Source organism: Anabrus simplex, chromosome 2, assembly GCF_040414725.1.
Source record: "Anabrus simplex isolate iqAnaSimp1 chromosome 2, ASM4041472v1, whole genome shotgun sequence".
NCBI lineage: Eukaryota > Metazoa > Arthropoda > Insecta > Orthoptera > Tettigoniidae > Anabrus > Anabrus simplex.
In genome coordinates this window covers 763,184,085-763,256,173 of record NC_090266.1, presented here as the reverse complement: position 1 = coordinate 763,256,173, position 72,089 = coordinate 763,184,085, and positions in this window count along the sequence as shown.

Here is a 72,089-nt window from a genome sequence, read left to right as displayed (position 1 = left end):
TTCTCTGATATGCGGATAGAATTTCTCAGCAATTGGATATACCTTATTCTTGTAGGAGGACCAGTCATTTACAATGAATTTTAAGTAAAATTTTCAATTTTTCCAGGTTTCGTGCCGAACTTATCCTAATGTTTCGCTAAAATCTCGCTTAAATATTTCTTCTCCCCTGTATCAATAATAGTTTCGCCAACCTTAGCTGCGATGGACTTTTCACAACTGCTATCTTCTTCTTTCAAAGGTGCGAAAAATACCTTGTGATCATCAGGCATCAAATCATCCATCTCCTTTAAGGGACTCCAGGCTTTCTCTACAGGGTTTTCCTTAATAGCCTCGATATTAGAGATTTCCTTATCCTCTTCCATTTTAACCTGGGATTCATAATTGTATACTCAGTGCCTTCCTGGTGCATTAAGTTTACGGAGTTATTTCCCATATGTATTACAGCGTGGTATTCAGTCATGAAGTCAGCCCCTACGATCAGGTTATAACTGATTTTTTCATGATAATGAATGAGTGTGCAAAATTTGTTTGGCCGATCTCAATCTCCAGCAAGGCCTGATATTCACAAACCACGGTTTTATCCGGAATAATACCGCGAATTTTGAAGTTTGAAACAGGAATGATGCTAGTGTTTAATTTATTTTGCAATTCGTTTATCAAAATCTTGGAGACTACTGACAAACTTGGTCCTGTGTATATAAGTGAGCGTATTCTCAAGTGGCTGATTCTAGTGTAAATATCCAGTAGCCGTTTCACTCCGTTAAAAATCCGGGTGTCCGGGTCGTAGATTAATTCGTCAGAAGTCACGATCCAGATATCGACTTCCGCGATGGTCCATTTCTCACTTAAATTTTGTAGTTCTTAGCTCCTATCATTCGTTCTGAATAGAACCCAGGTGCATTCGGGATTGAAACATCCATCATTACTTTAATTCGGAAGCGAACGATTGAACTGATGGGAAGAACTGTTCTAATGTCATGATTTACAGACTCTACCACCTGTGCCTTAATTTCTTCCTTGAGAGTTTCAAGATTCTCTACAAATTGGGTTTTGATTTCATCGAGTATGGCTTCTACTCTACTACCGGAGTCGGAAAATCTCTTCTCCATTCGAGCACCTGTTTCCTTGAATCATTGCTCTACGTTGGCATTTGATTCACTGAGCCTATTGTTAATGGTCTTGTCTACTTCATCAAACTTCTTCTCTAAAGCGAATTGAACTTCGGCAAACCTATACTCGAAGGTGTTCTGTACTTGGATAATTAATTCTTCCATCTTAGCATTAAATTGATCAATTTTGTTATCTAACTGTGCGTTGGACTCCGTCATCTGAGTGTTAACCCTATATATCTTGGAATTTTGGTAATTACTACTCAGTCAAAGAGCTTCAATGGCTGCGATTAATTTATCCATGTTGATAGCGAAGTTATTATTCACTTTAAAATATTTAAAGTTCTATGAAGCCGTAATAATATGAGGTACTAAAAGTGTAGTCCATTTTACGCTTGAGTTTTGGAACGAAATCTTTCTAAGCTGAAGTTACTTCGTGTTCATACTTATTAATGTAAATCCACTTGCTACCTAAGCACGTTTGCATTACTTTACTTGTCGTGGCTACAAATCGAGGCCTAATCGCGCTCGTGCGCCATCTATACATTAACTTGGTGTGGCTCTAATCAAGGCCATCCATGTCTGGGGGACAATTTTACTTCACCTTCTCCGTATCGGAAAGGACAGGGAATAAGGAATAGGACATGAGATTCGACAAAGGGATGAAAGGTCCTTATGGAGCAGTACAGAGAGATGTGTACGCTGAACGTAAAAAGAGTTGATTTTTAAGAAAAATTTATTTGTTTCATTGATTACGACTTGCATTATTCCTGTTAATTGCTTGATCAGAATATTTTAATACACGGATTCACTTTCGTTTTGAAATTAATATCAAATTAATTGTAATAATTGTCTGTCATTCCCAATTAAATTTCATTTCAAAGTATAATTTCTTCCTTAAAAAGTTCTTAAAGTTATTTCTTGAACTCATCTGAATTTTGTGACGAAAAAAAGAAAGAAAATTACATACATGCATACATTATCATTATAGACTGTTATGCCTATCAGCGTTCAGTCTGCACGGCTCTGTTAATTTACTAAACGTCGCCACAATTCTCTATTTGCAACTAGTGTTGTGGCCTCATTTAGCTCTATAGCTCTTATACTTAAATCGTTAGAGACTGAGTCTAACCATCGTCGTCCTGGCATTTCCTCTACTTCTCCTACCCTCCATAACAGAGCCCATTATTTTTCTAGGTAAACTATCATCCTCCATTCGCCCCACATGACCCCACCACCGAAGCTGGTTTATGTGTGCAGCTTCATCCATCGAGTTCATTCCTAAATTATAACTTATCTCATTATTCCGATTACCCTCCTGTCATTGTTCCCACCTGTTTGTACCGGCAATCATTATCGTTATGTTCATGTCTGTCACTTCCAACTTATGAATAAGATATCCTGAGTCCACCAAGCTTTCGCATCCGTAAAGCAAAGTTGGTCTGAAAACAGACCGATGTAAATATAGTGTCGTCTGGGAACTGACTTCCTTCCTACAGAATACTGTTGATCGCAACTGGGAGCTCACTGCATTAGCTTTACTACACCTTGATACTATATCACTTATTATATTGCCATCCTGGGAGAACACACAACTTATATACTTGAAATTGACCTGTCCTAGCTTTGTATCACCAGTCTGACATTCAATTCTGTTCAGTTTCTTACCTACTGATATTAATTTAGACTTCGATAGGCTAATTTTCATACCATACTCATTGCACCTATTTTCACTTTCCACGACTGCAGGCTTTCGGCACACTCTGCCATTAACACCAAGTCGTCAGCATAGGCCGGACTGCTTATTATATTTCCACCAAACTGAATCATTCCCTGCAATTTTATACCTTTCAGCAGATGATCCATGTAAACTGCGAACAGCAAAGGTGAAAGATTAAAGCCTTGTCTAAACCCTGTAAGTAACCCTGAACCAAGAACTCATTCTACCATCAATTCTCACTGAAGCCCAAATGTCAAAATAAACGCCTTTGATTGATTTTAATAATCTACCTTTAATTCCATAGTCCCCCCGTATGGCGAACATCCTTTCCCACTGTACACTGCCATATGCTTTCTCTAGATCTACGAATCGTAAACACAACTGCCTATTCCTCTCGTAGCATTTTTCAATTACCTGGCGCATACTGAATATCTGATCCTGACAGCGTCTCTGTTGTCTGAAACCACACTGGTTTTCATCCAACTTCCTCTGAACTACTGATCTGACCCTCCCTTCCAAGATGCCAGTGAATACTTTGCCTGGTATACTAATCAATGAGATACCACGACAGTTGTTGCAATCCTTCCTGTTCATCTGCTTATAGATAGGTGCAATTACTGCTTTGGTCCAATCTGAGGGTACCTTACCAACAGTCCATGCTAATCTTACTACTATGTGAAGCCATTTCTTCCCATTCTTCCCACTATACTTCACCATTACAGGTCTAATTTCATTTATTCATGCTGCTTTGTGACAATGGAGTTTACTTATCATCCTTTCCATTTCCTCAAGCATAATTTCACCAACATCATTTTCCTCCTCCCCATGAGCTGTTCGCAACACCACCAGGAAGATTTCCTTTTACGTTGAGAAGATGTTCAAAATATTCCCTCCACCTCTCCAACGATTCCCTGGAATATATTATGAGTTCACCTGAATTACTCAAAACACTGTTCATTTCCTTTTTCCCTCCCTTCCTAAGATTCTTTATTACTGTCCAGAAAGGTTTCCCTGCTGCTTTACCTGGGCTTTCCAGGTTATTACAAAAATTTCCACACGACTTCTTCTTGGATTCAGCAAATATTTCTTTCGCTCTGCTTGTTTCATCTACGTACAAATCCCTGCCTGCCTCGGACCTTGTTTGGAGCCATTTTTATAAGCCTTCTTTTTACGTTTGCAAGCTGCTCTCACTTCATCATTCCACCAAGATGTTCGCCTTTTCCCATCTTTGCACACAGTTGTTCCTAGGCATCCCCTTGCTGTTTCTACTACAGCATCCATGTATTCCACCCATTCTCCTTCTATATCCTGAACTTGCTTACTGTCTACTGTTCGAGACTTCTCACTAATCATATCCATGTACTTTTGTCTAATTTCCTCGTCCTGGAGATTTTCTACCCTCGTTCGTTTGCAGACAGAGTTCACTTTCTCTACCCTAGGCCTAGAGATACTTAGTTCAATAAAAATCCGGTAGTGGTCTGTATCATCGAAAAATCCCCGCAAAACTCGTACATTCCTAACAGATTTCCTGAATTAGAAGTCGGTTAAGATGTAGTCTATAATGGATCCGGTACCCTTAGCCTCCCATTTGTAGCGGTGAATAGACTTATGATTGAAGAATGTATTCGTGACTGCTAAACCCATACTAGCACAGAAGTCCAGCAAACGCTTCCCATTCCCATTAGCTTCCATATCAACACCACTTTTACCAATCACCCTTTCGTATCCTTCAGTTCTATTTCCAACTCTCGCATTGAAATCGCCGATTTGCACTATTCTATCCTTGCTGTTGTCCCTGACCACGATGTCACTTAATGCTTCATAAAACTTGTCAACCTCATCCTCATCTATATCCCCACATGGTGAAGACACTGATACTATTCTCGTCCTAATTCCTCCAACTGCCAAATCTACCCAGATCATTCGCTCATTTACGTTTCTAACAGAAACTATGTTGCGTGCAATCAATTCCTGAAAACAGCCCTACCCCATACTCTGCCCTTCCCTTTCTAACGCCCGTCAAGTACACTTTATAATCTCCTACCTCTTCCTCGTTATCTCCCCTTACCCGAATATCAGTTATTCCTAGCACATCCAGATGCATCCTCCATGCTGACTCAGCCAGTTCTACCTTCTTTCAAATTAAGTTTCTCTCACTTGGAAATATGGAATTTTTCCTAGCGTCTTTTTTAAATATTTAACACTTGAAACTGTGAAAGTCTCTTCTAGAGTCTCTTCAAATGTTTAAAACTTAAACTTCAAGAAATATCGCAAAATAATTCGTCTCACAAAGTTCGGTCTTATTGTTTCTTTACGAGTTGAACTTTAAACACTGTGATAATACTGACAGAATATTACGATTCCCAGTTAGAGTCAATACATTTTTTTGTTGAACTGCTATCAAGAGTCACTGATTCTAATATACCACCAATGAAACGTTAGCGCTGTAGAGTCTTAAAAACACTCCTATCCCCTGTAATCTAGGACTCAGGACTGGTTTGTGAAGATATGTGGTTCAACGAACAGCATGTTCACGTCCTTGGTAGCCGGTGTCGTGATATCATCACCCATGGTAGCACGTTCAACTCCCTCGTTGAGACCACGTCCCATGTCCCTCGCTGAAACTACGTCTCCAATCCGGCGTTGAAACCACGTCTTCAATCCCACGTTGACATGTAGACATGATTATAATAGGCAATCGTCAGGTTTTAACGCGTTTTTGTCGGATTAAAAAAAATTAAAATGTTCAACTGACTAGTAATGATTTTTGAGTATTCTATCTAACCTAGTTAACATTTATGAATCAGCCGACGAACACAGTATCGTATTAGGTGCACACGTACAAAGTCTGGTAGTAAATTGTTAATGATTATTGTTCTGTAAATCGTCGTTTATAAAAGCACAGTCTGAGAATATTTACAAGTTTCTTCACATGTAGATCACAGTCTATTTAAATGACGAAATGTTATATCTCGCGCATATTTACAAGTATTGTAACACAGAGATCACAGTGTATTAAAAATGACGAAATGTTATATCTCGCGATTGCATACAAGTCCTGATTGCGGTAGAGTAGAATGCGGTACATCACACACTCGCGACGTAGGATTAAATACGTTGATAGTTCAAAATTGTCATTAGACGTGTATTTTAAAGAACTAGTATAAGATAGTCTATTTCAGTAAACTAAAAATTATTTCACAAGAAAGTGTCCTTAACTTGAACACGTTTATCAGTTGTGAATGTTTTAAGTTATTCTGCCTCGGAGAAACTTACAAGTTTCAAGCAGTCAGGATCACTCGACTTAACGTCAAAAGTGTAAAGTAAATTACTATCACAGCTCTGTTAAACACTTTAAAAATGGTGAGATTACTAAGTCTTCGTAGTAATAATTGAAAAATTTCTAAGTCCGACACTGTTCACTGGACTACCAGTCAGAATATAATTGAAGCAGAGTACCGCTAAGCGATAACTAAGTTCGACTTCCGACGTGTCTATTCACGTTCAAAAGCATGCTTACGCGATTGCTGTGGGTTGAGAACTCTCTGACCATGACTAATGCCTGCTCTTTTCTACCGTGCAGCTGGGTTATCTTTCCTCCCATTCTTATACAATTGCATTTCTTTACTGTGGAATAACTTAACTCCGTGGGCCGATTTTAATAAAAGTTTCACATGTTGACTTTTAAATCAACGGCTACAAGATGTTGTAGGTCATTACTTGATATCTCCACGCGATAAGAAGTTAGTAAAAATAATTCTCGTATGTTCTAGAGCAATCATGTGCTGTTCACGTGATCATTACGTCAGTCTCCAACGTGGAAGCTCTGACGCAGTTAGCTCGCTGCTTGCCTGCCTGAGCCGTGCCGTTGAAGTTCCTCGCACGTCGAGCCGTGTCGTTGCAGCTAATTGACATTACGAAATAATGCTTCAGGTCATTAATGGTTCCTGGTACAATATATAAGGTACCCCACATCGGGTGCAACCTATGGCGCGAAGGTCCAATGTCCGAAACTCGTAAATGGAGACCTCAAGCCATAGGAACACCGCAACAAGCTCCAACCTAGTGAGGGCTTAGCATCCATATAACGAAAGCGTAGGAGATACATGGAACAATGGCAATGACAATTTGCTATACCGCATATTTATTTGCGCAAGTGTATTATCTATATATTAAAAGAGTTTACTAAAACCAGTTTTGGCAAATCCATCCGTCCGTTCTACTCGACCGACTTGCTTTATTTTTATTTTTCTCTCTCCAAAATTACCTACCGGTGAATCATGGGACATTGGCAGGTTTCTATGTTCAGTCGGGTAATCATAAACTGAAATCATTAAGTGATCACTCCAATAATTGCAGGCGAAGGCTTACACTAACCCGCAATACCTTCTGTACTTAGCAGGTTGCTATGGTATGTTGCACTATCTCGTACAAGATCATTTGAAAATTTTAAGATCCAGATATGCCCGAATGGTCGAAGAACAGTGAATACTGTGTGGAAAGAAGTGATATAAACTACATTACGAATGAATAAATATTTTTAAAACGATTATAAGGGGCAGACAAAGCAATATGACTAGGACAGGCATATCAGGACGAGTTACCTGGTCTATTTATAACGAATGCTGAGGAGCAACACGGGCCCACTAGTATTATATTATTATATTTTTGAACAATACTGAAATGAATGAGAGGTTATTGTGACTTACTTCTGTAAATGTAGCAGATGTAGACTACGTCATTTTTGTGAATCAAATGAATGGCAGATATCTGTGCAGTAGTTCAAAATAAGTATCTCTACCGTATACTGCAACACTGTAAATGACGTATTTCTAGACTATATTTTGCAATGGATGGAGTAATATATCGAAACAGAATATTGATGCTGTTATATTTTATATACAAATAAAATATCAAGTATCGGCCATATTTACATAATACACGCCATACTTCAGCACACATCGGGAAATTATTACAATAAATTAATGAAGCTCGTAAACTTCATGAACAACAACCAGAAACATAAAGATGTAGAGATGTCTCACTGACCAAGAAAGTTTCAAACCATTCTGGTCAACACAAACACTTAAAGTCATGATTCATGTTTTACTGACTCCACAACTGTACCACGAACCTACTACGCTAGCGTAGCAGGAGGAGAGGTGATACTCCCACGTGGCGCGTCCCAGGTGGCGGATAGACGGGTCCTAACCGGCTTGCCGGCGGACTTGAGGGAAATAAAATACCTCTCGCGGACCAAACACACAAGTTCCTCTGGGTGGGGGACGCAGACGAAGAATACACCCACGGTATCCCCTGCCTGCCGTACGAGGCGACTAAAAGGGGTGACCAAGGGATGAGTGTATTAGAACCATGAAACTCCTTGTGATTAGTACCACCACGCGGGGAACACCATGGGTCGTTTTTCCTTGCGCGTAGTACCAATATGTTACGTACCAAATAGGTTCTTGATTGGTAGCAAACGAGAGCGCGACGGCTTTTACAGTACCTGTGATTAGTAGCACTGTATGAGCGACACCATGGGATGACGGAACCACGGGATAGAACGAGTCCCTGTGGTTAGTGCACTTAGGTGATGAACACCGTAGGTTTGCGTTGCCTGCCAATGGCCTGCAATGTGCGAAACACCCTAGGTCGGTAATACATGTGCGAATTTCATTACCTATGAGTAGTACCATAATGTGTAGAATACCGCGAGTGTAACCTACTCTTGCTTAGTACCGCAACATGACAAATACCATGGTTCTACTTTTCTAACCATAAGTACCATTATGAGGGGCCGATGACTTGGATTTTGGACTCCTTTCAACTAAATGCATCATCAATTCAGTATCGTGCTATGGAAGCAGTACCTTGGTCAGTAATACTATTGTTTTACGCCAGTATCTGTGCATGTGAGGCACTGTGGGTCGGTTCCACTGATCGTTTTAAATTCATATCTATCCATTCATTCTTCATCCTCACGTTTTGAATTGTAGTTAGTGGAGGATTTTGGGTTTTTAATTTGCAATTTCATTTCGTCTCATTTCGTGACATTACGGGCCGATGAACTAGTTGTTAGGCCCCTTTAAACAACAAGCATCAATCATCATCAATCAACAAGAACTCACCCTCCACAAACAGTCACAGTAATGAACTGCACCCTATAAAATCTCTGGATGTTTTAAATGGTGTTCCGGATTTATATGGAAGAATAATCCTGAAAATATGAGTAAAAATAGGGACAAAATCTTAGAAAATATGTTCTAAAATAATATGTACTTAAGGTAGATATGTGTTTCATATTCACTTGTTTACCGTGTTCATAATGAAATTTCAAAATACACCACTATGAGTTTTCACGGTTTTCGGGGTCAAACTTCGTCTATTGTCTGTTAACGCATTGACGACCGGCCCCGTAGATCTCCGTAGAACTACGGCGAGCTGTTACGACGGGCCCCCGAGATCTGCGTTTTTACGCACGGGTATCGTTTGTAGCTTTTTGTGCTATCTGTTGGCTATAATTTTAACAACTTTCAATCATGTCATGGAGTGGAGGGATCGTAGATTTTAGTGTAGATGTATTTTTTTACTGTACGATCGTTGTAGCCATAGAAACTTCGTATGTACACGGATATTTTTACGCGCTGAGGATCATTGTACATGATGGAGCGCCCGTGGCAACGTGCCCTATGTGATGACAAACCATTTCAACATTTATATGGAAATTCATTAACTGATGTGCCACATCGGTGATGTGCACTGAGAATTCTCCTAGTTTCCATTTCACAGTAGGTGACGAGCTACGAGAATTCTGCACCGTGTATTTTCTTGACTATTGATGAAATTGTTGGCGAGATTGTGAGTTCCAAATGGTGTAGCCTTGGAATACAAATTATTTCTGCATCTTTCTTTCTTTATTTCTTTCTTTCTTTCTTTCTTTCTTTAAGCCTTCATGCATTTAACAAAGTAATGTCGTATATGTAGAGCTATTCCCAGGAACATCCGTGCACATGTCAACATGGCGTGGCGTAGTTACTGTAGTTGCCGACGGCTTCCGATAGTTATGATGAATTATGTACAGACCGGGATAGTAGGTACCTAGTGACAGTTAATTAGATATTTCTAATGATTAACGGCTAACACTAAATGGGGAGTAGCTGTAAAGGTAAATACTTTCATACTTGAAAACAATGAGTATACGAATGGCACAAATACGGCATTCATACTACACTGTGCTTAGAAAGACTATTGAATGGAGCCACAAACGGTATTGCTTTGAAATGTATCACAACGTACAGCGTATGAAGCAACTTGGTAAGTACATGTTCCAAGTCTGAGGTCGATATCTTGAATATATTTTGAGTTACAGTGGTTTGAGTGCAGCAATGTAGTTTCTTCCTTGGAGGCTTAAACTATCCGGTCTACATGGGGTAGCAACCTTCATTCAGCGCCCGTCGTCAATGTGTTAAAACAAGGTTGTTTTCCGAAAATGCTATTTCAGCATCAGTTCACGTGATATGTAATATTCATACATTTGAGTAAAAAAGTCTGGCAAAGATTCACATTGCACCCTTGCACGGCGTCCTCTGCGGTGATCTCTTCTTTCTGGATTCTGCCTCGGCCGCTCTGTAGTAAAACATACTCACCGCAGACGTCTCTTCTCTCCAGAGGTCGTCACGTTCACTAGACTGTCGAGGTACGTTATGATAGGAGGATATGAGGCTGCTATGTGCTAATCTGAACTACTGAAATTAAGGAAATACTGGCCCAGACTGAGGTTTAAATTGGTTTATTCTTTCTGTGTTTCTTAATCTGCTTACCCTCCAGGGTAGGTTATTCCCTTGGACTCAGCGAGTGATCCCACCTCTACCGCCTCAAGGGCAGTGTCCTGGAGCTTCAGAATTTGGGTCGGGGTATACAACTGGGGAGGATGACCAGTACCTCGCCCAGGCGGCCTCACCTGCTATGCTGAACAGGGGAGCTGTGGGGGGATGGGAAGATTGGAAGGGATGGACAAGGAAGAGGGAAGGAAGCAGCCGTGGCCTTAAGTTAGGTACCATCCCGGCATTTGCCAGGAGGAGAAATGGGAAAACCATTTCCAGGATGGCTGAGGTGGGAATCGAACCCACCTCTACTCAGTTCACCTCCCGAGGCTGAGTGGACCCCGTTCCAGCCCTCGTACCAGTTTTTCAATTTCTTGGCAGAGCCGGGAATCGAACCCGGGCCTCTGGGGGTGGCAGCTAATCACACTAACCACTACACCACAGAGGCCGGACAAAATTTGTTTATTTATGAATGAGAAATGACTTCTGAAATGAATGAACTTACAAGGATTGAATTATAATATAATGTAAGTTTGATATCCGCTAATGGAAAAGGAGAGAAGTAAATTATATGAATGAAGAGAACTAAAACAATACTTACGGTACAATAACTTTTACAATTTGTTTTACATCGGACCGACACAGATAGGCCTTGTTGCCACGAAGGGATAGGAAGGGACTAGGAGTGGGAAGGAAGCGCCCGTGGTCTTAATTAAGGTACATCCGCACCGTTTGCCTGGTGTGAAAACAGGAAAATAAGGAAAACCATCTTCGCGGCTGCCGACAGTGGGGTTTGAACCCACTATTTCCCGGAAGCAAGCTTGCAGCTGCGTGGCCCTAACCGCACGGCCAGCTCGATCGGTTAATAATTTATTATGCTTGCATATAGACCTATGTGACATTTAATGGAATAATATTGACGAAAGTAAAGGACTCAGATGTTCACACGGCGTTCCACATCTAGTCTCTGAATTTTAAAATCTGGGAAGGTAAGAATGGGGACTGCTACACGTATTGTACGAAGGGAAAGCAAAACTGATGCATATAGAAAGTATATTCAGTAGCTTTTAATACAATAAATACACAAAGAAAGTGAAAACACGGAGCACAATTCTAGGCTATCATGCACACATTTTCTTATTTTCTTTCTTGTACCGATTTGCTTTACGTCGCATCGACACACATTGTTCTTACGGCGACTATGGGACAGGAAAGGCCTAGTAGTGGGAAGGAAACGACTGTGGCCTTAAGTAAGGTAGAGCCCCGGCATTTGCCTGGTGTAAACTTGGAAACCGCCTTCAGGGCTGCCGACAGTAAGGTTCAAATCTACTATCTCCTGAATGCAAGCTGACAGCTACATGACCTAAAGACTGCAGCCATTCGCTCGGTAATATGCCCATAATTTTTCTGGATATTCACTTTCAAAGGCATGGTCATTCAGTGAATAAAAAATGTCATCCCCTATATTTCCTAAAACATTAATTTCAGTCTTCAAGGAAAGATCCAAAAAATCTCATTCATGCCGAAATGGGAATCAGTCGCGAAGTCAGCCCAAGTAGGCCAATTCACATGCCAATAAGTGTCACGTAATGTAATATTTTATACGCACGGAAATGAATTTCAAGGAAACATACCTGTGAAATGGTACGCCACTGCCCCATTATGAACATCTGCACAGCAGACTAGGATTTTCCTTCAGAGAAGTATATACTTCAAGATATCGGGAAGCTCCAGTAGTGACAGTTGCAAACAATCCAGCCTTTGCCAAACAGCGTGCTCGTTCAACTTCGCACGCGACTGCAGCGCCAATGCTACCTCTAGTGTAATATTTACTAACTCTATGAGAAGGAAGCCCAGGACGAAACTACCTTTACATCGGTCAGTTTTCAGTAAAAAATTTTCTTTACGAGAGTGAAATCTGGGCGGACTCAGGATATGTTATTCATAAGGTAGAAGTATTAAGCATGAAAGTAAAGAGAATGATTGCGAGTACAAGCAAGTTGGAACAATGGCTGGAGAATACTCGTAATGAGGAGATAAAGGCTAAGTTGGGAATGAACTAGATGGATGAGGCTATACGCATAAGCCGACTTCTGTGGTGGGGTTATGTGAGGCGAATGGTGAAGGATAGGTTACCTAGAAGAATAATGTACTCTGTTATGGAGGCTAAGAGAAATAGGGGGAGATCAAGACGACGATAGGTCTATAGTGTCATTGGATTTGTAATACACAATATGGCGTGTGGTAGACTGTACTGTATCTCAGCGCACCTAATCTACTAATTGAGTTCACTTGGGCGTGTGGGGCTAGAGAACAAAAGAAGTGGACATGTGTTATTCGAACTCAGGCCACGAAAAATGTATGTGACAGACATGAGCGTAGTCATATCCCAGGATTTCTCACACGTATTTCGAGAAATCTCCATTTCATTGTCTTGAGGAACATATTTCAATTACAAATCTAACAGCAATTTAACTTACAACTACAGACGAAGCAATAACACTATTTTGTAGTCAATCACCGAAAGAAGGAGTTGATAACAACGGAGTCCCAAGTGCTTTATAAAACAACGACTCGTTTTTATCAGAGCGTAAACAGATGTTGTTTCTAAAGTGTGCCAAGTCGTATTTCAGGATCGACATGTTTTTGTTATTATAATTCAGAAACAAATTTCAGAGAGCGTAAACTAGAAATTAATGTATTGGGATGATTTGGATAAGTTAGCCAATGTAAAAATAAAATTATTGGAGATAAACGTGCATAACAGGAAATGGAATCATGATAAACAAAACAGTTCTGGAAGATGAAATCAAATGAGAATCCTAAGTCATAAAAGAAGTTAGTTGACTTAGCTACTTATAAAGTAAAGTAAATAGTGCATTAGCAGTTGAGAGAGCGTAATATACAGATTATCCCCACTAAGAAAACTTCTCTTAAGTAAAGAATTTTGTTCACTTCAAACGTCCATAAGTCCATAAGTATTTTGACAAAATATTTCATTACCCCGGTCACTTTCTTTTACAAAATACTGTTCATAGTTGTACAACGTAAATAATTTATTCATCACCACTGGACCCAACCAAACCAATACCATTTAAAATGAAGTACGTGTACATCAACAACAATTACGTTACATAGTATCTTGACAAATGTAATTCAAGGCAAAAACCATTCTACAATTTCAGTCAGTGCATTTCAGCTAGTATTCAGATACTTAACTCTTTGCTACTACATCGATTTGGCGTTTAATCCACCAACTTTTCAAGACATGAAACAGGGATTTTGGACCATAACGTGAACCCTTGAACTTACCATTCCATCGTTGGTCGGCCACAGCTGCTACGGCAGAGCAATATTGAACTCTTAAATCATGGGTCGTTGCGGGAAGAAATTCGGTCACGATCTTAACCAAACGATGGGGTTCAGAAGAGAGCCTAACTACTTGAAATGAGAAGCAAAAATGTGCTTGCTAACTTTTATTAAATTCGAAATGGCACGACAACATTGTTATTTTAATATACATCCTTGAAATAAAAATATATATAAATTATTTTTATTGCATGTTTCAAACGCAGTCACATTACATAGCGTTGCTCTATTTCTCACAATATCGAAGAGTTGCTTCGGAGAAAGTAATAAATTAGTGGACAGCGAAACTGAAAAACTGAAAAAGGAAAGACCTGAAAACCGGACACCTATTAGTCCAAACGAGAACTGAGAATTAATCCACACGATCCGTGGAAAATCTGACTTTCAACAAGTAGAACGCCTGATTTCCTCTCAATTAAAGTTATCCACCAGTCGAATACCCTTGCGGATACGGAACACCCGCCGAATGGACCCTTAATCGAACCAAATTGACTACCAGTTGCTTTGGATAGGTTGCGAAATATTATGGGAAAGCATGGTGTTCACTAAGAGTTAACAGCATCATTCACAATTGAAATAAAATTCCACCATGTATTTGTCATTATCATGACACCCTTAAGTGATAAAATAATCCCGACGGTAAATATGCATCACCCAAACAGCTGTTTGGACGGAACCAACTACAACATGATCCGCGAGGATCTTACGTTACGTCGTTCTGAAGGAGAAAAACTGCGAAATGCAGGAAACACTTATTCATCACGCATTTAGAAGAAATGCCAAACACTGAAGTTAATTAAAAAGTTGTAAATCACTTGAAAAGTATTATTATCAAACCGATTTTCAGGTTAGAAATGGATATGTTACACTTAATAAAATTACCAGTCCACATTGAAAAATACAACAAACTTAAGGAATTCTTTCCTTTTTAAACAATGACTACCATTACAGATCCATCTACTTATTGTTTGTCCCAACGCACTACCTACAAAGTTAGCACTTAATCGAACTCAACTACGTATAAAAATGAAAGAACGACAAAGATTGAAAATAAAAAATAATATTACTGGCTGACGAATCGAAACCACATTCGCAGCTCAAGTCTCACACTAATACATTGAGTGTCAATATGCACACTATCAAAACGTAACGGACGTCAGAGCGACAAAACAATTAAGTCCGTAAAATAAAATAACATATCGAAGTCATTAAAACTCAACACGCGTGGAGAATTACTGTAAAATATTTAATCTCCATCAGGTCGATATCCAATGTTGGGCAACCCTCATTCGCCGATAACGGTCCCATATCTTAGGGAGCACCTTTCAGCTGTTGGGAGCTGCGCACGAGTTGGCTTCATTATTACCGATCTAACCCTCTTCATATTTCGTAGATTACTGTAGATGCTACCTTCTCCCAGGTCACTTCGCAAAAACAAAAAAAGCAAATAAAACATCTAATCTGAGACTTGCGTATGTACAGCTGACATCCCAGACCTATCGTCGGGCTCACTTAAAATCTGTACACCCTAACACTAATCTCTATGTAAACGATACCTTCCTAATTATATCGTCGAGCGTGAACTAGGACGTCTCATCATCATTATACTCCTAGGATAACATGTGACGTCCTGAATCTATTGTCGGGCGGAAAATGGGTCGTATTACGCCTCCCCTGGCATATCGGGCGAACTAGCAATTTCAAACAAACTCTGACATTTCAGTAATAACCTGATCAGATTAATAACACACACGGAACAACGTCTCTTAATATTAAACGAATGCAAGTCGGAAAATGCAGTAAGTCTCTATCTCGTTACAAAACGTGAACTCGAAAAATAAATATACGTGATGAACAATCCTCCAACTCAAACACGATCTCAGCATGCGCAATGAAGTTTTAGGGAAGAAATAATAATTCCCAACATACGTCTACCATTTAGTGGATGTTGTCCAAAAATAATAATCATCACTACCGCATTGGAAACCCTCAAATCGCCTACCGTCAATTTCAAATATTTATATCTACGACTATCCAGTGAAACGAAATTCAATAAATTTACACGGTCACACAACACCAATCGTGTATTCTAAATGCTCTTTTATCCTTGAGGTCACATTATCTTACTATTCATACTGACTTTACGTAACTAGTCACTTGACTTTTACTACCAAGATTTTTAATTTTTACTAGAATCGTTTTTCACCTGGGATTTTACTAGAAATCTACGGTGCCTCACACAGTAGTCGTCTCTATTTTCGGATTGTTAGCGGAATAAACTACAGCCTGCCACAATACAGCCTGCCTCACAAATCCTTCCTCGGCAAACACAGTTTGTCTCAAAACTCATTCTCCTCGCCATATCCCAGCGGTATTACTAAAAATCCAGGCTCCCTTTCACCTTCAGTATTCCTATCACTCTCATCTCCACATATATAAATTCTTCGCTCTCAATCCATTTTTGTTATATTTCCAAGACCCTTTTCACATTTCAATCCTCTGGTGAAAAACAATAACCATTACAAAATAAACCTCTTTATTTTCCTGTTACTACAACTTTCGGACCTCGAGAATACAAGAACACACCGCGATTTTCCGTATCATCGACATACACGATGTCACAAAATTTTACTTCCCATGAATAAAACATAACTCTATCGAATTTCACTGGAATTTTCTAAGTGCCTGCGATCCTTGTAAAACATACTTCCTAAATGCACTTTTAACATAGAAAAGTTTTATCCCGCGGTAGACATTATTATTATTATTATTATTATTATTATTATTATTATTATTATTATTATTATTATTATTATTAGTAGTAGTAGTAGTAGTAGTAGTAGTAGTAGTAGTAGTAGTAGTAGTAGTATTATCAATTTCGACAAAATTTCTGAATTCAAACGATATTTGAACTTAAGACATTCGCCACGACTACTTTACCATTTCGCTTTCCTAATTTTCCTCACTTTGGACAATATCTCATAGAACATTAACACCTGATTTAAACGTCGCATTTTACAGTTTCATGACGTGAAATTTTACGAAGCTAAAATTTTCACACGCTGACCAAAATTATAACACTTCTCGCCTGATAATCACAAATATCAATCCGACACACGTCTTGAAAAAAAATTGGTTGGGACAAACAAAAAAGTCTAACTATAACATAATACAAAATATGGACAGACCTGCATTGACATCATCTCCAGTATTCTGGCTACATTTTTGCCAGCTGACCTCGTGCTTAGCCGCACATTGGTACAAGGAACATCATCTTCTCAAACATATCTATCTTACAAATACTGCCTTTTCACACGTTATTAAATGACAACACAAATCACGCACTTTCTTTCGTTATAATCTGTACAGCAAACCTCCTTCGTTCTGCAGTCGACTGCGACTGTCTCCCTTCTCCTCAGGGTCGGCTTCCAGTCACCCTAATACAACAGGTGTTCAACAGATAACAAAATCAGAACTACTCTGACTAGCTTCCCAACTCCCTTAACACTTTCCAACACACACGAGGTGATACAATAAAATCTGCTATGTACTTTAACGGACGCCTATGCTTTCACAGTTTGTTGTCGGCGAAAGTTCAGAAAATTTATATCACCTTCCCTGTCTAACAGAAGATGTGGACCACAGCCACGAACATGTACTAAGTTATTTGTAGGTCAATCTTATACAATTTTCTGCTGACGACGGGCGTAAGCTTCCGCTGCTTCAGAACGCAGACCGACACTGAGAAAAATGCAGAGGGGGGTTTCTTTTATAGTCTTACGAGTGACGCTACTCACACCACTAAGCTTGATTACGTACCGATTTTCATCAAACTTGTTCCAGAATTCCGGACAGTCTTGGGATTTATTTAGATGTTAATCTCATAATTTTTCCACACTCTCAACAGGTGAAATAAATTATTTCTGCCCGGGCGTTTCGCGGGTTTTCTTCATCCATTGACCTTGGCACGTGGAGCTAGTCCATTGATCTGACGCTGATTTGTACTTAGGCTTAACTGCATTTATGTTTACCCTGGGGGTTCTGTCTTCACGTAGGGTTTAAGAATAATTTAGATTATTTATTTATGTATTTACTGTGTTGACAAAATCTCTCGTTACGCAGAATTCCGTGAATTTGAAGAATTATTGGGTACTCGAAATAAACCGAGGTGTCGCGGTATTTCACGAGCTTACCGCGGGTGAGTTCGTTCCCACGCGACAGCGAGGCTCTGGAAGTGCAACATGGCTGCTCTCAAAAATAAAAGTAGCTTGTTATTTGAAATAAATATTGAGAAAAATAAAAAATATTTTTCTCATCGTAGAATTATATGTTCAACCGTTCTTAAATTTTCTAAATATACCTAATATTCGTGTACGTTGAACGCTTAGAATATAGCTTACATTGGGCTCATCCTACAAGTGTTCAGTTGGTTATAATTCAGGGATTAGACTAGGCCAGTCATAAACCCGGACTCTTCTTGGTGAGGCATTTTATTTGAATGCTTCGAGGTATGCTTAGGATAATTAACATGCTAATACAATCACCCCAGTGAAATCCCTTTCACAGTACCATAAGTTGTTCGGTGATTCCACAATACAGAAATTGAACCAAGTTGCCTTAAATTCGTACCAATAGACCTACGCCGTCTCTAGAAGAGCATCCCCAAGGCATTTCATGACCAATTTTACTGTGGCATTTCCGTATCTTATATTATTGAGTATGGTAAGTGAACCCCTTGCAGAGGAAGTTCCATAAGAGCTGGACATGGTTGAATTCACTTTCATAACTCCAAAGAACTTTCCATCACTCGTTGTTCGTTCAGGTACCATATTTCTTAGCAAAGGATTTTCAACTCCTTAAGGCTTGGGATTTTGGTACCGTTTGATAGTAGTTAGACCTACAGTGATTTTGAAATTTTCTTCCAAATTGTTTATTTTCTATATTGGTGGAGTACGATAATCTGCAGCACATTTTTCTTCAATTGAGTCACGCAATCTTCGCGGCGACCAGATCGATACTTATTTTATAGTGTTCCTTGATTATTGCAGACTCTATTCAAAACATGTACAAATTGTCTAGAAAGACAAAAGTCTCTTGCAATTTGTGCTAGTTTGTACTAGTTTCCAAGTCAGCAGTCATTCCACCTTGCTGTTGTGTTCACAGCATGAAGAATGCTGAACTGTCTGCTTAGACACGGGCACGTAGAGTACTGACATATTTTCATCTTTGCCTTGAATCAAGAGTATGTAACATGCTGTCTAAGGTCGAAAATATGAATTTCAATATATTTATAGATAGTACCGGTACTGTACATGTGTATTTTGGAGACTCATGTTCGTGTGAAGTGTAGCGATTTATGAAGTAACATACCGTATAAAACCCATCCTGCATAAAACATGATACTGAAAGCTTTTGAAATATGAATACTGAATGAAGTTACTAAGCCGAAACATATTTTGCGAAATTCGTCTGAATGAAGTTAAAGTTCTACTGGAAAGATTTCGAGACATTCTGAACCGGCACAGTTTATTCTCGGTGGATATTTGAGGTAATAAATGGAGAATAAGAGAAACCAAACCAAACCCAAATCCCATGACGTAACAGCCCCGAAGGACTTTGGCCTAACAAACGACCGCTGCTCACCCCGAAGGCCTGCAGATAACGTGGATTCGTTTGATCAGCGTGACGAATAATAAGGGCCTATATTCTTCGCTCTCTGGACCGGGGCCGCCATCTCACCGTTAGATAGATCTTCAATTGCAATCACGTAGGCTGAGTGTACCTCGAACCAGCCCTCAGGTCCAGATAAAAGTCCCTGACCTGGTCGGTAATCGAACCCGGGGCCTCAGGGTAAGAGGCAGGCACGCTACCCCTACACCGCGGGGCCAGCTGGAGAAGAGAAGAGATGAAAATAATAATGTTAAAGGCAGATTATGGCATATTCAAGTTACAAATGTCACTTACTTGGAAAATTTAGTACAGGAGAGGGTAGCTTACACAGGTACATCATACCGGTGTATTCGCGAATACACCATGTGCAGCTACATGACGTAGAGTATCTGATATAAGTATGGGAAGACAAGCGACTTCATACTGACTACCAAGTTCAGTTAGGTCTAACGTCGTCATCTGTACCAAGATGAACTTTCTGAGGAACAAAGGTTACAAACAATATCTGTAAAGGAACAGGAGAAATACTGCGACGTTTAACATAAACAATGAGTGGCACAAGAAAAAAGAAAAAGAAAAAAGTGACACTTGTCCGGGATCGCAATTTCTGTCACTTAGCCAACACGCAAGAGACGAAAGAGGAGTAGCTTAAAATGAATGGGGAAAGAAATATGAACCAAAAGTGAAGAATACCCGGAGAGAAAACTGGTTCTGATGATACATGGGTTTTACTTTACTCCGTTACTGATGTGAAAACTAACATCTAATGCAACTGATACACAACAGATCTTTTTTATAAATGTCATTTCACGAGTATCTTTTTCACATCAAGGTACATTTATCATCGGCTATAGAATGTCCAGAAAGGGAGACTTCTTCCTTAGAAATTGATATCTATGACTGATGACAAACTCCTTAAACGTATCAACCTTATCCTCTTCTACGTGGCTAGGGCAGTGAGAAGTTAGTTCTTCTGTTTAGGTAAACAAAGGAACAAGAATTACGTCTGTATTAAACGAAAGAAATGACGTTATCCAATCCTATGCAATTATACCACACTATCAGTGAATAGATATTCAGTAACTCGTTATTTCTATTTCCAGAAGAAGGTGTACCTCACACGCGTCTCTGAACGATAAAACAATGGAAGTATATCGGCATATTTTACTTGGAAGGATTCATACATCGACGTGTAGTTAGTGCAGGCTGAGTAGCTCAGTTCTCATCGTATTTAAATGCCCATATGCTTAGAACCTTATGTTTATCTCACAACTACTGTAGGTAAATTGAGGACAGCCCTTTACTTCGATTCCGGTACAACTTTTCCAGTTCTACTTCCATATTACAGTGTCAGGCACCATAAGAATAAAGATTAGCCTACTAATCGGACAAACGAGGTAAGGAAATACGGATGAAGAGCACGAAGTCTATACATCGCCAGAGAGAGGGCGTCTCCCTCTAGGAGTCCCACTCCACACCTTCAGGGTGAGCAGTTGAAACTTTCAGGATATACATGTCTATAATCTAAAGCTAATTCAAAGGCATTTCAATTATATGACTATAATTTTTTTAGAGTTTACTGTATCATTCAGTAATAACCATAGTAAAGTTCTGGAGATTCTGAGTTGTCATTGAACGATTGAAGGAATCAATTTCGCACGCCAGTGTGTGGACTCAAAGGTGCGAGGACCCATAACACCAGTCTGCACAAGAATTAGACCAGGCCTTCTTTGCAGGTTTCGATTTTTTATCACAAGCTTTGTTTAAGGCCCTGAAGGAAATGAAATAAAAACATATCATAATCTTCCGAGATTTCATTTAGTTATTATAACTTTATGAATACTTGCAAACAGCCCCTTGCCAAACTGGAGAAAATGCTAAATAATCAAGACCGTGAAATCTGAACTATCAATTTTATTTAATTGATATTCTCAGTCGGTAAAATCAAATTATGGATTTCTACTAGGAACTTATCTTTTATGATGGAAGTATTCCACCAGAGATCACAAGACCTAATTACTGAATTGTAGTGTAGATACAGTATATTTAGATAGTACCGTATCTTGCCTGCTATATTCGTGTGTATCTTTCGCGTGAATCTATTAGAGCATGGTGCTAATAATAAATGCCTTTCCTGGCAGTATGTAGTATTTACAGTGCTCTTTGTCCTCTGGTATGGGCTAGAATAAATTTGTTACTTTCATTGACCTGTCTCAGTCTCATCCTTGGCTTTGACAATATGAAAATGACCTGGGTATGAGCGATGTTATTAATGCCATTCCTTATGCAGCCAGTCCCTGTTATAAATGCTGTGAAAATATCGCTGATAGGGTCGGTTTTTGCATGCATTTCAGTGGGCTTGGCAGACTGATATGTAATATCAACTTCTGGCTCAGTGAGGAAAGCAACGGGAAACTACTTCACTCCTCATTTACCTAGTATGCCTCTTCAGTGACACCTAGGCCTCTATGGCAACTGTCGGTGGAGCTGTAGAGGATCAAACCAGCCTTCGGGCTGAATACCCAACATACACTAATATTAACCTGTCTAAGCATGTAGCTTTGTTCGTAATCTTTGAGTACAGTAGTTCTTGTAAATTTTGCAACTTTCATTTCTGTTTGTGCTTACTAGTGGCATACGGTACCGGTATTGTAATAAGGATACGTCTGAAGGTAGTTTATACTTATTGTAGTGTACTGTACAGTAGTATGCGAGTAATATCGTATTAGAATGTATCGTGCTTATTTTATTATTGTAAAATATTTCTGTAGTACCGGTATAGCAGAGGTATCTGTAGAAACTCTTACTAAAATTCTGTTGTTGTAATTAGGATAGGCTTAATTGCAGTTTAGATTTGTGTAATTCTTCTGTATTCCTTACGGTATTCAGTAATTAACAGGTGTTGTTGGATAAAAATAGAGTTCGACAAAGTAGTATTGTGGTGTACTCGTATATTAATTACCTCATTGTCGTGTGATCTTTGAGTACTATCCCAGACAATATATCCCTCCGTTCATTTTTTTGCACACACTGTAAGTTATTTTATTTTTCCTTTTATTTTGATTTTTTCCGTAAAGAAGGAGTGGACGTGTAGGGACTGTGGGTGTGGAGAGGCATTGAGGGGTATAAGGGAGGAGTTGGAGAGTTTGAGGGAGATAATTAGGAATCTCACAGAAGACAGTAAGGAAGATAGGCCTCCCTCAAACAATGTACAGGTTACAGTAGGTGTACAAGTTGGAGAGGAAGGAAAGGGGGGAGAGGTAGAAGACAGATGGTCTAATATTCTAAGAGGAAGGAGATTGAAGGCTAAGGGCTCTATTCAGGATCAGAATTCAGGGCAGGTGTCTGTGCAAAATCGGTTCGAGCCACTCCAGGTAGAGCAACAGAGGGAAGACGAGGAACAGGAAACTGTTGCTAAGATGTGTGGAAGTAGGAGGAAAGGGAAAGGTAGAAAAGGGAAATGTAGAGTAGAGGATAGGAAAAGATTGGTGGATTAGGTTCATGGGAAGGAGAAAAGGGAGGAGAAAGTAGCTTCGGCATCTATCAGGAAAGACAGGGCTGGCCAGGAGGGGAGGGAATCAAATGAGGTGGGTAGGGTTGAGGCTCTGGTCATGGGTAACTCCATCGTTAGACATGTGGTGAAAGTGTGTGGAGGAAAGGGAACCAGGGTAGAGTGTTATCCAGGAATCAGGTTGAGGCAGATGTTGAGGAAAGTAGAACAGAGGGAGGAGGGTAAGGAGAAGGTGGTAGTGTTTCACGTTGGTACTAACAACGTAAGGCAAGCAGGTATAAGTACCAACATAGTTGGGGTTGTGTGGGATCTGGTAAATGCAGCACGGATGACGTTTAAGGAAGCGGAGATAGTTATCAGTGGAATACTGTGTAGGAAGGATACTGACTGGAGGGTGATTGGGGATTTAAATGAGACTATGGAGTGGGTATGTGGGAAACTGGGAGTGATATTCCTAGATACTAATGGGTGGGTAGGAGATAGGGATCTGCGCTCAGATGGCCTTCACTTAAACCGCAGTGGTAGTATAAGATAGGAAATTTGTTTGGAAGGGTAATAGGGAGGTACACTCAGGGAAACGGGGTTGTCTAGGAAGCGGTGATACGGGTACAGAGATCTGGAACACAAGTAGGGATGACATAAAAATGTTAGTGTTGGTCTGTAGAAGTACTGTAAAGAAAGGAATAGAAATAAGTAATTTAATAGATATATATTTACAAGATATTGTAATAGGAGATGAATCATGGCTGAGAAATGATATAATGGATGCAGAAATTTTCTTACGGAACAGGAGAGGGTATCGTAGAGATAGGATAGAGATGGTGAGATCGGGAGTATTCATTTTGGTGAAAGAAGAATGTGTAAGCTTGAAAATGTTAAGGATGAGAAACATGAAATTCTAGGTCTAAGGTTCATTTCTAAAGATAATAGGCAACTTGATGTCTTTGGAGTGTACAGACCAGGAAAGGGTAGCGCGGACACGGATTCAGAATTATTTGATAAGATAATTAGCTATGTGGGTAACGACATGGAGAGGAATGTGATTGTAGCGGAGATCTGAATTTATCAAATGTCAATTGGGAAGGAAATGCGAACGACAGGAACCATGACCAACAAATGGCAAATAAGCTAATATGAGAAGGACACATGATTCAGGAAGTGATTGAACCTACCAGAGGGTAAAGTATTCTGGATGTGGTGCTGGTAAAACCAGATGAGCTCTATAGAGAAGCCGAAGTAATAGATGGCATTAGGGATCATGAAGCTGTTTTGTCGTAGTTAAAATTAAATGTGTTAGAAAGTACGGTCTTAAAAGTAGGACTATTTGGCAGTAACATATGGCTGATAATGCATGAATGAGGCAGTTTTTAAAAAGTAATTATGATCGGTGGAAAACGGTAAATAAAAAAGTAAACAGACTCTGGGATGGGTTTAAAGCAATTCTTGAGGAATGTGAAGAAAGGTTTGCACCTTTAAAGGTGGTAAGAAATGGTAAACAACCACCTTATTATAGTACAGAAATAAAGAGACTAAGAAGGAGGTGCAGATCGGAAAGAAACTGAGTTAGAAATGGGTGTGGAAGTAAGGAGAAATTGAAGGAAATTACCAGAAAATTGAATCTAGCAAAGAAGGCAACTAAGGATAAGACGTTGGCAAGCATTATTGGCAGTCATACAAATTTTAGTGATAAATGGAAGGGTATGTATAGGAATTTTAAGGCAGAAACAGGTTCCAAGAAGGACATTCTAGAAATAATTAATGCACAAGGGGAGTGTGTATGTGAGGATCTTCAAAAGGCAGAAGTGTTCAGTCAGCAGTATGTAAAGAATGTTGGTTACAAGGATAATGACCTGATAGAGGAGAAGACTAATGCTAAAGAAGTATTAAAATTTGCATATTATAACAATGATATTTACAATAAGACACAAAAGTTGAAAACTAGAAAAACGGCCAGAATTGATAACTTTTCTGGGAATATACTAAAGACAATGGGTTAGGATATAGTACCATATCTGAAGTACGTATTTGATTAAGGCTTGCTTGAAGGAGCTATACCAAATGAATGGCGACTTGCTATAGTAGCCCCAGTGTATAAAGGAAAGGGTGATAGACATAAAGCTGAAAATTACAGGCCAGTAAGTTTCACATGCGTTGCATGTGTAAGCTTTGGGAAGGCATTATTTTTTAATATATTAGACATGTTTGTGAAATTAATAACTGGCTCGATAGAAGGCAAATTTGGTTTTAGGAAAGGTTATTCCACTGATGCTCAACTTGTAGGATTCCAGCAAGATATAGCAGATATCTTGGATTCAGGAGGTCAAATGGACTGTTTTGCGATTAACCTGTGTAAAGCATTTCACAGGGTGAATCATGGGAGACTACAGGCAAAAATGAGTGCAAATGTACTACAGTAGACAAAAGAGTGTCTGAATGGGTTGCTATATTTCTAGAAAATAGATCTCAGAGAATTAGAGTAGGCGAAACTTTATCTCACCCTGTAATAATTAAGAGGGGAGTTCCTCATGCCAGTATTATTGGTCCTTTATGCTTTATTATATATATAAATGATATGAGTAAAGAAGTGGAATCAGAGGTAAAGCTTCTTGCAAATGATGTCATGCTTTATGGAGTAATAAATAGGTTACAAGGTTGTGAGCAACTGCAACGTGACCTCGATAATGTTGTGTCATGGACAGCAGGCAATGGTATGTTGATAAACGTGGTTAAAAGTCAGGTTGTGTGTTTCACAAGTAGGAAAAGTCCTCTCAGTTTTAGTTACTGCGTTGTGGGGGCGAAAGTTCCTTTTGGTATCATTGTAAGTATCTAGGCGTTAATACAAGGTAAGATCTTCATTGGGGAGATCACATAAATGAGATTCAATCAATCAATCAATCAATCAATACTGATCTGCATTTAGGAGAGTCGCACAGGTGGCAGATTCCTTATCTGTTGCTTTCCTAGCTTTTTCCTAAATGATTTCAAAGAAATTGGAAATATATTGAACGTCTCCCTTGGTAAGGTATTCCAATCCCTAACTCCCCTTCCTATAAATGAATATTTTCCCCAGTTTGTCCTCTTGAATTCCAACTTTATCTTCATAATGTGATCTTTCCCACTTTTATAAACGCCATTCAATCTTATTCGTCTACTAATGTCATTCCACGCCATCTGTCGGCTGACAGCTAGGAACATACCACTTAGTCGAGCAGCTCCTCTTCTTTCTCTCAATTCTTCCCAACCCAAACTTTGCAACATTTTTGTAACGCTACTCTTTTGTCGGAAATCACCCAGAACAAATCGAGCTGCTTTTCTTTGGATTTTTTCCAGTTCTTGAATCAGGTAATCCTGGTGAGGGTCCCATACACTGGAACCATTCTCTAGTTGGGGTCTTACCAAAGACTTATATGCCCTCTCCTTTACATCCTTACTACAAACCCTAAACACCCTCATAACCATGTGCAGAGATCTGTACCCTTTATTAACAATCTCATTTATGTGATTACCCCAATGAAGATCTTTCGTTATATTAACACCTAGATACTTACAATGATCCCCAAAAGGAACTTTCACCCCATCAACGCAGTAATTAAAACTGAGAGGACTTTTCCTATTTGTGAAACTCACAACCTGACTTTTAACCCCGTTTATCAACATACCATTGCCTGGTGTCCATCTCACAACATTTTCGAGGTCACGTTGCAGTTGCTCACAATCTTGTAACTTATTTATCACTCCATAGAGAATAACATCATCCGCAAAAGGCCTTACCTCCGATTCCACTCCTTTACTCATATCATTTATATATATAAGAAAATATAAAGGTCCGATAATTCTGCCTTGAGGAATTCCCCTCTTAATTATTACAGGGTCAGATAGAGCTTCATCTACTCTAATTCTCTGAGGTCTATTTTCTAGAAATATAGCAACCCATTCAGTCACTCTTTTGTCTAGTCCAATTGCACTCATTTTTGACAGTAGTCTCCCATGATCCACCCTACCAAATGCTTTAGACAGGTCAATCGCGATACAGTCCATTTGACCTCCAGAATCCAAGATATCTGCTATATCTTGCTGGAATCCTACAAGTTGAGCTTCTGTGGAATAACCTTTCCTAAACCCGAATTACCTTCTATCAAACCATTTATTAAATTAACAAACATGTCTAATATAATGAGAAAGAATGCCTTCCCAAAGCTTACATACAATGCATGTCAAACTTACTGGCCTGTAATTTTCAGCTTTATGCCTATCACCCTTTACTTTATACACAGGGGCTACTATAGCAACTCTCCATTCATCTGGTATAGCTCCTCCGACCAAACAATAATCAAATAAGTACTTCAGATATGGTACTGTATCTCAACCCATTGTCTTTAGTATATCCCCAGAAATCTGATCAATTCCAGCCGCTTTTCTAGTTTTCTACTTTTGTAACTCATTGTAAATGTCATTGTTATCAGATGTAAATTTTATTACTTCTTTGGCCTTAGTCTCCTCCTCTATCTCGACATAATCCTTGTAACCAACAACCTTTACATACTGCTGACTGAATACTTCTGCCTTTTGAAGATCCTCACATACACACTCCCCTTGTTCATTAATTATTCCTGGAATGTCCTTCTTGGAACCTGTTTCTGCCTTAAAATACCTATACATACCCTTCCATTTTTCACTAAAATTTGTATGACTGCCAATTATGCTTGCCATCATGTTATCCTTAGCTGCCTTCTTTGCTAGATTCAATTTTCTAGTAAGTTCCTTCAATTTCTCCTTACTTCCACAGCCATTTTTAACTCTATTTCTTTCCAGTCTGCACCTCCTTCTTAGTCTCTTTATTTCTTTATTACAATAAGATTGGTCTTTACCATTCCTTACCACCCTTAAAGGTACAAACTTGTTTTCGCATTCCTCAATAATTTCTTTAAACCCATCCCAGAGTCTGTTTACATTTTTATTTACCATTTTCCACCGATCATATTTACTTTTTAGAAACTGCCTCATGCCTGCTTTATCAGCCATATGGTACTGCCTAATAGTCCTACTTTTAAGACCTTCCTTTCTATCACATTTATTTTTAACTACCACAAAAACAGCTTCATGATCACTAATACCATCTATTACTTCAGTTTCCCTATAGAGCTCATCTGGTTTTATCAGCACCACATCCAGGATATTTTTCCCTCTGGTTGGTTCCGTCACTTTCTGAATCAGCTTTTCTTCCCATATTAACTTATTTGCCATTTGTTGGTCATGCTTCCTGTCGTTCGCATTTCCTTCCCAACTGACATCTGTCAAATTCAGATTTCCCGCTACAATCACATTTCTTTCCAGGTCGTTTCCCACATAGCCGACTATCCTATCAAATAATTCCGAATCCGCGTCAGTGCTACCCTTTCCTGATCTGTACACTCCAAATATATCAAGTTGCCTATTATCTTTAGAAATGAGCCTTACACGTGAGAATTTCATGTGTTTCATCTTTAACTATTTCGTAGCTTACAAATTCTTCTTTCACCAGAATGAACACTCCCCCTCCCTCAATTCCTATCTTATCTCTACGATACACACTCCAGTGCCGTGAGAAAATTTCTGCATCCATTATATCATTTCTCAGCCATGATTCAACTCCTATTACAATATCTGGTAAATGTATATCTATTAAATTACTTAATTCTATGCCTTTCTTTATAATACTTCTACAGTTCAACACTAACAATTTTATGTCATCCCTACTTGATTTCCAGTTCCCTGTTCCCTTATCACCGCTCCCTAGGCCATCCCGTTTCCCTGAATGTACCTCCCTATTACCCTTCCAAACAAATTTCCTAACTTGTACGTACCACTGCGGTTTAAATGAAGGCCATCAGAGCGCAGATACCTATCTCCTACCCACCCATTAGGATCTAGAAATTTCACTCCCAGTTTCCCACATTCCCACTCCTTAGTCTCATTTATATCCCCAATCACCCTCCACTCAGTATCTCTCCTATAGTCCTGACGCTCAACGCATTCCCAAGCGGTATCTTCTGTTCTCAAAACTTGGTCCACCTTGAAATAATGAGGGTTGTCAGTCTGCCCGCCCTAGTGATAATGAGGGTTGACAGTCGGCTCCTTTCCTCTGAACACAAGAGGCGCGTGTCGTTTAAAAGGCAAGTAAAACTGTCAAAAGCAAGGTTGTCATATTTTGCGTCCATTATTTAAACATGTTAAAATTTAATTTATTCTAAAGTCAAAATATTAGTATAAAAACTTGATAATGAACCACAGCACAAACCAATATCGCAGAATAATTTGTTTCGTGCTTAACCCGTGCGGTGGTCGCAGATGTTGCAAGAAAGAAAGAAAGAAAGAAAGAAAGAAAGAAAAAAACAGGAAGAAGGCATTGGCAAATAAACTCGACAAAGACTAAACTTAAATTGATACCAAAGTAGGCCCATCATAATATTAATTTTATGCTGCTAATATCAGTGTCTCGCTTGCAGTAAAGAAATGAAAAGTGCAACATTTTTTTTACAATTTGTTTTATGTCGCACCGACACAGATAGGTGTTATGGCGACTATGGGCTAGGAAAGGTCTAGGAGTGGGAAGGAAGTGTCCATGGCCTTAATTAAGGTACTTCCCCAGCATTTGCCTGGTGTGAGAATGGGAAACCACGGTGAACCATCTTCAGAGCTGTCGACAGTGGAGCTTGATCCGATTATCTCCCCGATGCAAGCTCACAGCTACGCGCCCCTAACCGCACGGCCAACTCGCCTGGCAAAGGAAAAGTAAAATCACGAACTAGGGACTGGGATAATAATAATAATAATAATAATAATAATAATAATAATAATAATAATAATTGTCCGCCTCTGTGTTGTAGTGGTTAGTGTGATTAGCTGCCACCCCCGGAGGCCCGGGTTCGATTCGCGGCTCTGCCACGAAATTTGAAAAGTGGTACCAGGGCTGAAACGGGGTCCACTCAGCCTCGGGAGGTCAGCTGAGTAGAGGTGGATTCGATTCCCGCTTCAGCCATCCTGGAAGTGGTTTTCCGTGTTTTCCCACTTCTCCTCCAGGCAAATGCCGGGATGGTACCTAACTTAAGGCCACGGCCACTTCCTTCCCTATCCTTTCCAATCTTCCCTTCCCCCACCAAGGCCCCCGTTCAGCATAGCAGGTGAGACCGCCTGGGCGAGGTACTGGTCATTCTCCCCGGTAGTATCCCCTGACCAAATGTCTCACGCTCCAGGACACTGCCCTTGAGGCGTTAGAGGTAGGATCCCTCTGAGTCAGAGGGAAAATACAACTTTGGAGGGTAAGCAGATTAATAATAATAATAATAATAATAATAATAATAATAATAATAATAATAATAATAATAATAATAATAATAATAATAATAATAAATATCGGAGTATGTAGTTCGGACAAAAATAGCCAGCAAATTTAGCTAATTTTAAATCAAATGCAGTATTTACTTTACCTCTATTCGTCGTCCTCGTCATTGTCTGCTAGGTGAATTACAAATCTATCTTGGTTGCTATTCGTGTCGTGTTTCATGTACTTCTCTTCTGTCTTAATGGTGCTTCGAACACTAGCAGACCACCTCTCAGGACCGATCGATCCAGCTCCTTCACGAAGAAGTTGACACACACTAGCACTCGAAGTTGACGTAACATTATTTTTCCTAACATACGTCTTCAGCTGATACCAGATCATTTCTATGGGGTTTAAAATACAGTCGCAAAACTTCGTGTCCACGTGAGGCTGCGATCTCCTCTACAGCGTACCTTTTACTGATATTGGCTGATTAGATTTCCTGCAACATAACTGCCTTGATGGGTACAGGTTTTGGCACGGGAATGTTATTGTACTCCATAAACTTAATAATGTCCTTAATATTAGTGTTCATGGAAGGAAACCTAATCAGCTGCCGCGAATGATAGCTTGCGTTGTCCATCACGATTACACATTTTCGGTCACGTGGTAGGTTCTCTAGCCCATTCCAGTCTGGGCCTTAATATCCCTAACAAACGTTCTGGACTGGGCATTTTTAAGGATCTTTAAAATATTATATCTCTGTACCTGTAGGAGATATTGACATGATTCTTTTTTCTTTGTGCTTTTTTGAGCATCTACTTTTCAAAAGCGCTCTTTGTATCATGTCAACTATCACTTGAGATTTTAAAATAGTTTATATATTATACCATGTTTTGCGAATGGAGGAAAGGTCTGACGGATAACGAAGCAAGAACATTTTTCTGAAATACAGTAATATTTACCCTATTTCGCTAATATAAAATGTGCATTGCAATCACAAAACAACAGCGATAATAAGTACGATATAAAAATAACAATTTTTAATAATGTTTGTGGGTTACTGTAGTCACGTCCTAGTTCGTGAACCATGGGCAACGGCTGAGTGGCCTAGTAAGTGGTCCTGAGAGTCGGGATACCAGTTGCTATGGAATGGGAGTGGGCATCTCGGACATATTCTGAGTCGTGGCCCTCCTTGTGCTCAGGCGGCTAGGACTACACATTTCACCGGTGGTCCATAACCCGTTAGAGGAGAGATCCTCACTTGGACTATGTGCAAGTAGGGCAGCATCCTGCTTCATGAATTTACCGAGCTCAGAACACTTTAAGCAAGCCTCGGACCTATGGGAGTAATGGAGTCCCACTCCCATTTGACAGGCGAGGGACTCCTTGGAAACAACTTGGCGAACGAAATGGAATTCGATGGGGAGCTATCAATATTAATGGGGCTTATGGAAGAAAGAAGGTAGAACTTGCTGAGTCAGCAAAGAGGATGCATCTGGATGTGCTAGGAGTAAGTGATATTCGGGTAAGGGGAGATAAGGAGGAAGAGATAGGAGATTATAAAGTGTACTTGACGGGTGTTAGAAAGGGAAGGGCAGAGTCTGGGGTAGGGCTCCTTATCAGGAATACCATTGCACGCAACATAGTTTCTGTTAGGCAGGTAAGTGAGCGAATGATGTGGGTAGATTTGTCAGTGGGAGGAATTAGGACAAGAATTGTGTCCGTGTATTCACCATGTGAGGGTGCAGATGAGGATGAAGTTGACAAGTTTTATGAAGCATTGAGTGACATCGTAGTCAGGGTGAACAGCAAGGATAGAATAGTGCTAATGGGCGATTTCAATGCGAGAGTTGGGAATAGAACTGAAGGATACGAAAGGTCGATTGGTAAATGTGGGGAAGATATGGAAGCTAATGGGAATGGGAAGCGTTTGCTTGACTTCTGTGCTAGTATGGGTTTAGCTGTTACGAATACATTCTTCAAGCATAAGGCTATTCACCGCTACACATGTGAGGCTAGGGGTACCAGATCCATAATAGACTATATCTTAACAGACTTTGAATTCAGGAAATCTTTTAGGAATGTACGAGTTTTTCGGGGATTTTTCGATGATACAGACCACTATCTGATCTGTAGTGAACTAAGTATCTCTAGGCCTAGGGTAGAGAAAGTGAAATCTGTCTGCAAACGAATAAGGGTAGAAAATCTCCAGGACGAGGAAATTAGACAGAAGTACATGGATATGATTAGTGAGAAGTTTCGAACAGTAGACGGTAAGCAGGTTCAGGATATAGAAAGTGAATGGGTGGCATACAGGGATGCTGTAGTAGAAACAGCAAGGGCATGCCTAGGAACAACTGTGTGTAAAGATGGGAAAAGGCGAACATCTTGGTGGAATGATGAAGTGAGAGCAGCCTGTAAACGTAAAAAGAAGGCTTATCGGAAATGGCTCCAAACAAGGCCCGAGGCAGACAGGGATTTGTACGTAGATGAAAGAAACAGAGCGAAACAAATAGTTGTAGAATCCAAAAAGAAGTCATGGGAAGATTTTGGTAATAACCTGGAAAGGTTAGGTCAAGCAGCAGGGAAACCTTTCTGGACAGTAATAAAGATTCTTAGGAAGGGAGGGAAAAAGGAAATGAACAGTGTTTTGAGTAATTCAGGTGAACTCATAACAGATCCCAGGGAATCACTGGAGAGGTGGAGGGAATATTTTGAACATCTTCTCAATGTAAAAGGAAATCATCATGGTGGTGTTGCAAACAGTCAAGCTCATGGGGAGGAGGAAAATGATGTTGGTGAAATTATGCTTGAGGAAGTGGAAAGGATAGTAAATAAACTCCATTGTCATAAGGCAGCAGGAATAGATGAAATTAGACCTGAAATGGTGAAGTATAGTGGGAAGGCAGGGATGAAATGGCTTCATAGAGTAGTCAAATTAGCGTGGAGTGTTGGTAAGGTACCTTCAGATTGGACAAAAGCAGTAATTGCACCTATCTATAAGCAAGGGAACAGGAAGGATTGCAACAACTATCGAGGTATCTCATTGATTAGTATACCAGGCAAAGTATTCACAGGCATCTTGGAAGGGAGGGTGCGATCAGTCGTTGAGAGGAAGTTGGATGAAAACCAGTGTGGTTTCAGACCACAGAGAGGCTGTCAGGATCAGATTTTCAGTATGCGCCAGGTAATTGAAAAATGCTACGAGAGGAATAGGCAGTTGTGTTTATGTTTCGTAGATCTAGAGAAAGCATATGGCAGGGTACCGAGGGAAAAGATGTTCGCTATACTGGGGGACTATGGAATTAAAGGTAGATTATTAAAATAAATCAAAGGCATTTATGTTGACAATTGGGCTTCAGTGAGAATTGATGGTAGAATGAGTTCATGGTTCAGGGTACTTACAGGAGTTAGGCAAGGCAGTAATCTTTCACCTTTGCTGTTTGTAGTTTATATGGATCATATGCTGAAAGGTATAAAATGGCAGGGAGGGATTCAGTTTGGTGGAAATGTAGTAAGCAGCCTGGCCTATGCTGACGACTTGGTCTTAATGGCAGACTGTGCCGAAAGCCTGCAGTCTAACATCTTGGAACTTGAAAATAGGTGCAATGAGTATGGTATGAAAATTAGCCTCTCGAAGACTAAATTGATGTCAGTAGGTAAGAAATCCAACAGAATTGAATGTCAGATTGGTGATACAAAGCTAGAACAGGTCGATAATTTCAAGTATTTAGATTGTGTGTTCTCCCAGGATGGTAATATAGTAAGTGAGATTGAATCAAGGTGTAGTAAAGCTAATGCAGTGAGCTCGCAGTTGCGATCAGCAGTATTCTGTAAGAAGGAAGTCAGCTCCCAGACGATACTGTCTTTACATCGGTCTGTTTTCAGACCAACTTTGCTTTATGGGAGCGAAAGCTGGGTGGACTCAGGATATCTTATTCATAAGTTAGAAGTAACAGACATGAAAGTAGCAAGAATGATTGCTGGTACAAACAGGTGGGAACAATTGCAGGAGGGAACTCGGAATGAGGAGATAAAGGCTAATTTAGGAATGAACTCGATGGATGAAGCTGTACGCATAAACCGGCTTCGGTGGTGGGGTCATGTGAGGCGAATGGAGGAAGATAGGTTACCTAGGAGAATAATGGACTCTGTTATGGAGGGTAAGAGAAGTAGAGGGAGACCAAGACGACGATGGTTAGACTCTGTTTCTAACGATTTAAAGATAAGAGGTATAAAACTAAATGAGGCCACAACACTAGTTGCAAATCGAGGATTGTGGCGACGTTTAGTAAATTCTCAGAGGCTTGCAGACTGAACGCTGAAAGGCATAACAGTCTATAATGATAATGTATGTATGTATGTATGTAATAATAGTAATAATTACAATAATGAAAATGGGTGCTCTTACGAAATTATATTTTAATTGATAATTTTTTTTAAAGTTACTCAAATGTAAAAATATTGTTCCATTTACCACAAAAGACTTCTGAGAAAGAGAAAATACAGTCTTCAAAACAGACAACTTTACGAATATGTAGAGAATCTTACGTATTCACGCAAATATGAAATACGCGGGAACATGAGCTAGGCCGTGAAACGAACTCCAATCATAATGAAATGCAAGAAGTTGTTTCGAATTCATATGTCAATCATATGTTCATTTGCGCATAAACTTATAATATATCATAAAATATCGAAAATATCACTTTCGTCAAGCACATGTTTGCCGCGAGAAGCCATGTCTTAGAGCTCACTGAGTGACATCTACTGATGCATGCTGTTCAAATATATCGTAAATTCTCTGACTTAGACATATAATACTGCCATCTACTTAAATACTCTCGTAACTAATACATTAGGAAACACGATTTAACCACCAGAATGCGTGCATAGCTCGTTCTCGATTTTTAGCGAATTGTCAAACCTTACTACGGGCTATGTCCGCAGCGCGTCCTGAACGTAATTTCGGCCGCTGCGAGCTATGCTCGCAGTTAGACCGGAAAGAGCTAGAAGATGAGAGCTAAACCAGTTTTCGAAAACTTGTGCTGTCATTTCGCCTGACTATCAGCTTTGCAGTCTCCAATGTTTTAGCCGAAAAATAAAGGCAATTCTCACCCCAGCCTTCACTGCCTCCAGCATGCAATACCATAATACGCTTGCCTCGCGATGTTTGTGCTTTCAGTATGCAGTTACAAGTTCCATCATCCCACCCTTTCTTAACAATGCCATGAGTATCGTACCAGGTTTCATCTAGATAGACAACTCTGCATCCATCGGAACGCAACTTCCGGAGACGGTCTATGAATTTATATCGCCAAGCTACTATTCTAACAGATTCCATTACAATCTGTTTTTTCTTCAGAATACGGAGACAAAACCCAAGTTTTTTCAACAGCTGTCGTAGAGTAGTTTTTTCATAAGGACAGCCACACACATTTTTCATATGTTTTAACAGTTCCTGTACGGTTGGTGACTTACCTTTAGTAAATAATGCATATACCTCGCGTCTCACCAAGTCACAGCAAAAATCATCAATTTTTATTAAAGGTAACCCTATTATTACCACACTTTTTCCGAGTTGTAGGTCCCCTCTTTACTATTTTACTTACAGTTTTCCTGTTAAGTTGCAACATTTTAGCTGTCTCAGAAATATAACACTTGCGAACGTTGTTCTTCGTAACGTATTCGTATGCGTTACATACCAGCCGTTGACTTTGCTTACTTAAAGTTTTAGTCGCCTTTCTTTTCTCCGCGGAACGACTACTACCCGGCTGAGTACCACTCGCGGGCGCGGAACCACTGCTGCTCGGCTGAATATCAATCGTGTGCACGGAACCACTGCTGCTCGGCTGAGTATCACTCGCGGACACGGAACCAGTACTACTCGGTCGAATATCACTGTTACCGGTGCATGGTTGAGGATCGTTTGCCTGCACTGGCAGATTTAATTCAGGATTTTCAGATGCGATAATTTCCAGGTGTGACTCCCACGGCCTCCACATTACTGCGTGATGCGAAGTGAAAAACAACACTTCACAAATATTAATTAACGAAGCAAAGAAATAATCCAAAACTTTCAAACAACGAACAAAGCAAGTGTGAATTGTCTGAGCTGAAATGGGAGACTGACGTCTATTTAACAAGACGTGCATTGGCAACAGAGCTGTGAGGATTTCTGAAGAGGAACGCGAACTTCGGTTTTAAAGCCCACTGCCGTCATAAATCACTCCCTACTAGGCAAGTTAGTGGCCAGGGAGAACAAACGTTTGCCGAACTCTTTGAATGCCGCTGGGTACGCGTAGCCCGTCTCAGCTATACACAGTATTCCACTAATAACAATCTCCGCTTTCTTAAACTTCACCCGTGCTGCATTTACCAGATCCCACACATTTCCAACTATGTTCGTACTTATATCAGCTTGCCTTACGTTGTTGGTACCAACGTGAAACACTACCACCTTCTCCTTTCCCTCCTCCCTCTCTTCTACTTTCCTCAACATCTGCCTCAACCTAATTCCTGGATAACATTCTACCCTGGTTCCCTTTCCTCCACACACTTTCCCCACGTGTCTAACGATGGAATCCCCCATGACCAGAGCCTCAACCCTACCCACCTCATTTGATCCCCTCCCAAACTGGTCAGCCCTATCTTTCCTGATAGCTGCAGAAGCTACTTCCTCCTCCCTTTCCTCCTTCCCATGACCCTGTTCCACCTGTCTTTTCCTACCCTCTACTCTACATTTCCCTTTCCTACCTTTTCCATTCCTCCTACTTCCACACATCTCACCAACAGTTCCCTGTCCCTCATCTTCCCTCTGTTGTTCTACCTGGAGTGACTCGTACCGATTTCGCACAGACACTTGTCCTGAATTCTGATCCTGAATAGAGCCCTTAGCCTGCAATCTCCTTCCTCTTAGAACATTAGACCACCTGTCTTCTACAACTCCCCCCTTTCCTTCCCCTCCCTCTTGTATACCTACTGTAACCTGTACATTGTTTGAGGGAGTCCTATCTTCCTTCCTGTCTTCTGTGAGAATCCTAATTATCTCCCTCAAACTTTCCAACTCCTCCCTCATACCCCTCAATGCCTCGCCACACCCACAGTTCGTACACTCGCGCTCCTTACCCATTCTTTACGGGGAAAAAATGAAATTAAAAAAAAATAACTTATTTGCAAAAAATAAATGAACGGAGGGATATATTGTCTGGGGTAGTACTCAAAGATCACACAACAATAAGGTAATTAATATACGACTACAACACTACAATACTACTTAGTCGTGCTCTATTTTTTATCCTACAACCCCTAACAGGATAAAAACTGCTGTTAATTACTGAATATCGAAACTAATACACAAGAACTACACAATTCCTAACTGCAATTAAGCCTATCCTAATTACGACAACTGTATTTAGTAAGAGTTTCTACGGATACCTCTACTACACCAGTACTACACAAATATTTTACAATAATACAATAAGCACACTAAATTCTAATAGGATATTACTCGTATACTACTGTACAGCACACTACAGTAATTTTTAAACTACTTTCGGGCGTATGCTAATTACGATACCGGTACCGTATGCCACTACTAAGCACTACAGAAATGAAATTTGCAAGAACTACTGTACTCAAAGATTACCAACGAAGCTAAATGCTTAGACAAATTTTTATTAGTATTACGGTCTAATAGATGCACACGAAATATAACACACGAATATAGCAGGCAAGATACGGCACTATCTAAATGTACTGTATCTGTACTACAGTGTGTCTAGACTACACTACACTGCGTTTGGTTAAATGCTTAAGTATCGAAAGGATTGCCGCACACGAAGAAAATCACGAATATAACTGGCAAGATACTATCTAATATAGTATACCTTATCTTCACTACAATTCTACTGAAATGCGGTTATGTGATTATTACAGCTGGTGGATTACTATTATTTTTCCTACTTCACGGGACGGAGAATAAAAGTGTCCTTAATTAGGCTTACTGAAAAATACAAGGTTGTCTACAATAATTTCTCAAATATGTCTATCAAAACTACTACTACTACTCCAGGGACTTGAACTGCAATTACTGGGATGTATGAACTTTATTATTATTAGCTAACCGCTCATAAATACTGAAAGATCGAGGGAGCGAAATATAAATTACGGATACTTTAACTACCTACTCAGAAGTACGAATGATTGGAATACAAGATCAGCTGATTTTTATTTGTATTTACTTGACTACACTACTCCCTTTGTTCACGACTGTAGCCAACAATGCAATATTTGAATTTGAGGAGCGACAATAATCAATAACAATACAACGACTGTTAACTATTACGGTGTAATCTCTTTAACTACTTTCTAAATGGAAGTTTACAGGCGTATTGTGTTTAATGTAGTAAATTATTACCTTCGCGATAGTTTGGACGGATATCTATACGAAATACCGGAGAAATTTAGGCGGAAGTTACGGTACTATTCCTTATGATAATCTGCCTTTGTAAGTATTATACCAACGAACCTACATATATTCACAAATATCTTTTAAGATAATATTATTATTACCTAAAGTATTTCCTAAACCTAAATTAGAAACAAGGTACACCTAGCTAGCCTAATTAACCTAAAAAACGTAATTTACTGAAGACCAACTGAATTACTTGTAGTAAAATTTAAATAAATATCACTACTCCCAATTTCTACCAACAAGCACTAAACACCACTATATAAATAGCACTAAATGAATCACAAATACAAAAAATTAAGCTATTTCAATAGGTTTTAACAACTTTATCACTACAATAATGCAAGAGCTCTCTCAACAGCCAACCGTTCTCAAGCGCATCCAACAATGCACAAAGAGTACAGATCTCTGCACATGGGTATGAGGGTGTTTAGGGGTAGTAGTAAGGATGTAAAGGAGAGGGCATATAAGTCTTTGGTAAGACGCCAACTAGAGTATGGTTCCAGTGTATGGGAACCTCACCAGGATTACCTGATTCAAGAACTGGAAAAAAATCCAAAGAAAAGCAGCTCGATTTGTTCTGGATGATTTCCGACAAAAGAGTATCGTTACAAAAATGTTGCAAGGTTCGGGCTGGGAAGAAGTGGGAGAAAGAAGACGAGCTGCTCGAGTAAGTGGTATGTTCCGAAATGTCAGTGGAGAGATAGCGTGGAATGACATTAGTAGACGAATACGTGTGTGGCGTCTTTAAAAGTAGAAAAGAAGATAAATTTGGAATTCAAGAGGACAAATTGGGACAAATATTAATTTATAGGAAAGGGAGTTAAGGATTGGTACAACTTACCAACGGAGATGTTCAATAAATTTCCAATTTCTTCCAAATCATTTAAGAAAGGCTAGGAAAACAACAGATAGGGAATCCGCCACCTGGGAGAATGCCCTAAATGCAGATCAGTATTGATTGATTGATTGATTGATTGATTGATTGATTGATTGATTGATTGATTGATTGATTGATTGATTGATTGATTGATTGATTGATTGATTGATTGATTAAACGACTCAACTGTGGAAAAGTTGCTTAATGTCCCTATTTCACTCTTTTTGTTATGCGCATATAGTTCAAGGTTCAGGTATGTCCGGTCTGTACACTACAACAGCTTCACTACGACTTTTTCATATTACCAGATAATTTAAAGGGAGATGAAAGCGGAAGTTTTGAAATACAGTATCTATTTGTTTATCGCTTTCTACGAATGATCTATGCTTTGGAAACATAATCCTGGAACTTTAGGCCTGAAATAAGGTCATTAATGGCCTATAGATACGTGACCCGAACCACGTGGCCACTTGCTAGGTATTAGCAAAATTAATTCCATTAATGTTGTCACTAGATTAGAAGCAAAGTTGCGATGTGCTGAATATGGAAACGCAATTGGAGTCGTGGATACGAAGTTCGGTAATTTGTTACATCTCATAAAAATGCAGAAGAATAATGGTGATGACACAGAATTGCATATGTAATACGCTGGATAGATATACTGATTTTGGGGGGGAGGAAGACCCTGCACCTGAATGTAGCTGGTCAAGCTGTGCAAAACATTCATCCTCAGAGCAGTATCAACTGTCAAATCAAAGTGAGCACAAACTATTTCCACCCTAAACGTCGAAGACCCAGTGTGTTAGAAGTTATTGATGACAGCGACAGCATACTGGAGAACATCTATGGAGACTATCAAAATCGTGGATTCAACCCGTAGAGCAAACTAGTGCAATCGATAGAGATGGGAATTTTCCTGTTTGCCTATTTTCCTCCCGTGTTCAGAAACGTAGGCTTTTGAGATATAAATCCGTTTTAGGGTTCTTTAGCAAGATTCCGTTGGTTTAATTGTGCCTGTAAATGCCTATTTAAGGGGCTAGTGCGTATTTGGATTACAATAGCCTATGTAATGCATTTTTCCGGTATTTTAAAGAAGCCGGTCTTCTTGCAATTCGTTATATTGTAGGTGGTGTGCTCGACAGAATTATCTTCTCGGTTCTCAACATCTGTTTACCCCACGAACAAAAATGGGAACTCTCAGAAGTCTCCAGAAATACTGTAGTGCTTGGGACATTTCCATCAGGAGAATCAAGGAACAATTTGACCTCAACCCCTACAATCTCCTAAGACATATGCAAGAAACGATCAACATCGAACCATGTTCTACAACCTTTATCCCCTACCTCCCGCTCGATGCGAACTGTTGCACACGTACGCTTCATCTTCAGAACGTGTTGTGATTCATTGGGAAGAAGAAGTGTTTCTGTGGCAATCTCCACAGAAAGGTCGCCGAAGTCCTACTGGCTGAAGCAGTGGATCACTGCACACGTACGCTTCATCTTCAGAACGTGTTGTGATTCATTGGGAAGAAGAAGTGTTTCTGTGGCAATCTCCACAGAAAGGTCGCCGAAGTCCTACTGGCTGAAGCAGTGGATCACAGGAGATCTCAATTCTCACTACGGATGGAAGGGTAGACCTTTGCCAAGCTTGCTGTAAGGAGGTGAGTGCGTTTGTGCATTTTATCTTTCTTGTGACTGAGATACGATCGCATTTTACTGTAGCATTTATGTACCTATTAATGTGTGTATTGTGGCAAGTTGTTTTGTTGCAGTGCTGTATTTATTGTGAACTTTCAATAATTTCATATTGATGAAATGTAACGCCGGTTGTCACTTGTCACAGAGTGGATGAAAATTAAAATTCGGTACTTTGAACTCTGATTCAATTCCTGTGAAAATAGAGTTTTACAGCTGAAATGTAATTAATAAAACTCCCTTTTCAAAAAATGATGAGTAACTTTCACCAGAATATATGTGTGCTCTAGTGAACTCTATTACGCTTCCGCTAAGCCTTCACGGCTAGGACGATGTCACAGAGGTTAGACATACATCATGCCACGGCTCGGACGATATCACACAGTGTTTTAGAAGGCTTTCAAGACTACCTTTAAAAGACCAGGCCAGTGAAAAAACAGTTGGTCTGGATTAGTGAGGTCCGGTTAGTAACCGTTGCCCTGGGGGGCAAGCAAAGGAAGACTTGGGGCTGTAAGCACCAAGGTTAGTGCCGTGAAGCGGCCAACAAGCCTCTAGCATCCCATAGAGTCTTGCTAAATTGTGACAAAAAGTAAGTTTATGGGGGCCTGCCATGACAATTTCAAACTACGCGGTTTTTAGAATTTATTGTCAACGAGCCTGGTGGACACACATGATACAGGATCTATTGATGGCAACGGAGAATAATCTTCATGACAGCTGACGCGGCTGACCAAAGCCGGTGAATAGCAAGAAAAATAATGTTAACAAACCTGAGATTTATATTGCCCCCGTTTTATTTCTTTTATATAAATAAGAGTACTGCTAGGGGCAGCTTTGTGGGTCCTGGCTATTATAAAGGAAGGAACCCCCCTCTACGCTGCTCAGGTATTGTTTCACGTTATTTTTTTTACTTTTTCATCCGGATACCTCTATACAACACTGCCAAATTATAACTGAAAAGTCTTTGAGGAAATATTTCCATGAAAATTACGAGGTCCCGTGTTTCTTCTTTAAAATTTTGTACTTCTGGAAACATCATCTCTAATAGTTTTCTTTTATTTATGAAACAAATGGATGGAATATACTAAGCATTATGGCCAATTAAATCAACTGTAGACATTTAAGATACAGGGACATTGAAATCTTAGTCAATTATATTATTTTCAGAGCAAATCTGATAAACAAATCATACAGATCAACATAGAAATACTGCGATATATCTGACACCAGTATAGAAAGCTGTATCATCGCAGCCTTTCTAGCAGTCCACTGTGAACAATGACCAACAAGAATTTTCCTCAAACCTATGCGCTGCAACGCTGGGAGCTAATGTCCCCCTGTATTAACCGGAGCATCCTACATTAAAAGACTTTTTAAGAAAATACATGAGCAACGCTACGAAGGAATTACCTGCAGTCACCGTACTTACCGGGAAGTTTAAAAAGTCATTTTATAACAGTAAACAATAAGTTAGATTCAACCTATGTTTCAATCTTCATTCTGAATGATAAGTGGGTACACTACAGTTCAAATGTTGAGGATATTATTTCACTGCCCTGACAGTCTGTTGTTCAGTGACTGCAGGTCATTCAGGGCATAATAGATGGACAGGATGTTGTCTGCATAATAAAAGCTAACAAAGCCTTGTCCTTCCCATCGGTTCGATCCGATTTGATATATTTTTGAAGGCAAATTTCAACAAGCTGCAGGGAGCAGTCACCGAGTTGGTAGAAGAGTGGCATGACCCTGGTGGAGTCATTTAGGATTCTCGTAGAATTCAGGGGAAGTTTTGAACGAACAACTGGGAAGGTAGCCGCTGTCAGCGTCAAGTTCGATAGGGTCCTGCAGTGCAATTTAGAATGGAAACCGATGGTAAAAGTAGGCAGAGTCTTACGAGGTGAAGTAGATGAAACAATGCAACTAAGACTTGGTGAAGTGGCTTCATTGAAGTTTTGTCCGATCACTTCATGTGATGTTGAGAGATCCTTCTCTCAGTAAAAAAAAAATCCGCACGACAGAAGAACAAGATTATTACCGGAAGGCATTGAAACGTTGCTTGCTGTAAATTCCTTCTTTATTAATTGTGCGTGTTATTAAGTTATAAGTAATTTTCCCATGCCTATTTTACACGTTAGTGCCTAATTACATGCGTATTTTGGCTATTTTTGAGCCTATATGCGTGCCTATGTTAACTGTTTTAGCGCTATAATTCTCATCTCTAGTAATTGACGTAAGTCAAATTGCAAATTACTTCTAAATTATGTGACTAGAAAATGACAAGAAGCTCAATTCAAAGGAGACAAGACGTCACTACAAACTTTAAAAGAGCATGTAATGTCAAAATTTGGTAGATCAAGGGCGTACTGGTCTAGAGTTAGCCATTGCCATCTGCAAATGTGAGCACTAGAATCGTCTAAAACGGTTTCCTGGACAATTTTAAAGCTTCGATTACTTTTATCGAATGTCTTAAGGCGGAATAACGCTTTACATCGAGGTATATTACTACTTTCGTCAAACTTAAGGATATAAAAGAAGAAAGTAGAATACGTCAGAAGGACAAGTGTTTGTCGAGGAAGTGAACAAACTCATAACAGTACAGAATGTGGACAAACGGCATGTTTGGGACAGTCACCAAGGTCAATTTTATTACGAAGTTTCTTGAAAGTCAACGCTATCTCACAGAAGAGAGATAATTGCAGCTTGTGACTTGCAGTCTGTACATAGCTCTACACAAGGCTATGCAATTGATGTGGCATTTTCAACGAGTGTCAGAGTAGCTAACGAGCTGTACATATATTTTTTTAGTGGAACAAGGTACTTTCGGCATAAATGTTTTAAAGTAGCTTGAAGTTTTCTTCTTCAATTTGCTTTATGTCGCACCGTACAGATAGGTCATATGGCGACAATGGGATAGGAAAATTGTTCGGGGTGGGAAGTGAGCAACCGTCGCCGTAATTAAGGTACATCCCCCAGCATTTGCCTGGTGAAAAAATGAGAAACCACGGAAAACCATCTAAAGGTCTGCCGTCAGTGGGGTTCGAACTCACTGAATACAAGCTGATAGCTACGTGACACAAACCGCATACGAACTGGCTCGGTTAATTTCAAGTATCATGTCCATTAAACATTCATGTAGAGGCAAGGAAAAATGTAAAAATGACGAAAGATCATAAGAAACGTTTTCTAACTTCAGTCCTTCGCAAACATGCAAGTGAAACGAATGTATTGCTGTGTGTTCCTGATCAAATCACACTTGCAAGTTTTTCTAGCGAAGAATTATACATAAGATACTGCTACCGTAAACAACAAAATATTGTAGACCTCGTCTTTGGCAATAAAGGCTTTATTTGAGGAGTATCGACGAAGACTCCCCAATGTAAATAACAACAAATAAAGTTGCATGATTGATATATCGTCATTAAAATTCACTTTATGATATCCAATCAATTCTCTGCACCGAAGTGCAAGCCTATGTTGCAATAGGCTTGGCAAAAGGCCGATTATGACATTGATATACACATATCGATGGGGCTATTTGGGAACGAAACAGCCTTCCGGTTGACGACCTAACAAAGAAGGAAGGAAAGATATAAAGAGAGAAACCAACAAGCAAAGAAATAAACAAACCATATAATCGTGAGAAAATAGAGTTAATCCCTCTAGCTCGGGGCTGGGCGTTTCTGGCCTCTTTAGAATATTAGAATTCATCTTAGATGGGCCCCGTTCTCACAGACACGCAGGTTAACTGTAGACATCAACTCGAAACACCTGCATCAGGCCATTCCGGGGCCATATACCATTATTGTGATTATTACTGTTATCGTTTAAAAATGTAAGTAAATGTGAATATGGATTGCTATGAGAAAGTGATGTTGAATTTTAAAATATATCTTTTGTGCGATGTGCACATCGCTCCCTTCCCCTTTGCTTTAGCCACTGCACTGAAATCCCATATCTACACTTTGAAGGCTAATAGAAGTACTATAAGGTCGGTCGAACAAACGTGGTTTACGTGTTGTAATTAATTTACCCAGAGTGTTTGTAAGACTGTTAATGGAAAATGTAACAACATACTGCTATTTGCACGAATCTTTGCCTTCTACATGTGAGCGTGCTGGTGTCTGTTTACTGTTTACACCAGGGTACTAGCTGGGAGAGAGGTACACTCTGTATCGCAGCGTTATTGACACAAGGCAGACATTCATCAATGTAAAAATCCATATAATAAGAAGCACTTTATTTTAAAATAAATTGACCTAATGTAAATAATATTAAATGGCTTGTATATACATTTTACGGTAATTCATACTGTGTGGCATCTTAAGTTGAATTTGTACTTAATTTCATCAGTCGTATCAGTTGTCTCCCCTGCCGTACCGGTCGAACTACTATCCGATTCCCTAACTGTGGTGGTATTGGGTTCATGGTTGTTGTTGTCATCACTACTTATCGAACCAATACTGCAGTAAGGCGGCAGTTTTGGGATGAGTCATTCCTGCAGCCACATTGCATAATTTGTGCTGATCATTTCGTCATGGTATTCTTGTGACTGCGACTTCCAATCGTAACTCAACTCTGTACATTGTATGAACCCCATTTCACCACCCGTATGAACAACAGTAGCTCTTTGTAGAGCACTTCGGCTCACCACAACCCCTGAAATGTCTTCATGTTGCCAGCACTTCTTTACAGTGCAGTGCGTATGAACCCATGTCTTATCTGCGTAGATGACAGATGTTTTAGGTCCATTTTCATTCTGTCTCAATGGATGGAGAAATGCTGTGCGTCGTGGAACGGCATCGCTACGATCCATCAATATATGTTTCACATATTTTCACCATTGAAATTTAAATCCCATACTTTTTATGAGTTATCAGGATGTGTGCTTCCCTTCCGTAGCCGGTCCTATTTGACCCTTTGACAGTATCACAACTTTGCCTAAAGTGGGGATTTCTTTGCGAACTTCACTGAATTCGAGAATATTTCGGCGCACGGCACTCTTATCGAATTCGACCAATCTCTGTCTTCCTCCGACGAGGACGATTGTTACGATAACGGTAGCAGTAGGGGAATTGACATCATAGCCTACAATAAATCAGATTGTGTGGAATATATCATAGACCCCACAGTTCGTTTTGAAATCTCCACAGGCCATCCAGAAGACGTTGATATGGAAAAGAAGTTTATCTGCGAACCGACCATAATCTTATAAATAAAATTCTAGAGGGGCCGTTTTCTTTAATGTCATTTATTTCGCCAAATTTTATATACCGTTATTTATCCGTTTCAGGCCAACTCAAGATCGTATCAGTAGATTTTAGCTTTCGTGTTTTTTTGTTTGTTCCACCATCACGGGTAAACAGCTGAATAGATCTCTGCCAAACTGCAAATTTGCAGTCTACTCATCTAGGAACAGATTTCGATAGGCAAATCATTTAAAATTCACTCAATAGACTGGGAGTTTGTAGGGAGACCAAACGGTGTACTTCTTCAGTTTTTCTTTTACACTATTGACTATATATTGACCAAAATGCATATTATTGTGGTCCACTCATCCAAGTGCAGGATTCGATATGCATGTCATTTAAAAATCACTAAATAGACTGAGTGTTAAGAGGAAGACCAGAAGTGATTTTTTTAAATTTTCTCGTTCACTGTTGGTTATATCTCGGTCAAACTTCATATTATAAAGATCAATTTTAACTGAAGGGCATTAACTTAATAGGATTAATGAAAGGAGCTCGGGGTACTAGTTCTCCATTTATTGTAATTTTTGGAAGCAGTTAAATTTATAGGTTCCATTTCATTACTTAGAAGTCATTGCTACGTGTTATAACTCTTGTAGCTCAAAGAGATCATAAAAATAATATAAACAACAAAATTATTGTAAATCAAAATTATAATTTAATTTGTTTCATTATTCTTTGTCCATTGTGGCAACTTTGGACTGAGGGAAGCTTTGTAAATAAAATATCTGCGAGTTTTTCATATCTCCCAGCAATATTACACACCGTCCTTTCACTTCTACCGGTAGCTTTATCAGCCTTTGGCAAGGTTCTCTGGAGAGAGATTGAGAGACTTATCCTCTTATCTACTTTACAAAACTGCAGAGCATTATGTGCTAACTTCCTGCTCTGAGATCGGAGCACGTCGTGTGACTTTTCGGTGGACAGGCGGGGGGGAGGGGTGTCTGCATTCTAAATACAATGAAATAAAATGTCAGATTCTGTATAATTTCTTCGATTGTTCAGAAACTCTCTAATATGAAATAGCAACACTGCATTCAATATGCAACCGAGCTTAGTGACAGTGGCACATACATACATGTGTGTAGATTGTACCGCGTGCTCTGATTCAACCTAGTGCTCCACATACATCTGTTAGTTCGCTTCGAACCCGGAGGCAAAGACTCATGTGAAGGATAGTAGTCACGCTATTAAATTACGTGTGTGTTCCCTCATAAAATTTGATATTATAACTCAGACTACTATTATTGTGGTAAACAACCTGTATTCTAAGCATGTTTTCTGAGGTTCACAGGTCAAGGGTATCCCTTGTAAGCATAGATAGAATATTACGAGAACTATTCACTGGATTTGAATGAAACATTCTTCATTAGGTAATTTAGTTTCATTGGAAGATTCTGTTAACATGTCTATTATGTTCGTGACGGGAGTCTCATGAACTGAAAAATCATGAATAATATTTTTTTTAAATGTGTTGAATACATGTAACTATAAAGATTACTTTCCAGCGAATGAAGTTTCTGTCATAAACCATTTACACCAGATTTCCAACTAAAATGTATCTAGATTTTGAAGAAATGTACGTTCATTGCATAGTGCGTAAAAGTAATGAAAATTGGCTGGATGATTAAAGCTTTAATATGAAATGTCAAAAGGAATCATCGACGGTGATTAATCTATTTTGAATGTGTGTACAAAAGTTCGTTGTCTGTCTCAAATACTTCATGACAAAAGCTACTCAAAGATTATGAATTGGTGATGTTAATTGATTTGTCGAAGTTCATTTTTTATTTTTAGTGATTTGTGTCAAACACCCAGAAGGAGTGGTCCAATATTGACCAGTTTCGGTATACATGCTCAACATTGATGTGTAAGTAAATGATTGGATTTACAAGTATGTGTAATGTGTTGAACGCAGACCAGGGTGCATACGTGATGGCACCGTACTGTTGTTAAGGTGTTACCAGTCAACTGCTAGTCAACTGCTATGAGTCGGACAGTTAAACAAGACGTGCAGAGAGGACTGCGTACAGTACGAAGCACACGCGATGCCTCTCAGATGCACTAGGTAGCCTGTCCACCAAATGACAGCATTTAACAGAGAATGCATTGTGGGACTGCATGAGGCTGGTTGGTCGTATCGTGCAATGACAAGGCATTTTGGCTATTCAGACGTCACAGTGGCCCAATGTTGGACTCAATGGGTACATGAGGGCTCCCAGTCACATCATGCAGGTTCGGGTCGACAAAGAAACACCACCCAGAGGAAGGACCGTGGTATGGTGCGCCAAACATTGCGTGATCCCATAACTTCGGCACCCGCCATCCGCGAACATGTACTGGAGACTCTACAACATCCTGTGAGTTCCAACACAGTGTCTCGACGACACTCACCGGAGGATTTGGGACCTACCACCCCATGCAAAGGTTGCTATTGACTCTAGAACACCAACGCGTGCGTTTGGAGTGGTGCCTTACCGAGGAGTCATGGACAGAGGACGACTGGCGTCGCATCATTTTCGGTGATGAATCCCGCTTCTCCATAACCTCCGATGACCATCGTGGGTGGATTTGGCTGCATCGAGGGCAGAGGACAAATCCTGCCCATATTCTGGAAAGACACCCAGGCGTAATCCCTGGCATCATGGTGTTTTGAGCCATAGTATATGCGTTCAGGTCACCTCTACTAGTGCTTCGGCAGACTTTGACGGCACAACGAGACGTCAAAGATATTCTGCGTCCACACCTCCTACCCTTTGTGGCGCAGCACCCTGAGACCGTGTTCCAAAACGTAATGCACGTCCACACACATCACGCGTGTGTATGGACTGCCCAGAACGTGTTGATATCCTCACGTGGCCAGCGTGAATCCCAGAACCCTCCCTCCATCATTGAACATGTGTGCGATGACATTGGGAGAGGATTCTGTCCCAGTACCGGTGTGCGTCGGTGCTATGTAAAGCAAATAGGAAAAATAAGCTTATAGGCAGATTAATGTACAAAATAATATTGAACAAATTGTTAATTTTTTTTTCAGTAAGGTTCTACAGACACGTGATTCATCTGAGAACGAAAACAACGAAATATAAACGTTATCATTGAGCTGGTAAAATTGCTATCAGTGGGTACATGAGGGCTCCCAGTCACACCGTGCAAGTTCGGGTCGACCAAGAAATATTACAGTATTTCTCGAAGTGCTTACAGGTTTAGTAGTGATTATGATTATTTTGTAGCCCCCATCCGTCACCTATTCAAAGAGCGTATTCCAGTATTAATTTAAGCCCCCAGAAGGAGTAATGTGAAAAAAATTGTCGTATGAGAAATGTGAGTGAAAATTTCTTAAACCTCATGAATATCATGTCAACCTCTTAATAGATTAAATAAATGAAAAGGAATATTTTGTTTACAAAGGAGGAAGTGTTGTTGGTAAAGTTAACGATGAATGTTTGATAGCAAACTCAGCATATTTTTCATGATAAGAAATATACTCACAAGGGAACACATACATATGTTACACTCGGATCCGGTTGAAATTTGGTAGGAATATTCGTGGTAGGCAGTATAATGATAAGGCGAAAGCTGCATATGCCCAGCTCAAGTTTAAACGCCAAAATTGAACAAATAAATAGTCGTACAATTAAAAGTGTTACGGGAGTATCAGTGTGTGGCGGAGAGGTAGGGAGGAGCGAAGCAGCGGACGTGAGCCAATCGGGCTGTGTCGAGCCACGCCAGCAGCTAGGCAGCGTATAGTTAGCGCGTTCCCCTTAAATTCCCGATCAGATGTGCAAAACGTAAATATGAAAACAGCACATGAAACAAGTTTACAAAGGACGATGTTTAAGCAACGATGCCAATAAAGTTTGAAAAATTCACGCGCGAGTTCTTGTTACTCCTTGTAATTAGTGCAATAGTGATTGTTTACGAAAATGTGGACAAGACACAGATACTGTGTGCACCATGCTCATGTTACAGCGCTGTCGCTTTCACAAGTATTACATTGATTATCGGAAGGCTTTTCATTGAAACAATAATCGACTGGATTAACAAACTGTGAAGGTTTCTTTGTAACATTGTGACTTCCCCGCTCGGAGAACCATCATCAAATGAGAAATGCAACCAAGCAAGCAAAGGGCGCCAATCTTTAAGTTGAGGACTTAAAGATAAAATTTATATTCAAGCTTGGACAGACTCTTATCACAGGGGTGAGGTGATAGTGCACTAATCATTAAGCAGGAGAATTAGAAATCAAAAGGCTAATTAAGGCAGATTAATGAAAGTGAACTAGAAAAATACTATTTATTATATTTAATATGAATGACGACGGTTTAACGAGAACTGAATTTAACATAGAAAATGAATTTAACAAAAAAAATTGAATGACTCTACTTCGCGAAAACTTGCAATATCTTTAACTCGCTTGCTCACCATGTCGTCTTGTTCTGCTGGTCCTTGGAAAGCTTCCATCCTTGTAGCGGGAACATCAACGGTCGTCTTGGGTATCTCTTCATCTGCAGCTCAGTACCATTCCTGCCTTACAAATTGCACCCACCACTAATTGGAAGATGACTTCAAAACTAACACTCCCTATTATGCTTTATCCCATAGATTGGAGATAAGCCCTATGTCACAGTTAGAAGAACCACCTTGGGTTATATGGAGAGGATACTCAATTAAGAATCCTTCCAACTTTACTGATAATGTTCTCTGAAGTTTCATTTCTATCTAGATTAAAACTATCTATTGACTTAGACTGGTTCAAACCGGTCTTGTAGCCGTGCTGTACGTACTTCCTCATGAGAGTGGCTATACACCCCTCATTCAGAATTTCTAAGTATCGAGACGCAGAATCAAGTAGAAAATCAAGTAGAAGCCTCGTAGAAGATCGTAGAATAATGTAGAGAGACTCGCAGAAGCGAATAAGACGTTGTAGAGAGACCCTCCAGGAGCTCCAACACGCCCTCTTATAACCTTCTCTCGCGCTAATTACAGGCCGCTACACGTGGTCCAATCAGATGACACTTCTCTCCCCACTCTAGATTTTAGAGTAGATGGGTCCCACACAAGATATCAACTGTTCTTCTATTCGTCCTTTCAATCAGTATCCATGGCAACATGACGCTCCTTTGAAAATATAGGCGTTGATCAGTTCGAATAATTCTGGTCGAAATACGGTAGCTTACGTTAGGACGCGTGAACACGTGCTCGCTTTTCCCAGAACTTGGTGTCTAAATTTGTCCTCCCTTCCTCCTCGGTGATGTGGCAAGATAACTGAAATCTACTGCAAGTTAATTTTAACCGACTGTCGCAAGAATCTAAGTGAATATTAGGATATTCAGCCCTCGTTTATAAGTCGTAGTTACAAAGTAATGAAATGATAGTGAGCAAATGATTAAACATGAATTATAATATAATTACATACCAAATAAATATCATGACGTTAAATTCCTGAATTAATTACACATAATAAAATTAACATAATTACACTGTAACGTCTGGAACGTTACATACGCCCCCATGAGTTCTTAACAAATATTACATGAGTTGAGAACTCACACACTTACTCCCACATTGACTTGAAATACCTCTATTACCTGCCCATAACGAGCGACATTATTTTCATACACTTAATTATATCTCACTCTTTCCATATCTCTCTTAGACTGCTTCCCATTGCGACTGTCTGTTATTTCAGTTCATCTTGAGGTTTAGATGCTAAATTATGCCCATCATGAGCAACTTTTCACTTTTGTAAAAAAAAACAAGATTACCCTAGAGAATATAACATAATATATACAATTCAGATTACAAACTCTGCCGAGTGTCTATATGTCCTTTTCCTCCCCATCTCTCCGACATTCTTTGCTAGATAGCAGTAACACGTTCTCTTCCAATCTTTTACATTAAAAAATTGAAAACATATGATACAAACAATTTACACTTTTATCACTCTTTCGAATGTTTCAACCTTATCTTTAAGCAGGATGCAATACACTTCACACAAATACACACGTAATTTAAGCTCACGGTAAAATTATTGCAAGTTAGAAATGCACATACGGGAAAATTAATTATTTGCCGTCGTCAGCTTTAATTAGCCTTATGTAACATCTCAGAAAACAAATATATATAAAATTTCATGGCCTCACATACGTAAAACAAATGATCTATCGTTAATGAACGAGCGTAAATCTACCGCCACATACAAAACATCTCCCTTGTTTACAAACACAACTAGGAAATACCACCACAATTGAGACGTAAACACATACCGCTCGTAGTCTGACATAACAAGTAGCAACTTCCCCGAGTTACTGACCTATATCTCACAATCCGGTTCAGCCACCTCACACGACAGGTATCTCCTTAAACTACTAATGTTGTACGAACCATTCATTACGCTCTCGCCATCCGCTAACTTGTAAGCACAGGGTCCAAGTTTTCTATGTACTTTATACGGGCCTTGATATAAAAGAAAAAATTTCTTTGTTACCTTATCCTCACTATTTGACAACATAGGAACTCTCACCAAAACCATATCACCTACCTCAAAGTTATCCAGTACCTTACGTTTTTGTTGCCTTTTACGTTTATCTCCAGATTTAATCAGGTTCTCCCGTGCCAGTCGGACGTAAAATTCAGCATTACGAGGTGGTTGCTCAGGCAAACCTAATACTCTCACTAGTTCATTCTGAGGCTTACAACCAAAATGAACTTGTGACGGCGTCAATCTCGTGCTTTCATGTTGAACTGCATTGATCCATGTCTCTATGCGGGATAAATGAGCCACCCAGGCTGTATGCTTATCGAACACTAAGCATCTAAACATGCGAGATAACTCTTTCATAACGCGCTCACACATATTACCCTGAGGGTATCTAATGGATGAATGAACCTGTGTAATACCTAGCTCTCTAATTATGGACTTCCATTTTCTCGAAATAAATTGCGGTCCACTGTCTGATAATATTCTAAGAGGAGTACCTAATTCAGGTATATACTTCTCTTTGATTATACGACTACAAGATTTTCCAGTGGCTTTTCTCATACCGTATAATCTGACCAATTTCGAGAAAGCATCAATAATGACTAAAATATATTGGAAGCCGAACTGTCCCTTTACCACAGGTCCAAATAAATCAGTACACACCAAGTCACCAGGTCTTTCTGAGATTACTGCCTGACGAGGTCCTTCTAAATAGCGGTTAGGAACTTTGCTACGCTGACACAGATCGCAAGTGGAAAGAATTTTTCTTATATCTCTTCCCATCTTGTCCCATATAAAATTCTGTCGGATCTCATACAGAACTTTATTAGCTCCAAAATGTCCTAATTCCTTGTGGATAAACCAAATCAATTCCACACGTAGCGCTTTGGGTACACAAATCCCCCAGAGATCCTCGCCACATTTCCTGGCTAGAAACCCGTTAACCAGTTTGTACATGTGCCTACCATGCGACACAGTGAGCTGCTCTCCTCCCTGAAGTACAGACAAAGGTTCCCGACATTCTTCGTCTACCGACTGTTCAACCAATAGGTTACGTAGTCTATTTAGAGCAGTTTCATTTTCCTTAGACAGACATGTACATATAATAATGCCCTCACGTGGCTCTAGAAGGCTACCTTCTTCGCACAACTTCGGATCACGTGACAATAAATCAGCAAGGACATTATTCTTTCCCTTAACGTGAGTTACCTTAAAATCATACTCTTGTAGGGCGAGTATCCATCTACTAACTCTGTTAGATGATAATTTACACTTGGATACAAAAGAAAGAGCATGATGATCCGTCCTAATTTCAAATTCGGTACCTAAAACATACATCCTAAATTTACTGAGGGAGTATACGATAGCTAGGAATTCAAGTTCCGTTATAGTATAACGCTTTTCAGCAGCACTTAAACCTCTGGAAGCTAAAGACACAATCCCTAAATTACCATCATCGTCTACTTGACATAGTGCACCAGCGATACCACAGTGAGATGCGTCCGTCAGCAACACATACTTCCTATCGGGCATGGGGTATCTCAAAACAACCGCCTGCCTGAATCCTTCTTTTAATTTTAGGAAAGCTATATCATGATCTTGTGTCCATTCCCACTTACTGCCAGCTTTCAATAGTTCTCTAAATGGCTCTAGTAAGTTACCAAATCTCACTACAAATCGTCTGAAAAAATTACATACACCAATATACGATCTGAGCTCCTTAATATTTCTAGGTGTCGTAGTATTCAATATTTTTTCAATTCTTGTGCTCTCAGGCGTCACTCCCATTGCCGATACACGGTGCCCCAAAAAAGTCACCTCTCGTCTACTGAAAACACATTTGTCAAGTTTCAGAGTAAAACCAGCATACTCTAATTTAGAAAAAACCCTCTCCAAGTGGTCCAAGTGCTCTTCAAAGGTACTAGATCCTATAACCAAATCATCGATATAAATAGTAGCATAATCTCCAGTATCATCTCCCAAGGCAATACTAAGTGCGCGAATTAAAGCTGCCGAACTCGTACGGGTCCCAAAAGGAACACGCCTAAATTGGTACAAACTATGCTTATAGCTGAAAGCAGTAAGAGGCCTGTCTTCTGATCTTAAAGGTATCTGCCAAAAACTACTCCTAAGATCTAACGTAGAAAACCAACTCTTACCCTGAAAATTCTGTATCAACTCTTCAATGGTTTGTGATCTCAACTGATCAGCACCAATACGTCGGTTCATCTCCCTGCCATCAATACACAAACGTATTGATCCATCAGACTTAGGCACAACAATTAAGGGATTAACATATTGACTGTTTGATAATTCAATCACATCGTCTGCTAACATAGCTTGAATTTGATCCTCTACGGCTTTTGCATATTTGTGTGGTATCGGATATCGCGGTCCGCTGAATGGAGTCTTATCCAGCACAGAAAAAGAATGTTCATACAGATGGGTAACACCAGGTTTCTCGGAGAAAATCTCCACGTGTTCACATAACACTTCAAATAACTTGTCCTTCTGGACTTCATTCAACTCATTTCTACTTACGGCTTCTTTCAAGCCACATATTTTATCCTCATGAATCCACAACTGACACAACTTCAGGCCCTCACTAGCCTCTTCATTAACTTTAGAAACCTCTCTCATTCTCCACACTGTACTAACCTCCGTTTTCCTCTGAATTTCCTCCTCAAACTTGACCTTAATATCCTCATTATTCCACCTCAAATTTAGCACTAGATCATTGTAATTTAACTGAGCCAATTTTAACGTTAACCAGTCAGATCCCAAGATAAGATCAAATATTAAATGCGGAATTACCAAACATATCTGAACGCTAATAAAATTATTAATACAGATCGGGACAGCTACTTGTTTACAAATTTGCTTAGACCTCTTTCCAACAGCCGTAATGATGAAAGTAGACTTAACAGGCATTTCCTCCAACTGAATACCCTGTTTCACTAATGGCTCATACCACTGAGAACTAATACATGATATTTGGCTACCAGAATCAATTAAAACTTTAACCCACGCCCCCCAAACTTTCAATTTAACCACGGGATTGACTACTTTATTACTTGAATCTCCATTATTCTGCTCGGGTTCATACAACAAATCGTCTCTAACATCGAGGTCATATGGTAACACTTTCATGGCAAGACACTTCGCTACCTTCTTACTAGGCTGGAATTCTGACCTAACATTACAGCCTCTCGTTAGTTTAAAGGTTCCCTTTGTGTATTGACGTTGGACTCATTAGTACATTGCTCTGGCCTCCGTTGGGAATTTCCTGTCCTATATTCAGCTGCTCCGCTCCTGCTGTTCTGCTGAGGTCTGAACTGATTGCGAGCTTCGTAATTCTGTGTACTACCGTTATGTCTCATTCCGTTGTGATGACTAAAGTTCTGAATATTCTCCGTTCTACTTCTAAGGTTACCTAACGCATCAAAACTGCCTAGTAGATTCTCCATCTCCTGAATAGTTCCAACTTTTTGCATACAGGCCGCTTCTCTCACCCTGTCCGGAAAATGTCTTAAAAGTAGTCTTACTACATCAGACCCTTCGGTTATACCATCTAAGTTCTGACAAATCATGACATGTGCCAGGAAGTACTCGGTCATAGTAACTCCCTCATGCTGTTTGTACCTCCCAAATACCACCCTTTCTCTCTCCCTAGCTTGTATCGCTTCATTCCAGAATTTCTCTCTAAATTTATTTCTGAATTCTTTCAGGTTCGTCATCGTCTGCCTATATACCATGAACCAAGACCGAGTTTCTCCTACAAAAGCATGGTCAATATTTTCCATTACGTCTTCCCAGTCCATAGACCCTTCCTCTAGACGCTTTTCAAACCGTTTCTCTATCATCTTAAGGAAATCTAGCGGGTTCGTTTGTTTCCCATTAAATTTAGGTAGTTCAATTTCCCTAATGTAGCTATTTCCTAGACATTGCCTTCCCGTGAAAACCTGTTTATCCTTTGCCACCTGTTTTAACTTATTTTCTGCTTTTTCCATCCGGCATTCTACATCTTTGTCTCTCCTATCAATTTCTCTCTCCAAATTAACCTGCTTCTCTTTCAATGTCCTAATTTCAATCTTATTCTCTTCCGCTATCGCAAACCTTTCTTCACTTGCCCGGGTCTCATCTTCTATTCTAAGCTTTACCGTGTCAATCTCTTGTTGAACGTGGTCTTTAAATACCCGTATTTCCCCTCTTTGAGTCTCAACTCTCTTATCAATACTAGTGACCTGCCTCATTACTTCCTCCCTAGTAGAGTTGTTTTCCTTCCCCATTAATTCCAGGAATTCACTTCTCTGTTCCGCAAACTTTTCTTCTACCTTTTTCCCTTGCCGTACATATTCACTTTCCTGGTCCTCTAATCGCTTATTAAAATGTTCATTTTTTACCACCAGATCGCGTAACTGCCTACTGTGTTCGTCCATTCTCCGATTCGCTTCCTCCTTATTTTCCCTCATCTCCCTACTTAATTCAGCTTTAGTTTGCTCTAACTGTTCTTTAAGTTCATATTTAATATTCTCAATTTTAGTGTTAGTTTGTTCTAATTCACTTTTAATCTCAGTTTTACTGTCCTCTATCTTACTTAACATTAACTGCATCATTCCCATTAACTGATCATTATTATTACTTTCATTGTTAGTGTTGACTTCCGCTTCGCCCCCCATCCTACTATCATCTGACTCCATACTGACTTCTTTCTGCTTGCCTTCACTCTCCATACTACTTACACTTCTATCTTCAATTTCCTCTACTAGACTACACAACTCTTCCTCTGAACTCAATACGTTATTGCCTTTTATCGCCCGTCCACTGCGCAACATCCTCTCCTCTTTCGCCTGATCAGCCATGATCCTTCCCACAATCAAACACTCTTAATGAAACGTGGATATCCAAATTTTGCCCATAATACGAATTCTGATATTGTTACTGTTATTAACTGCTCCGTACTTAATGATTTTTTCGCCACACGTTGGAGCGGCATTTATGTGACTTCCCCGCTCGGAGAACCATCATCAAATGAGAAATGCAACCAAGCAAGCAAAGGGCGCCAATCTTTAAGTTGAGGACTTGAAGATAAAATTTATATTCAAGCTTGGACAGACTCTTATCACAGGGGTGAGGTGATAGTGCACTAATCATTAAGCAGGAGAATTAGAAATCAAAAGGCTAATTAAGGCAGATTAATGAAAGTGAACTAGAAAAATACTATTTATTATATTTAATATGAATGACGACGGTTTAACGAGAACTGAATTTAACATCGAAAATGAATTTAACAAAAAAAATTGAATGACTCTACTTCGCGAAAACTTGCAATATCTTTAACTCGCTTGCTCACCATGTCGTCTTGTTCTGCTGGTCCTTGGAAAGCTTCCATCCTTGTAGCGGGAACATCAACGGTCGTCTTGGGTATCTCTTCATCTGCAGCTCAGTACCATTCCTGCCTTACAAATTGCACCCACCACTAATTGGAAGATGACTTCAAAACTAACACTCCCTATTATGCTTTATCCCATAGATTGGAGATAAGCCCTATGTCACAGTTAGAAGAACCACCTTGGGTTATATGGAGAGGATACTCAATTAAGAATCCTTCCAACTTTACTGATAATGTTCTCTGAAGTTTCATTTCTATCTAGATTAAAACTATCTATTGACTTAGACTGGTTCAAACCGGTCTTGTAGCCGTGCTGTACGTACTTCCTCATGAGAGTGGCTATACACCCCTCATTCAGAATTTCTAAGTATCGAGACGCAGAATCAAGTAGAAAATCAAGTAGAAGCCTCGTAGAAGATCGTAGAATAATGTAGAGAGACTCGCAGAAGCGAATAAGACGTTGTAGAGAGACCCTCCAGGAGCTCCAACACGCCCTCTTATAACCTTCTCTCGCGCTAATTACAGGCCGCTACACGTGGTCCAATCAGATGACACTTCTCTCCCCACTCTAGATTTTAGAGTAGATGGGTCCCACACAAGATATCAACTGTTCTTCTATTCGTCCTTTCAATCAGTATCCATGGCAACATGACGCTCCTTTGAAAATATAGGCGTTGATCAGTTCGAATAATTCTGGTCGAAATACGGTAGCTTACGTTAGGACGCGTGAACACGTGCTCGCTTTTCCCAGAACTTGGTGTCTAAATTTGTCCTCCCTTCCTCCTCGGTGATGTGGCAAGATAACTGAAATCTACTGCAAGTTAATTTTAACCGACTGTCGCAAGAATCTAAGTGAATATTAGGATATTCAGCCCTCGTTTATAAGTCGTAGTTACAAAGTAATGAAATGATAGTGAGCAAATGATTAAACATGAATTATAATACAATTACATACCAAATAAATATCATGACGTTAAATTCCTGAATTAATTACACATAATAAAATTAACATAATTACACTGTAACGTCTGGAACGTTACAACATAGCCACATTTTTACCAAATGAACTGCCAGATGCTACGAAAGTGCGGAGAGGAGAACTGGTTGTGAGTCAAAGATTGCACTTTTATAAGGTTGTTCCTTAAATGTACGTTGATGTCTAACGATTTTAACAAAATTAAATCGTGCAACATACGAATAAATTGCTTCCAAATGAGCAAGCACAAAACATCTAAAGGCTGGATAAGTCCAGTGACTCCTTTCGAAATTGTTTGAACATTAATGATTTTCTTACTCCCAATTTTAGCATTAAAAATAATTTATTATTTCTGTCCGGTCCACGAATCGAGAACTAAAACACTGTACTCTGGTACTAGCTCACAATAAACATCCCGTATCCATTTCTGTACACCTTCTTTGATCAGTTTTCCAGACTTTGAAGGCAAAGTGTACACATTTGGTGCGGTAAATAGTTTTTCTCTATATTAAGACCAAATGTGCCTTTTTTCCTTCAACACCACTATCAACTTTGGCAGGAATTGTCCATCTGCCGAAATGATTGGCTGTATTTTGTAGCTATAAGTTCGCGAATTCATAGATTGTGCTTCCGCTAATACGACTTCTTCTCTTCGTTCTTTATGAGTCCTACCAGAATGGAACTCTTCATGAAAACCAAACTGATCAGTATTAGACACGCACTCTGGGCCGTGACTTTCTGTTAATTACTACACTTCTTCCACAAATAGTGTCGCGTTACAATTCGTATCTTCTTGTTCAAATTGATACTTTTAGATACGAATTTGCAAATCTTTCTTGATCCAATTTGAAATTTCTTTTTAAAACTCATTACCCAGGAATTAGTCGCTCGAAACGTGTCGAAGCTAACTAGACGAGCGTAGTTTAAGGCCCATTTTTTAATATTTATATCGTGAACAACTTTGTTTCGCTGTCTACTTTCTTTGAACGTATGATAAGTCTTCTTCAGAACAAATTTTTTTCTTCCATTGTGCCATTGTTTTACAATTGTTGCTCCCACCTGTAAAGCTCTTCCCGGCACTTTAATTTACGAAACTTGTGTTTCACTGATGCGAAGCTCCTCTGTTTCCAGCCTTTGTTTAGCAAATATTCGACGACCTTCTTCTTGTAAGTTATTGGGATTAGGCATCGTTCAGCCGTTGATGTGGATGGAGGGTTAGGAGCATCATTTTCGGAGACGAGTTCAAATATCGGTGTTTCAATATTGTCTTCCTCGAAAACAAAGTCATCATCTGACATATCCAGTGTGCCATCCAGTTCAATTGTCACATCGGTATCCAAAACCCTGTCGGCAATTAGACCTGTAAAACGGAGACAAGAACTCAATTCCAGTGAACGCTTGTTTTTTTCTCTCAAAAGTAAATATATATAAATAGACTGATCTACGTACGATATAATTCTAACCCCAAATTAATTTTATCTTCATAAAATAGGGTGTCCTTTTTGTCACACTCTGCAAAACAGTTCTCAAGGCACACTACTACATTCCACGGAGTGAATGACTACTTTAGTGGGGGTTTTGCTGTATCTAGGTGTTAAAAATCAATTATTACCATACAAGGTTAAAGTAAATATACAGTCACCATTCATAAAAATGACTGTAAGAACGCCAGATTTTATCTGTCATTGTCTCATCGAACGACTAAACAATGTGCACCTCTTCATCAGCTTTGACTTTTCTAATCGGGAAGATACGAGTTATGTGCGAACTGCGGTGCAGGAAAGAAGAGTGGCCGGTACGGGAGAGGGGTGGTAATTCATTCGACTCGAGCGACCAGCCCGACCGTACGCTGCCTGGCTGCTGGCGCGGCTCGACACAGCCCGGCTGGCTCACGTCCGCTGCATCGTTCCTCCCTACCTCTCCGCCACACCCCGATACTCCCGAGGAACTTTTAACCTTACGACTATTTATTTCTTCAATATTGGCGTTCAAACTTGCGCTGGGAATATGCAGGTTTCACCTTAGCATTCTACAACCTCCCACGAATACTCCTACCCAATTTCAACTGGATCCGAATGTAACACATGTATGTGTTAACTTGTGAGTCATTTCAATGATGTCGTTCGTATCTCATCAGTCAAAAAATTACAGGTGATAATTAGTATTGTACCCGGTTTCCAGTGGTTACACGATACAGGTTAAGAAAAGAGGAATCTCAATCAAATTACATGACACCTGAAACCTTAACACACAATAAACATAAGATGAACTGCGCCAATACACAAGTAAATATCAGGTTGGATAACGTGACGACTATAATAAAGGAAAGTGGAGCGGGTCTGAGAAACCTACCAGGGCCATAGAGATACGAAAGTTGTGGGTTTCCAGAAAAATCAACGGTGATCCCTTGATTAAAAATATTATTTTCCAAAAAGATCATTACAAAGTAAATTCCGAACAAAATTCTTATATCCAAACAATCCAGTTACACCATTTCCAAAATACAAATTAGATGTACTTTGCCAAGAGCTTTGCTATTACTGTAGGTCAAGAGGAAAACTAGAGATATCTTAACATAATGCAACTTCTACAATACAGTTTTGAGAGTAAGAGGGAACACAGGATACACGTACAATATTAAAAGAAAGTTAGCACACTTTCTAAGACATCTGAGCCACATAATGGAAATAGTGGGAAATCAGAAATATTTAAACTTTGCTCAGAGGCCTGTTCAACTTGCTCCCACGCCAAAAACACTTCTGATGTGGGGCAGCGGAAAAACTAGCGTGCATCATGTGACACGGAGTTACTAGAGGCAAACCCCGACGGAAATTAAATTAATCTAAAAATTATATGTTTAGCAAAACAAGGGAAAGGGGAACGCATCGAAAACAAACAGGTAGGCCCAGCTGAAAAACTAAGACATCTGAAGTAATTGAGTGGCGAGTCTGGGCGAGTAGGGTAAACTCCTATATGAAAATACAAGCACCTTTAAATGTAAATTAAAGTGGAACTGTGATCAACAGTGCTTACGCGACGGTAGCCCATCGCGGGAGGGAGGATTCGCCGACGTGCTTCTAACCGCTGGAATTACGAGAGGACGAAAGACCACGAAATCTTCCCTCGGTCTCTTAAAAAGGCAAGTCGGGCCCCGGTGTGATTACCGAGTGACCAGTCAGAGCACAGGAGCTTCGCTAACGCCAGCCAGATCCACCAATCGAAACTCTTTATTAAGTAGCGATGTTTTCACAGGTAGACACTAATCGCGAACTCTCCATCTTCCAGGATTATTAAAGACATGTTTCTAGATTCGACAGGGTCCAACACACCCTGTTCCAAAAGTCCGCGTCACAACATTTCCGGAATGCTCCAGATATCACAGAACAATATTAACTAAAAATCTAGTAGTTACTTAAGTAGGTAAAGGGAATACAAATAAGATATTGTACAACAACATTCCACATCACACAGTTAACATTCCTTAATGGAGACTCTGCACAGGGAAAGGCACATATTGCATAGTGGACTTGATTTACAACCAGCAAGATGTGCTGCACCAGACACCTGAATGGGATGCCCTACCCAAGCAGACTGAGTGATTACATCTTATTACATAAAATAATTTAACTGTACAGTTACACTCATCCACATCCGAAGGCACACCCTAGAACTATCTACCTATTTATATAACAACTCACAATGAACCTAGAGAAATAGAAAAGTGTTCTGCAGTGCATGTAATACAAGCAGAGGGTTTTGATTTCTCGCAGTCCTTATGTATATTTTAGTTCTATTTCCAAAAAACCTGGTTAAGGAAAGGTGTCATCGTCTGGGGTTATTTTTCAAATGTTAATTCATTTATTTTGATCTGAAATCCCTACACCCCTGTCAAAGGCAGATTCTTTGGCTTGATAGCACTCAATTGGAACAATCGCCAATTTTTTACAAACTTCACTTTAAACACACCAATCACAGCAAATAACTGTAATAAAAAATACTTTAATAGGAAAACAGTCAAGGACGATTGCTTCCGGTGCATGAAGTTCAACCATAACTTCTGGGCCTCCGGAAGGCAGGTAATAATGCGAACTACAGGAAAGACGGGAGCAAAGGCACATATATTCAGTTGGGTTACCTCATGTCTTGGTGATATTACAGGAAATACAAGACACTGCGAAAGTTATAGACTGACAATTCCTGTGGTCCTATGTTCTGAGATAATAATGAATACAATAGCAGTTAGGTAATGCTGAAAGCTCTCTTAAATTTCATCAATGACTCAAAATGTTACTTACTCCCAGAATACAAAGAATGAAACCTTCCCCACAAAAAAACAACTAGGACAATATGTACAATACAGGGCACATGTAGCCTTGGGAATTCCAAAAATCAGAATTTTGTCAAGTCTCCAATTATAGTTATATTAAATCATATTTTTAGAACTTAAAAGTTTAAAAACATATCAAACAACATTAATTTTAATCTAGCCTGTATTGTGTAGAATATCATTGGAATTTTTTGTTTGTATTCCCTTTATCCACTTAAAGTAACTACAAGTAACTACTATTATTGTTCTGTGATACCTGGAACAATCCGGAAAGGTTTTGACGCGGACATTTGGAACAGGGTGTGTTGGCCCCTGTCGATTCTAGAAGCATGTCCTTACTAATTCTGGAAGATGGAGAGTTACCGATTAGTGTCTGCCTATGTTCTGGAATAATGTGAAAACGTCGCTGCTTAATAAAGAATTTTGATTGGTGGATCCGGGTGGCGATAGCGAAGCTCCTGTGCTCTGATTGGTCACTCGATAATCACACCGGGGCCCAACTTGCCTTTTTAAGAGAGCGAAGGAAGATTTTGTGGTCTTTCGTTCTCTCGTCGTTCCAGCGATTAGACGCACGTCGGCGAACCCTCCCTCCCGGGATGGGCTACCTTGGGGTAAGCACTGTTGATCTCTGGTCCACTGTAATTTACATTTAAAGTTCGCTTGTATTTGACATAGGAGTTCACCCTACTCGCCCAGATCGCCACTAAATTACATTAGATGCCTTAGCTTTTCAGCTGGGCCTACCTGTTTGCTTTCGAGGCATTCCCCTTTCCTTTGTTTTGTTAAACATGTAATTTGTAGATTAATTTAATTTCCCTCGAGGTTTGCCTCTAGGAACTCCGTTCCACATGATGCACGCTAGTATTTCCGCTGCCCCTCATCAGAAATGTTTTTGGTGTGGGAGCAAGTTGAACTGGCTTCTGAGCCAAGTTTAAATATTTCTGATTTCCCACTATTTCCATTATGTGGCTCAGATGTCTTAGAAAGCGCGTTAACCTACATTTAATATTATACGTGTATCCTGTGTTCCCTCTTACCTTCAAAACTGTATTGTAGAAGTTGCATTATGTTAAGATATCACTAGTTTTCCTCTTGACCTACAGTAATAGCAAAGCTCTTGGCAAAGTACATCTAATTTGCATTTTGGAAACGGTGTAATTTAATTGTTTGGATAGTTGAATTTTGTTCAGAATTTACCTTGCAATGTTTACTTTGGTAAATAATATCTTGAATCAAGGGATCACCGTTGATATTTCTAGAAACCCGCAAAATTCGTACCTCTACGGCCCTGGTAGGTTTCCAAGACAGGCTCCACGTTACTTTATTATAGTCGTAACGTTGCCCAACCTGATATTTATTTGTGTATTGGCGCAGTTTATCTGATGTTTATTGTGTGTTAAGGGTTTAGTTGTCCCCCACCCTAGGAGGCCGGTTTTCGATTCCCGGCTCTGCCACTAAATTTGAAAAGTGGTACGAGGGGTGGAACCGGGTCCACTGAGTCTCGGGAGGTCAACTGAGTAGAGGTGGGTTCGATTCCCACCTCTGCCATCCTGGAAGTGGTTTTCCGTGGTTTACTACTCCTCCGGCACAGCACCTAACTTAAGGCCACGGCCGCTTCCTTCCCTCTTCCTTGCCTGTCCCTTCCAATCTTCCCATCCTCCGCAAGGCCCCTTTCAACATAGCAGGTGAGGCCGCCTGGTCCAGGTACTGGTCATTCTCCCTACTTGTATTCCCGACCCAATGTCTCACGCTCCAGGACATTGCCCTTGAGGCGGTAGATGTGGGATCCCTCACTGAGTCCGAGGGAAAACCAACCCTGGAGGGTAAACAGATTGAGGGAGAGTGAGTATTGAATCGAATTGAATTTGAATTTATTGATCGTGATGACATGCCACTGAGTCTGAAAAGCCCTTTTATGTAGCGTCTTCTTATAGTACAATGCAAGGTTATGAACACAGTAACTATATTTTATAATATTAAAGTATTAAACTAAACATGAAACTTAAAAAAAATGAAAATACAGATACCAAATCCAGTAAGGTTAAGACATATATTATACACTGACTGACAGAGCAAATGCAACACCAAGGAGGAGTGGTTCGAAAGGGATGAAAGTTGGGGAATAAACAGAGACGGCACGGACGAATAATTGATGTTTATTTCAAACCGATATGCAGGTTACACAATGCGCACGGCATCGACTCAGTAGGATGTAGGACCACCGCGAGCGGCGATGCACGCAGAAACACGTCGAGGTACAGAGTCAATAAGAGTGCGAATGGTGTCCTGAGGGATGGTTCTCCATTCTCTGTCAACCATTTGCCACAGTTGGTCGTCCGTACGAGGCTGGGGCAGAGTTTGCAAACGGCGTCCAATGAGATCCCACACGTGTTCGATTGGTGAGAGATCCGGAGAGTACGCTGGCCACGAAAGCATCTGTACACCTCGTAGAGCCTGTTGGGAGATGCGAGCAGTGTGTGGGCGGGCATTATCCTGCTGAAACAGAGCATTGGGCAGCCCCTGAAGGTACGGGAGTGCCACCGGCCGCAGCACATGCTGCACGTAGCGGTGGGCATTTAACGTGCCTTGAATACGCACTAGAGGTGACGTGGAATCATACGCAATAGCGCCCCAAACCATGATGCCGCGTTGTCTAGCGGTAGGGTGCTCCACAGTTACTGCCGGATTTGACCTTTCTCCACGCCGACGCCACACTCGTCTGCGGTGACTATCACTGACAGAACAGAAGCGTGACTCATCGGAGAACACGACGTTCCGCCATTCCCTCATCCAAGTCGCTCTAGCCCGGCACCATGCCAGGCGTGCACGTCTATGCTGTGGAGTCAATGGTAGTCTTCTGAGCGGACGCCGGGAGTGCAGGCCTCCTTCAACCAATCGACGGGAAATTGTTCTGGTCGATATTGGAACAGCCAGGGTGTCTTGCACATGCTGAAGAATGGCGGTTGACGTGGCGTGCGGGGCTGCCACCGCTTGGCGGCGGATGCGCCGATCCTCGCGTGCTGACGTCACTCGGGCTGCTCCTGGACCCCTCGCGCGTGCCACATGTCCCTGAGCCAACCATCTTCGCCACAGGCGCTGCACCGTGGACACATCCCTATGGGTATCGGCTGCGATTTGACGAAGCGACCAACCTGCCCTTCTCAGCCCGATCACCATACCCCTCGTAAAGTCGTCTGTCTGCTGGAAATGCCTCCGTTGACGGCGGCCTGGCATTCTTAGCTATACACGTGTCCTGTGGCACACGACAACACGTTCTACAATGACTGTCGGCTGAGAAATCACGGTACGAAGTGGGCCATTCGCCAACGCCATGTCCCATTTATCGTTCGCTACGTGCGCAGCACAGCGGCGCATTTCACATCATGAGCATACCTCAGTGACGTCAGTCTACCCTGCAATTGGCATAAAGTTCTGACCACTCCTTCTTGGTGTTGCATTTGCTCTGTCAGTCAGTGTATAATTAGTAAGAAATTAAATCATTAAGCCCTTCTGTTATTTTTGGCTACATGGATTTAAAGAATATATAGCTAATGCAGAGAAACTATTTTCTTCGAAATATACATATTTCTGATTGTTCGACCCAATAATGCCTGATCTCAGCCTCTTGCTTACTCCTCCAGAAAGATAGATGTTAGGAACTGCTTTAGTTGGTACAGTTACTGTTATTTGCTAAGCGGTGAAGGTTAAAGACGTTAAAGATACGTGATGCAGTGCAAACAAAGGATTTGTTAAATTTAGTGGTACGTTGAAGGGGAATTTGAAGGGTGGTTTTTGTAAACCTATTATCTCTGTTATGTACCGAATCCATAGGTTTAAATGCATTATAAAGGTAGGATGGTGTCTTCAGTTTGAGAATTTTCTGCGTAGCAACAGCTACTGAGATTTCCCGACGTTCATGGAGTTTCAACCATTGTATGTAATAGGGTGTTATGTGTTCATCACGCCTGGCATTTGTAACGTAACGAACACATGCGTTTTGTACCCTCTGTAGTTTTATGTTCAAAGTTTCAGATATGTCGTTGTATACGACTGAACCATAGTCAATTATTGGAAATATAAGACTTTGAACAAGTAGTTTTCGCATGAAAGGTGGTGTACATGACACGTTACGTTTCAAAATATGCATGGATGACACAACTTTTTGGATTACATTTGACGTATGATCTGACCAGGATAAGGTTCTGTCGAAAATGAGAGAGAGAGAGAGAGAGAGAGGGGGGCGGGGCTTATAGGTGCCCTGTAATTTGACTTATTTTCCTCTTTTCTTAACTGTGTATCGCGTAACCACTGGGAAACGGTTACATATTGAATCGCACACTAAACTCAAAGCGCGGCATCCCTGGGATGTGATCTGCTTCGGGTTCACCATCTGTCAGAAAGGCCGACTAGCCGAAGGCGCTTTGTTCAGGTCGCGGTCCACTTCTGTGGGCGTGGGTTCAAATCCTACTAAGCATAGGAGTTCTTACTTTGAATTGTTGATAAAATCGCACTGTAAAATCATAGCCCGAAGTCTCTGAGATGCGATCTGCGTTACGGTGCGCAGAAATCAGGATGGCCCAGCGGTGTAAGGCGCTGCATTCAGGTCTCAGTCCACGCTTGTGGGCGCGGTGTCGAACCCCATTTCTCACAGCAGATTTTAACCTGAAATTTTTAATAAAATGGCACAGTAAAATCTAAGCACGACGTCGCTGAGCTGCAATCTGCGTTGCGTTGAGCATCTGTCACGATGGCCGACCTGTCTTATGCATTGCGTTTAGGTCGTATTTCACGGCTCTGGTCGTCGGTTCGATTCCCACTTCAGACAGAAGTATTTACCTTAAATGGATAATAAAATCACACTGTAAAATAATCACGCGACGTATCTGAGATGTGATCTGCGTTGTGTTAAGCGTCAGTTATAGTATCGGTCTATGTGTTTGGGCGTGGGTTCGAATCCCAATTCAGAAGGGATATTTTACTTTAAATTGTTTGTAAAATCGATCTGTAATTTCAAAGCTTTACATCTCTGAGATTTGATCTGCCTGGGTTTCGTCATCGGTCAGGAAGGCCGGGCGGTCTAAGGCGCTGCGTTCAGGTCGCAGTCCACGTCTGCGAGTGCGGGTTCTAATTCCGCTCCTGACAGCCGATTTTTACTTTAAATGCTTACTAAAATCTTACTGTAAAATCAACGCGCGACATCTCTGAGATGAGATCTGCGTTTTTCCAAGCGTAGGTCGGGATGGGCGAGCGGTCTAAGGCGCTGCGTTCAGGTAGCGGTCGGCGTCTGTGGGCGTGGGTTCACGCTATTCACACCGTCCTTTTTACCTTAAATACTTAATAACGTCACACTGCAAAATCGAAGCGCGACATCTGTGAGATATGATCTGCAACGGGTTCACCATCGGTCAGGAAGGCCGAGTGCTCTACGGCTCTGTGTTTCAGGTCGCAGTCCACGTCTGTAGGCGGGGCAGCTGATCCCCCTCCGGAGAGGTGATTTTCGCCTTAAATTGTTAATAAAATCCCATTATAAAATCAAAGCGTGACGTCTCTTATATGTGATCTGCTTGTGGGTACACGATCGGTCAGGATGGGCAATCGGTCTAAAGCGCTGCCTTCAGGACTCATTCAACGTCGGTGGGCGTGGGTACGAATCCACTCCTGATTGAGGTTTTTACTTTAAATTGTTAAGAAATTCGCACTGTAAAATAAACGCGCGACGTGTCTGGGAAGCGATCTGATTGCGTTAAGCGTCAGTCATAATAGCCAGGCGGTCTAAGGCGCTACGTTCCGGTCGCGGTACACGTCTGTGGGCGTGGTTTCAAATCCCAATTCACACACGAATCATTACCTTAAATTGTTTGTAAAATCCCACTGTAAATTCAAAGCGCGACGTCTCTGAGATGTGATCTCTCTCGGTTTCGTCGTCGGTCAGGAAGGCCGAGCGATCTACAGCGCTGCGTTCTGGTCGCAACCCACGTCTGTTGGCGTGGATTCAAATCCCACTTCGAAAAAGAGTTCTTACATTAAATTGTCTATAAATTCGCACTGCAAAATGAAAGCACGACGTCTCCGAGATGCGATCTGCGTTACAGTAAGCGGCAGGCAGGAATAAACGCGCGACGTCCCTGGGATGCGATCTGCGATGAGCAAACCGTCGTTCAGGATGGCCGAGCGGTCTAAGGCGCTGCGTTAAGGTCCCAGTCTATGTTTGTGGGCGTGGGCTCAAGTGCCACTTCTGACAGCAAGTTTTTACCTTACATTGTTAATAAAATCGCACTATAAATTAAAAGCAGGAAGTCTCTGAGATGTGATCTGCAGTGTGATAAGCTTCGGTCAGGGAGGTCGAGCAGTCTACGGCGCTGCATTCACGCAGCAATCAACGTCTGTGGGCGGGCGTTCAAAACCCACTTCGATAGGAATTATTACATTAAATCTATATAAATAAAATTGTAGGGGGTCCGCTGTCTGTAATTTCTTTTGTTTTGCCAATTTTTCAGATATTTATCCGTTTTAGGTCAACTCAAGACCGAATCGGTGGTTTTTACGTTTCGTGTCTGTTTGTTTGTCTGCTTGTCTGTTCCACCATCACGTCGAAACGGCTGGATAGATGTCAACCAAACTTCATATTTAGAGTATACTCATCCCGGAGAAGGTTTCGATATGCATATCATTTTAAAATCTTTGCATAGACGGGGGTTTATAGGAAAACCAGATTGGTTTTTCCACCATCACGTCGAAACGGCTGAATAGATCACGACCAAACTTCATATCTAGAGTATACTTATCCCGGGGAAAGTTTCGATATGCATATTATTTTAAAATCTTTGAATAGACGGGGGGTTTATAGGAAAACCAGAATGGTTTTTTCCACCATCACGTCGAAACAGCTGGATAGATCTCAACCAAACTTCATATTTAGAGTACACTCATCCCGGGGAAGGTTTCGATATGCATATTATTTTAAAATCTTTGAATAGACTGGGGGTTTATAGGAAAATCTGAATGGTTTTTCCACCATCACTTCGAAACGGCTTGATAGATCTCAACCAAACTTCATATTTAGAGTATTCTCATCTAGTGGAAGGTTTCGATAAGCACATCATTTTAAAATCTTTGAACAGACGGGGGGTTTATAGGAAAACCATAATGGTTTTCCTCCATTTTCTCTTATACTATTGATTTTCTGTAAACTTAGTTTACCGTACGTGAAACGTCTCTTCATTATAAACAACTTTCGTTATGTTCATAATGTATCTTACTTTTCACATGACGGAGAAATTTACTGTTTTCTGCGGGTGTCATGCTCTGCATTGAGTGACCGACAGACCGACAACGAACCTACAGGTTACCATGGCAACGTCTCTGACTGCATGCCAGCAGGGAAGTAACGTATTGCCATTTTCCTCATCATGCTCTTAAATTCGTGGTTGTTCCTTGGGTAGAAGGCAAGAGAGGCGTCAATCGGCCTATCTGCGGGATATTGGCGGAATATCGTTGGATGTTATAACCGCCCTCGAATAGATTAAGTAATAACACCATTAGTTATCTTCTTATTATTTGTTTATCTAGGAATCACTGGACCTAAATTTCTCCTCTGTTACCGCTTTATTATATCCATAACTCACACTGGCATAATTTATTGAGGGGCATTTGATTTTTCAATACATTAACTTGGCATTTACATATTTGTCGTTATCCGGCTGTCCTCACTTATAATCCATTTTCTATTACTTTCAACTTTCTTAACTGTATTATTTTCTTACTTAACTACGCCGTATGTACGCGAGTGCTACAAACTATTGGATGTATTTCCACCAAGACTCATATATAGAATACACCTGTCCTTGATAGGTTTTAGGGCAAATATTGTTTCCAAATCCCTGAACTGACTGGGGGGTTTATACGAAACCGAAACAGTGATTTTGCACTTCCACAAAATATACTCATCCAAACTTAATGGAAATCTACCTACCTTGGTAGAAATTAAATTCTAAACCTTTTTTCTCATGTGCATCATTTCGATACGAGGATTAACAAGGGAGATATCATTAACGGACCTTTTTTCTGTACAAGTCCCATCGGACTCAACTCACGAGCGGGTGCGTGTAA